General features: G+C 42.8%; 1 protein-coding gene and 4 long non-coding RNA genes across 13 annotated transcripts in view; 2 read left to right on the top strand and 3 right to left on the bottom strand.

The window, feature by feature from the left end:
- Window positions 1-7,986: 7,986 nt before the first annotated feature.
- Window positions 7,987-30,322, bottom strand: LOC115595468 (uncharacterized). The gene is made up of 3 exons (XR_003986706.1): window positions 30,192-30,322; window positions 24,454-24,561; window positions 7,987-8,815 (listed from the first exon to the last, which is right to left on the bottom strand). It is a non-coding gene; the product is annotated as an uncharacterized LOC115595468 (long non-coding RNA).
- Window positions 30,323-30,472: 150 nt separating this feature from the next.
- On the top strand, window positions 30,473-33,296 carry LOC115595465 (uncharacterized). Of its 2 annotated transcripts, none has more exons than XR_003986702.1 (3): window positions 30,473-30,607; window positions 31,675-31,898; window positions 33,146-33,296. It is a non-coding gene; the product is annotated as an uncharacterized LOC115595465 (long non-coding RNA). The 2 variants fall into 2 exon arrangements; XR_003986701.1 differs by having other exon boundaries at window positions 30,589-31,008.
- Window positions 33,297-43,648: 10,352 nt separating this feature from the next.
- LOC115595466 (uncharacterized) lies at window positions 43,649-56,984 on the bottom strand. Of its 2 annotated transcripts, XR_003986703.1 has the most exons (3): window positions 56,723-56,984; window positions 48,721-48,803; window positions 43,649-44,438 (listed from the first exon to the last, which is right to left on the bottom strand). It is a non-coding gene; the product is annotated as an uncharacterized LOC115595466 (long non-coding RNA). The 2 variants fall into 2 exon arrangements; XR_003986704.1 differs by lacking the exons at window positions 48,721-48,803; window positions 56,723-56,984 and adding an exon at window positions 46,479-47,391.
- Window positions 55,400-67,662, top strand: part of LOC115595467 (uncharacterized) — a 23,015-nt gene continuing 10,752 nt past the window's right edge. The window contains exons 1-2 of the long non-coding RNA XR_003986705.1: window positions 55,400-55,434; window positions 57,382-57,573. This is a non-coding gene — a long non-coding RNA (uncharacterized LOC115595467). The remainder of the gene's footprint in view (window positions 55,435-57,381; window positions 57,574-67,662) is intronic.
- Window positions 66,069-67,662, bottom strand: part of rint1 (RAD50 interactor 1) — a 137,798-nt gene continuing 136,204 nt past the window's right edge. For 6 of the 7 annotated variants that reach the window (XM_030440003.1, XM_030440005.1, XM_030440004.1 and 3 more), the window contains one exon: window positions 66,069-66,492. In XM_030440003.1, the coding sequence (XP_030295863.1) occupies window positions 66,279-66,492 (214 nt within the window). In that variant the 3' untranslated portion in view covers window positions 66,069-66,278. The remainder of the gene's footprint in view (window positions 66,493-67,662) is intronic. The other variant, XM_030440006.1, reaches the window with a different exon arrangement.

The following is a 67,662-nucleotide window of genomic DNA, read 5'->3' as shown; positions in this document are numbered from 1 at the left end:
AGCAAAGGCATGTTTCACTCAAGCACCTTTTCAAAGACACATGAAACACATTCCTCAAAAGATTGCCTTTTTTCAACTCCTGAAATGATCAGTGCGTGCTTACAGATTCTAACACACACACACACACTCTCACTCTCTCTCACTCTCTCTCTCTCTCTCTCTCTCACACACACACACACACACACACACACACACATGCACTCACAGACAGACACACAACATGCACTCACACACACACACTGGGTCCTTGAAGTCACCCGGCTCCATAATATAACTGGCAAAAATACAATAATGTCATGCGTCGGCCCACAATGGGAAAATGGTTTAATCTGGTGAAATACAGCAAAAATGTCAAATATCACTACTTTTCTTTAAAATGGCATACTGACATTACAGAGTGCATGGTTTTATACTGTTATGGCAGTGAGATTTAAAAATGTGGTTTTACAGTTTTTCTCGATTGTTTACACAAATTTTCTGAAAGCATGCCTCATACTCTCAGAACTCTACACACAAATCAAAAATCACACACACAATGGGCAAAACCCCTCAATTCTCCTGCAAAATTAAACTTTACATTCAAAACAATGTTATTTCTTCTCAAAATGGTATTTTGTTTTCAAATGACACACACAAACCATCAAATGAATAGACATTTATAAGAACCAGTTGAACACTGATGTGTTCAGTGTAAAACACTATGATGAATGGAAAACACTTCTTCTTCATTCATCATAATGACTTAGGCCTTTTTTGTTCAGTTACACTTACTACAGTCAGTACATACATAAGTGTGATGTAAAATATTTGAGAATATTGTTTTTATACTCAGAACACACAAATACACGGTAACAGATATATTTTTTTTTCCCACAAAAACAATGTACACAGTGTACATATCAACCAACACAAAGTGCATATACAACAATATATGGTCTACCTACAAAACAACAGAAGAATTTACTGTACACAGTTACAGTAAAAAAATAAAATAAAAAAATAAAAAACTGTGCAGCATGATCTCCTCTGTTTCGGTCTGGCCACAGCACTTCATCCACATCACAAGCAATGTTTTCCCGTGCCAAGCAGCAAGAGGAATATCGCTTAGCATGGTGAATCCAGCCATGAAAAGCACAAACTGCTATATATCCACATGCATCTTCCATAGCTTGGAGAAGGGGTATACACATTTGTGGATTTGTGGATTTCGGTCATACACTTTACAAAAAATTCTCAGTGGGATTGAGGAATGGAGAATATGGAGGGAGATACTGCGTGGTTGGCAGTTACGAACCAGAGCAGCCCAGTGGAAACTTACGTTGTCCCAAATGACAACGTACCTGAGCTGCTCTGGTGGAATGAGTGTGTTGTGCAGGGTGTCCAGGTGTTTGCCCATTTGATGAGTCAGTGTGCATAGTAGGGCAATTCACTTTAGAATTTTGAATGACAGAGTGTTCTTTGTGAAAGCAAGAGATTTTCTTCATGAAATGTGTGCCAAATGCAGAGAACTGTGTGTAGTGTTTTGAAAAAAGTGTGTTTTAGAACTGCAATTTGAGTGTAAAGCAGGAATTGTGCTTGTAGTTTACCAGAATTGGTTCAGGGGGTTGGTGCATGAGTTACATGTTGTGGTCATTTTGTCTCAAGTACCAGTTTTTGTGTGTAAACAATTGAGAAAAACTGTAATGGAAGTCAATGGGGCATTTTTGGCCATAAAGGTGGTTAGAGGGAGTATCTGTTACTCTATAAAAAATACTACTGCAATCAAATCAATTTTGTTGCTAATCTTTGATATATCCAAGACTCTAATCACCACTAAAGCCCCATCAGCCTACTACTTATTATTTGGATAATAATACATCTTTTGTGGGGGGTTTTTAATAGATAATTAGTAATTCAAATAATAAAACTGGCATTTAAAGGGTTAGAATCCTGAAAATTAATGAATATTTGATCATTTTGATCAGGGAACAAGTTGATTAAGGGATTCAAGCAAAACAAAACAGAAAAAAATATTGGTGGATGAGAATTTTATGGCAGATTTTGTGTGTGTACATTTTTGGCCGCGAAGGTGGTTAGAGGGTGCAAAATGCATTACAGGAAAATAAAGGACATGTAAGAGTAAAAGACACTGGATTTCAAAATTTTACTAAAAAGAAGAGTTCCTGTAAAAATCCATGCCACAAGCTGTAACACAGCCAAAATTACGGAGCCCCTTAAGGGACATGGGGGGAAAAAAATGATGGGTGAAAAAAATGTCATTTTTCCGCAAAGATTTTTGCGAGATCTCGCAAAGACTTTTGCGAGATCTGGCAAAGACAATTCTCATCTTTAGCCGACAGGAACTCAAAATAATTACTGTATTTCCAGCTAGCAAACGCGCATCTCTCTCCTCCCTCCATTGTTGTTTGTGTTTGTGTCGCTGCGTGGTGTTACACGTGAGTTTTGCTCGTGCTGAAAACGTGACTTGTGGCACACGTGACATCACTCCCCGAGTCAAGAAGAAAGCAGAACTATATATTTTTACTTAGAAAATGACAAAAATAATGATAAGTAACTTTAATCTGATTACTGGTTTGTAAATGTTGGCGCAGATAGTCTTTTTTTAACGGAGTCCGGGGAAATTTCGAAAAATTTGGCTGTTTAAAGATGCATTTTCAACATAGTTTGAGAAGGAAAGGAAGGCCAATCGTTGGGTCCTCATCGTCATATTTTAATCACAAATAAAGCTAATTTTCCCTCACTATAGGCCTACTTAGTATTTTTTATATATTCAACCTATAATAAGACCTGCGCTGTGTGCATAGGCTATAAGAGCAGGTAGAACATTCCTTATTATAATTTCTGGGCTTCATTGACTATCTGCATCAGGCCTGCAGGAGGCTTTGTAGGTATTAAGAGACAAATGTCTTCATTTAACATCGTCAATAAACCCACAAACGTATATAAATCTGCAGCATTTAATGTTATAAACCCACAAATGTAATATATTTTCCACAAACGTAAGAGCCGCCGCCTACTACAAACGTAACAAGCTATTTTCTACACATGTAATAACTATTACGTTTGCAATGATTTATTTGTGGGGACGTGAAAATCTTTATTGTAATAACTTCCCACAAATGTAATAATACAATGAATAATGGTCAGTGTATCTTTTGGTCATTCAAATCAGAAACGGGTATTAAAAAACTAAAAACTAGTGGTTATTTGATTTTCGTTTTAGAATATAAAACTGAAACTTGAAATACAAGTCGTTTTTCCTTTTTCATGGTCAAAAAGGGATGAGTGAAATTATAAAAATGATTCAATTTTCATTTTCTATGTCATATAACAAAAAATAAAATCACTAGAAAACAGAAACGGAAAAAGGCCTGTTTATTCATATTCTGAGACCGGATGTTGTCATTTACAGGACGGTGCTGTGTAGAAGAAACAGTAGGCTTGTAAGCTACGGCGGGGCAATCTACCGTGACACATGGACATGGAACTGCGGTCAAGCCAGCCGTCACCCCGATCTCCGTGGTCAAATCAGCTGCACTAAAATTTCGAGTGTGCAAGTATTCTCAGCATCATGGTAAACGCGGGGAAACAGCGTATTAACTTTAGGTTTTCAAAATAAAGGTATTAAGAACAGTAAGCTATAATTCTAACCTACATTTAAAATAAAATATGTTACATTAAAGTGTTTCATGAGCCCATGATGAAGAAAAAAACACTTAATAACAAGTATCTTTACTGCACAAGTGTAGAGACATGCCAAAATAAAAGTCCCATATTTATGCCTCCAGTTCGCATATTTGGCCATATTTGAGGTGCTGTAAAAACACATTGCTCAATATTTCTGGCTACTGATGGTATATTTGAAATCTACACATCTAAGACTACCACTATACTTGATATCAAGCATTTTTACTGCACGAATGTTGAGATATTCAACAATAAGATTCCCCATTTGTACCTCCAAGTGGCATATTTTCATATATTTGAGCTCCTGTAAAAACTCTTTGCTCAATAATTACATGCTATGGATGGTATACTTAACTTCTACACATATAAGACTACAAGCACACTTAATATCAAATTTACTGGACCAATGTGGATAAATTCATCAAAAAAGTCCCATATTTATACCTGCAGATTCCATATTTTCATATATTTGACTGCTGTAAAAACACTTTGCTCAATAGTTCCTGGCTATGGGTGATATATCTGACTTTTACACAAGTGTTCTTACAGTAGCTCAAATATGGTCAGATATGCAATCTCCAGGCATAAATATGGGACTTTTATTTTTGAATTTCTCCTTGATATCAAGTATAGTTGTAGTCTTATATGTGTAGAAGTCAAATATACCATCCATAGCAAAGAATTACTGAGCAAAGTGTTTTTACTGTAGTTTAAATATATGAAAATATGCCACTTGGAGGTACAAATGGGGAATTTTATTGTTGAATTTCTCCACATTGGTGCAGTAAAAAATGCTTGATATCAAGTATAGTTGTAGTCTTATATGTGTAGATGTCAAATATACCATCCATAGCAAGGAAATATTGAGCAAAGTGTTTTTACAGCACCTCAAATATGGTCAAATATGCAAACTGGAGGCATGAACATGGGACTTTTATTTTGGCATTTTTCACACTGGTGCTGTAAAGATAGCTACCTGATATTAAGTGTTTTTTATTCATCATGGGGTCATGAAACACTTTAATGTAACATATTTTATTGAATGTGGGTTCGAATTATAGCTGTCTTTTCTTAATACCTTTATTTTGAAAACCGAAAGTCCGCATTTACCATAATGCTGAGAATACTTGTACACTCGAAATTTAAGTGTGGCTGATTTGACCAGGGAGATCGGGGTGATGGCTGGCTTGACCGCAGTTCCATGTCCATGTGTCACGGTAGATTGTTCCACCGTAGCCTACTAGCCTACTGTTTCTTCTACACAACACCGTCCAGTAAATGACAACATCCGGTCTCAGAATATGAATAAACAGACCTTTTTTCCGTTTCTGTTTTCTAGTGATTTTACTTTTTGTTATATGAAATAGAAAATGAAAATTTAATCATTTTTTATGATTTCGCTCATCCCTTTTTGACCATAAAAAAGAAAAACGCCCTGTATTTCAAGTTTAATTTTTATATTCTAAAACGAAAATCAAATAGCCACTAGTTTTTAGTTTTTTAATACCCATTTCTGAAAGGAAAATCGAATGACCAAAAGATACACGGACCAATAATGGTCGGGGTCGTTGTTGTTTGTTTGTTTGCCCATACACCTACTAATACTACTGACCGTGGGCGCAAAATCCAGCTGCTGACTCTCCGCTGTCACACAGCGGATCCCCTGTGACCAAAGTGTCAGCTGGACTTCAGAAGGGCAAGAATTCAAAACTACTAGAACGGCCGTAAGCGGTCATTTGGACGGCTTTAAACTCTATAATCTATCATGTAAATACCCAACTGAGTGATGAATGCATTCATTGTGTCATGATTTTTAAAAAAAAAAACAAAAAAACAAAAACGAAATAACCCCAAAATGAACATGTTAACAAGTTTAATTATACATTTATCAATATTCACATCATCGCACATAGTAAACTGTAATCATTGCATATTTACACAACATTGTGATAGAGAAAATTCACAACTAAAATTAACTTACTTGACTATGAAACATTTTATTTTAACACTTAATATAGTCTATAATAAAACAATAATAGTAGCCTAATAATAATCGAAAAAGCTGGAAACGAGCTGATCTAAAACAAACAAAGAGCCGTTGTGATCACTGGTCACATCTCCGCACATTACCTCCGCTCTCGTACAGTTACCACACACGGGCTTGTGGCATTTCAAGTGTCCGGTGTTTGGTTCCGTTTGAAGCGGACCGGCACTGCCTCCGTGTCCGTGTCAGCGAAGATGGCCAGTAGCGGTCTTCTATAACATCCTCGACCTGGCTGGGATCAATGCTCGCATCTTATTCAAGGAGTGCTCAAAGTGATCGAAACGGCTCTTTTTTTGTGTGTTTGTTTTAGATCTGCTCGTTTCCAGCTTTTTCGATTATCATTATTTATTTTATTAGCCTATATATTAAGTGTTAAAATAAAATGCTTCATGATCAAATAAGTTACTTTTAATTGTTTTTTCTTGTTCTGGGTTTTCTCTATTAAAACCTTGTGTACATAGCAATAATTACGGTTTACTATGTCTATGATATCGATAAATTATATATATAATTAAACTTGTTAAAATTTACACTTTGCTGTTATTTCGTTTTTTAAAAAAATATCATGACACAATGAATGCATTCATCACTCAGTTGGGTATTTATATGAGACAGGGTTTAAATCCAGCGGTCCAAATGACCGCTTACGGCCGTTCCCTGCGCACTCGCCCGGCTGCCGGCTGCGCATAGAGATCGATGTTGTCCGTCGAGCTCGGAGGACGGCTAATTTTAGTAAAAAATCGGGGTTTTGGTCCCTGTCGCTCGTAGTCTATGCTATTATGGTGGGACAGAGGCATCATTTGTGTTTGAAAAACGTTTCACTTCAGATTTAGGCTTTGCGAGATCTCGCAAAAATGACATCTTTTTTTTTTTTTTTTCACCCATCATTTTTTTTCCACCCATGTCCCCAAAGGGGCTCCGTACAAAATTGTCACTAAATCAAAAAAAGAAGTTGAGAAAAATGTACAAAAATGCCCAAGGAGGGCATGAGGGTTAAAGGGGAAAACAGGCTCATATCGCCCTGAAAGCCCGAAAATTGAGAGGGAAGGCTTCTGACTGAAACGAATGACGGAACTACTGAAGACATGTTTGCAGCACTATAATTACTCGAAGTCTTCACATCCTGCATGGAAATCCCTTTGAAAAATCACTTTTGAGTGAAAGACCACTTCGTTTGTGGTCAAGGGCAAAAACACACTCCTCTCGCTCTGAAATGCTCAAAAATGAGAGGAAAGACCTCTGACCGAAACGAATGTTGGAACCACTGAAAACATTTGTGCTTTATTGTAATTAAGGTAAAGTTGAGACATTTTGAACAGAATCTCACTTGAAAAAGCATTTCTCAGTGAAATATTAGTTAGTCTATTTTTAAAGCCGTAATGTGGCTTTCTGTCGCGCAAAAAGCTCCAAATGGCAAGAAATCTAGACCTGACTGAAACGAATGATAGACTTGAAAAACATTTACAGCATGAGATACAGCATGACCTATTTCTTACTCTAAAAAGACTCTTCTTTCACTGAGAATTATGGCCCAAAATCTGACAAGACTTTATAGCAAGGGTACATTACCTTTCATGAATAATGACGTATTTATTTTACCTCCCATTCACGAAAAGCCATGAATTCATTATTTCATGTAGTACTTCATGAACTATCAGTAATGCATGACGATATGCATTAACCATCCATTAATTTATGCATCAATTAAGGTATTTCAATCATCATTACTCCTGAGTTATTAATGATGTTGATTTGGTCTTCATAAGTGAGTCCGCAGTTAAAGTAACAGGCCAACAAACTGTGGTCAGTTATCAGAATTGAACAGATTACAAATGCACTAGTAGTGTATTTGTAATCTGTTCAATTATGATAATTATGATTAACTAAGCTGACCAAGTCACAGGGCAAAACAGGCTCATATCGCCCTGAAAGCCTGAAAATTGAGAGGAAAGGCTTCTGACTGAAACGAATGATGGAACAACTGAAAACATGTTTGCGACACTATAATGGCTCAAAGTGTTTACATCCTGCCTGGAAATGTCTTTGAAAAATCACTTTTGAGTGAAATACCGCTTAAAGCGCTCCTGTCGCTCTAACATAAAAGTGACAAAGAAGTAATCTTCTTCATCACTTTATTATGTCTCTGGCCCTTCAAATAAAGTGATCACCTGGTCTTTAGCACTGATAAATAAGATATAAGACCTTTTGTGTATTATACAGTATTATCTTAACGCTCACAAACCATTTAAGACAACTCATTCATTATATCTACAAACTTTAATTCACACAATTCAAAGCCAAAAGATAACATTTTCACATACCATGTCACATATATAACATCTCTCAGCAAAGGACACAATTTAGTTAACCATACCATGTTTATATTGTTAAATCATTTGTTGGTTCAACTTGACCTCAACAGATGCTAAGCACTGACATTACTCAGTGCTGAGTATATCATAGTACATCATGCTTAACAATGACTTCTCCCTTCTGAGGAAAAATGTCCTGTAAAGTGAATATTGCTCCTAAGCTCTGTGACTCATATTTAATGATAATATTTGAGAGGCACGAACAGGGGCTATCTTGAAACGTCCATGTTCATATCTGATGCCAGAGAGCTCTCGGGGGTTTTATCAGGGAAACATGTGCCGAATGTCCTTCATAAATGACCAAGGGGTCCTTTCTTGTGCCTGTTTCCAAGTCAGAAAGTCCATTCTTACAGTTAGATGTTCTTTTACAAGTTTCTAAGTTCGGTCTCCCCTAAGCTGCCAAATTATTAATTTGTATGTTAACCATGCCCTCTCTAGCTGCTGAGTGTGAACTCCGGTAACAGGATCAACAAACCACCTTGAATGATTCACGGTGAATTATGAATTATGAATTAGTGCGAGTGCTCCTTCACTCATCACTAATGATGACTGTCCCAGGGCGCACATGATTCACCACCAGTGGAAGGAGATGGTTGCGGGACCTCCTCTTCACCAGCTTCAGTGTAGGTCTTCGATGTTTTCCTTTCACTCCAAGCATTCCAAAAACTCACTTCTTGCGCCTCCAAGTGTTGGATATTCTCCCAGGACCATACTGTTAATACAAAAAGTCAACTCTTTAACACTTCACCATGCCACAAGCTTACCATTTTTATTTACCACTTTGATCATTGGCCAGGTGCATTACTTAAAGGATGTTCAGTCCAATCAGTCAAAATAAGCAATATTAATGTCTTTGTACTACACTTTATTAGTCTTTACCAGAATGCTGAGCAATTTTTTACATACCTACTACTCCTACACACAAGTATGACAAGTATGACTCTTCAAACGCACTACTACAAAACAAGCTAGTTTGGACCAAAATCTAAAACTATAGGTTAGTTTTTGAGTTTGCGTAAATGCTACTGTTCCAAGAAGACAGCGTTTGGTAATGGCTGGTCTGTGCTGCCAGGTGATGTGACCACAACTGTATTCACTTTGTACTACATGGTTCAAATTTTGTGCAAACTCTTTGTTGAAATTATAATCTCTCACATAAATAGCTCTCATCTTGTTGGTGTTGTGTCATGACATATCAAAATGCATACTAAGAACTCTAGACAAGCTTGCATGTAAGAAGATGGATCTGAGACCGTCACATTAGTCTTAACCTTGAGCCTAAAAAGTGTACCTGTAAAAGTTAATGTGCCTATTTAGCAAATGTTTCCTGAAATCACAACACAGCCATTATACAGTAGTGTTTCCAACACATTAATTAATTAATGGCTTTCTGTCACAATATCAACAGTGGCTGCCACACAGCAGTATTTTAGGAGCTGCGAGTTCCGTTCCCACAAATTGACTTGTTTTACTGTCAGAATTTGGGCAATTTGGTCCAATAAGATTTGGAGAGTCTAGAAGAGCCAGCCGATTACATTTAATCCTCCCTCCACCAGTGAGAAACACTGTACAGACTACCATATAACTCATTAAATGCTACAGAATGCAGTATACACTGATCTGAATGATCTGGAATCACCTGTATAAACATTTCATCCATGAAATTAAACTGATTTGAGTTCTCAAAGATCCAGTTCTGACTGTTTCTTCCCCTGTGTCTCTTATGTTGGCATACTGTGGACAAAAATACAAAAACAGTAAATCATAATGTTTATCCAATAGACCAGGTAGTTCAACTTAATTGCGTCATAGTTTTCCCTTTAAAATTTGTTAAATTTCCTTTTTTGCTTTTTCCACTTTTCCTCAGTTTATTAACAGTATAATATATATAGATATATATAGAGTTATATATCTATATCTATATATATATATCAGTGGCGGCTGGTGACTGAAAAAAAAAAATACCAAAGTGTACCCCTTCCGGGATCGATCCATCACCTGTGTGGCAGGCAACTGCTCTACCCACTGTGCTAACGCAGCAGTCAATGTACATACTTCACGACAGCACAGGACATCACACTCATCACTCATCACAATCGCCCAAAACAACGGTGTTGCTGCTGCTCTGTATTGTGTCCCGGTCGTGCCACTAACGTTATGTCCTCCAGCAGGATGAACGAAACGAAAACTATGAATTATCTTTCTGACTGCTTCTCTCTGATTTCTCCGAACAGTTTTTTTTCTTTCAGAAATGTGCTTATATTTCCTTTGAAACCAATTCAAATATCGCTGAAAACTCCATATTTCTTGTCCAAGCATGGCTGGCAGTGAAAGCTGTAAAATACATAGAAGTATTTTTTTGAATGGAAGGAGATCCCTCCGACGGAGGACAGAAGCCCTCCGTCCTCCTCTAGCCCCCACCTTCCTGCTCCCTGCTCCTCTCACAGACTGCTCTGTCTCCTCCGTCTGCAGCTGTCGCTGTTGAACCATTTTAAGTGGATTTTCTTCCAAAGAAGAAACCTTTTTTATGATATAATATTTTATAAAATGATACTGAGATTTGGTAATGATTTATTTCAACCAGTTACTCTTTCTTAAAAAAACAAATTGATCTTCCTCTTGCCTCTCAAAAATAGAGGAGGACCAACCTCCTCTGCCTCTATGGACGAGCCTCCTCTGATATATATACACTACTCACAATAAGTTAGGGATATTGTGAGAGACTCAGTGGATTTCATACATACGGTGTTTGTTTCACTTCAGAGAGTTTTGGGATAGGAAGGCAATTGTATTGGGGTGATAGACACTCCTCATTTTGTGTTTTCCACGTAATGGTCTCACTGTGTACAGTGTGCCTTACATATTGGGGCCAATACCAAAAAACTAAAAGACAACCCTTTTTAATGTGGCATCAATTTCAACATTCTGTGTGTATAAAAAGCTGGTATTGTCAGTAAGTCATTCCAAGTTCATCATTCAAACAGCCATGAACACACGACATCACTTAACGGACGAGCAGCACCACCTGGCCATAGCGCGCCTTCGGGTCGGTGGCAGGCTGTCAGATGTTGCTCGTGAACTTGATGTGTCTCAAAGTGTCATCAGCAGACTTGCTTCAAGACACAGAACTACTGGCAGAGTTCGTGACAGACCCAGGAGTGGAGCCCCACGAGTGACAGACCGCAACGATGACCAGTACCTAAGGACCTATGCACTCAGACATCGTTATGCAACTGCCACACAGCTGCAGGCCCAGTTACGAGATGTGAGGGGTACTAGGGTTTCCAGACAAACCATTCGAAACTGACTCCACTGCTTTGGCTTGAATGCCAGACGACCGTTGCAGGTGACTCCACTGACACCAAGACACCGCCGTGAAAGTTTGCAGCGGGCACAAGACCATGTGACCTGGACAATGCAGCAGTGGTCTACCGTCCTGTTCACTGATGAGTGTCGGGTCACCTTGCACAGAAAGGATGGCCGTCAGCTGGAGAAGGCGAGGTGAGCGATACGCCGAGGTCAACATGGTCCCCAGGGTTCCCTTTGGTGGAGGAGGTACAACAGTCTGGGCAGGCATCACCAGTCAGCGCAAAACAGATTTGGTTATTGTAGATGGCTCAGTCACTGCACGTTCTTACCTCAGAGACATCATAGAACCCATCATCATCCCCCAATTACACGAGCACACCCCCAACTTTCTGTTCATGGATGATAATGCTCCACCACATCATGCCAGAATTGTCACAGCTCGACTTCAGGAAGTCGGAGTGCCTCATATGGTATGGCCAGCAATGTCCCCTGACCTAAACCCCATAGAGCACGTCTGGGACCAGCTGACGCAGAGACTGGATGATCGTACCCCACCCCCACGTGACCTGGCAGAACTGCGTGTAGCACTTGTGGAGGAGTGGAACGCATTGCCTCAGAACAGCATCATGAGGCTAGTGAGGAGCATGAGACGTCGCTGTCAAGCTGTCATTGCGGCAAATGGTGAAAACACCCGCTACTGACATTGGCTGCGTTTCACCGATTCGATCGTTCTTAAGGACTTAAAGCCCCTGTACAGACTTTTCATTTAGTGTTGATTTTGGCGGCCCCGCTGGACGAAAGCGGTAGTGTTTTGCCGGAATGAAGACTGCATTTCCCATGAGCTCTAGCGCCCACCGTCGTGAAGACGTTTGTCTGGCCGGCGCGTGTAGATTTGTTTTGGAAACGTCGGAAAGAAGACGGGACTTGCTTTGAAAACTTTTTTTGTTTTATTTTAGCAGCTATCTGCAGCGTGCATATGGACGAGGTAAATGTGTCTATTTGTATTTCTACTTAATATAATATGCCGCCGGTGAAACAAAGTAATTGGAAAAAACTGCAGTAGCATTGCCAACATAATATCTTACGTTGTAAGCTAACTGTATTACCGTGATGTCTGTGACATAGGCTAAACATGCAAAGACTGCACTATTGTCACTGTGTGTAATGCTGCTGTTGCACTGCAATTTCCCAGCTATATATATTACCCACGGTGCTACAGAGCTAGCGTTACAGCAAAGTCACACTGATTGTGATGGATGTTTTGTTCTAAGTAAGAAACTGAATCATTTATAATGACAGAGGATATTACCGATGCATCGTTGCAGGTCGGCTGGGCTGATACACACAGCTGAAATGGATGCGTGATCTAAGACGTTTGTTTTCGTTTTTACGAGTGTAGTATCTAGAGCTAGTCTAGTGGTAACGTTAGCCAGCTTTGTTGTAACAACATAAATTCATGTATTGCTGTAAACTATGTCCCGCATTACATTTCATAAATGAAAAAAACTTTACAAACCTGTCTAGGAGGAATCGGGCGAATTCTGCATCCGACCCTCCCTTCAAGCCCCGCAACTCTCTCCATCTCTGGAAGGAATCGCCAATGTTTATCCGTGTTTTAGCCCTAGCTCGATCGGATTCCCTCTTGGCCTTTCGTTGGTCTTCGGTTCGAATTATTTTTCTTTTCTTTGTCTCATTATCAGCCATGACAAAAGTTTTAGCTCGGTTAGCACTGGCTAGCGTAGCAACAAAACAGCTATGCTGTATCCTGAATGTCGTCAGTTCCGGTCTGACTGCCGTAAATCGTTTCGTCAGTGGTCCGACCCGACCAAGGCCTTTCAGAGGTATAGAATTAGACTACTTAGAAAAAGCGTATCTTCACGCTGATGGGCTCATTTGCTGTTGTAGGTAACAGAGACACATAAGCAGAAACCAGAGACTTTTCTATATCCAGTTAAAAACTCCGTACAGGGGCTTTTAGAAGGCTCTTAAGAAGGGTTCGGCTAAGAAGGAGCGCTAAGATACGGGTGTTTCCCAGACGCGTTCTTAACTGCCTTCTTAGGAGAACCTTAAGATTAAGCCAAAGAAGCTTCTTAAGAAGTTCTTAGTGGAAGCTGTCCAGCGCGGTGGTGCTGGAACTGAATCAATCGATGCCAGGCAAATCGATCACCCACCTTTTTATCAGCGCATAAGTCACACACAGCGCCCCGTGGTCCCCCCACACCGGTGCAATTAGGCCACGCATGTATCGTGTGTGTGTGTGTGTGTGTGTGTGTGTGTGTGTGTGTGTGTGTGGGTGCGTGTGCCAACAGGTGTATCCAAGTAGTAATCAAGCCGATTAGCGCATATATACCCCCGTGGAGCACCGGGTGGGACGACCCTCACTCCCGACGAGGAGAAAGTCCTCTCTATCATCGGGAAGACGGCCTCTGAAGGCATTAGTGGGGGGCATCGATGTTCAGGGGGACGAGGGGCTCTCAGAAAGTGAGGATGAAGAGGAGCCATCTGGGAGCGGAGCAGGGACGTGCATGCCCCCAGGAGAGATCGACCCCCACAACCGTGCCCTGTCCCTGTGCGCCAACCAGCAGGGCCCGGTGTCCGCATGCGGGGAGGCTTAACAGGGCGGCCCGCAATAACGACCTGCACCTGCAGCGAGACGCTGGTTCGCTGGAGAGGGAGAAGCTGGTGGTGCTGCGGGGGATAGAGGGCCAACTCGAACGACAAACTGCCCTGCAGGAAGAGATGGTCCGGATAAAGCAGGAGAGGTTGGAGCTGCACCGGAGACAGCTGGCGCTTGCCGAGGCGCAGTTCAACCGTCCCTTCATCTCTGTTCCAATCATCCTTCCCCAGGATTCAGGTACGGGGCATTTCTATTTTTTATCTGCATTACGCAATGTATTGCTCCTACCAAACTCTCCCCTGCCAGCCTTCTGCCCCACAGCTGAGTTGGCCCACATGCAGGGTTCGTACACATTTTTCAAGGTCAAATTCAAGCACTTTTCAAGCACTTTTAAGGGTCATTTTCAAATTTTTCCAGCACCATATCGCTGGGGTAAAATACATGATCTACAGGAATATATACACTCATTTTTTTTTTTTTTTTCACTTTTTATCACAATTATGCTGTAAACTTCTAAAATTATGTTTCATTATAGCAAAAAGTTTAGAAATTAAAGGAGAACATAAATTTTTATCCAAAAAAATGGAAGCCACTTAGCATTCTTCAGACACACTCGCACCGAGACAGAGAGAGAGCACCCTGTAATTTTCTTTTTTGACATAAATTTGTATGTTTCAAAATGCAGTGTTGGGAGTAACGCATTACAAAAGTAATGCAATTACTGTAATGCATTACTTTAGCGCTGTAACGCAGTAATGTCAGGTATTACAAAAAAAATATTTTACTTGGTACAAATCCCAGTAACGCGTGTTACAATGCATTTTAAACCCGAAATTAAGTGGTGTGTTGTTTTTATACAAATTCGCCGACAGCTTCCTGTCAGTGCTGGAGAACTATTGATTGAGGAGAAGACGACTGCAGCAGCAGACAAGTTGGACTCTACACTCGCAAGATGGACATGCGCTCATTATTTTCAGTTCCTCAGAGACAAGGATGTGAAGAACATTATAGCTACGTGCACTTTGTGTGCAAAACCAAAAGATCTCTCTACCTCGTGAAACAACACAAGTAATTTAACGAAACATCTAGAGCGGTGCCACACTAACATTAAGCTAGTAACCAAAAGAAAGCAAACTGAGGATGAGAGCGGAGAAAAAACCAAGCAGCAAAAACATTCTCCCGTTCTGCGATATGGAGGACCAAACCTGACATAAGTATAAATAAATAAATAAATAAATGCATAAATAAATACATAAATAAATGCTGAAATAAATATATAAATAAATAAATGCATAAATAAATGAATAAATAAATAAATGCTGAAATAAATGTATAAATAAATAAATAAAAGTATAAATAAAATAATAAATGCTTTTTATTTATTTATACATTTCTGTTCACCTACATTTATTCATTTCTGTATTTCTGTTCACCTACATTTATTTATTTCTGTATTTCTGTTCACCTACATATATTTATTTCTGTATTTCTGTGTCCATATGTAAATGAGGAGGTAGGAGGTCCTAACCTCAGTCAAGAGCATGATTGGTTACAGGAGTGTGCTCGATGAGGGTCTACTACTTCTGCCTTACTAGCAGCGCTGATTCCTGTACACTGTACAGGAATGTTGCTGGCTACCAGCAAGCCCGCTCAGCTAACTGTTAGCTGCAGTTGTTGACATTTGTTCATGTAGCTCTGGTTTAGTTATGAATTTGACTGGCGTTCATTTTAACTTGCGAGGGTCCCAGGTGTGCTGGTGGTGTGGTTTGAGAATCCCGTCTGGAGAGAGAGGGGTCCTCAGCCATGTTCGCTAACCAGGAAAAACATTCTGCTCATCGCTCCAAGTCATGTATATGTGTATTCTAGACAAGCGCTACAGAGCACAAATCGTCCAAAAGTGCATGTTGTCGGTCTCATATCTTTGTCGTGAATGTCTGTACTCTCAAATAACTCATGGGTGGAACAGGCTGAGGCATTTGTTCACGCCGAGCGGCTCGAGAGCGGAGTGGAGACCCCTTTTAGCTCTTATGTTAGCTGTTAGCTGCTCGCTATAGCGCAGCGTCCAGGTTACCTTGTGACACCGGTTACCATCGGGTATTTTTCATTCCGCACTGTTCAAATGGTTGCTTAAAGCCATCGTTCCGAGCCGCATACATCGTTATTAAGCTGAAGCAGTCACTGTGAAAACTGTACACTGTCATACAGCCTGCTGGTCAAACAGTCTGCAGAGTACGTTGACATCCAGCCCGAGCTCAGCGTGAGGTCAATCAGCTGTGGCAAATCGTGAGACGTCCAGATCAACCTGTGATACAAACACTAGTAGCGACAATGGTTCATAGGAAAGCCCAGACATGTATCTCACTCTCGGTGGTAACATGTGTCAACAGTTAACCTGGACGCTACGCTCTTAGCGCTACAGCGAGTAGCTAAAAGCTAACTAGCAGCTAACTGCTAACAGTGGTGTCCACGCCGCTCTCTAGCCGCTCGGCGTGAACAAATGCTTAATACTGTTCCACACATGAGTTGTTTAAGAGTACAGAGATTCACGACAAAGATATGAGACCGACAACATGCACTTTTTGACGATTTGTGCTCTGTAGCGCTCGTCTAGCAGTGGTTTGCAAGTCGCAGCCCCGGCTTCTCCGTGTGGATAGAAGTGTTCAAGCCACGTCAAAACGAATACACGTATACATGACTTGGAGCGATGAGCAGAATGTTTTTCCTGGTTAGCGGACATGGCTCTCCAGACAGGATTCTCAAACCACACCACCAGCACATCTGGGACCCTCGCAAGTTAAAATGAACGCCAGTTAACCTGTCACACTGGTCGAGGCCATTAAGCTAACTGGAGCTGTTTACAACGTTACAGAGAGGGAGGATTGAGATCAGGAATCGTTTGCTTTTGTCTGGCTCTCCGATTTGACCAATCATGCTCTTGACTGAGGTTAGGACCTCCTACCTCCTCATTTACATATGGACACAGAAATACAGAAATAAATATATGTAGGTGAACAGAAATACAGAAATAAATAAATGTAGGTGAACAGAAATACAGAAATAAACTAGAAAAATTTGCATTTCCTACGAAAATACAGTGTGAATGCTGAAGACTGAAGCAAAATCTGCTGAACGTACTGCAGGAAATGCTAAAACTATAGGCTGAATGGTCGGGATTTTGCAGAAAAAGCTGAATTTTCCAATATCTGGTAAGGCGAAAAGGCCTAAAAGCAATAGGTTTAATGGGCTAACAAAGTTGAACATTTTGATAGCTGAACATTTTCTCTAGCTAAACATGAAGTTGTATATTTGAAGGAGTTGAAAAGGCAGAAACATGAATATCTAAAGAGGCTAAAAAGCTGTAGAGTAAAGGCAGGAACACACCAGCCCAACCGTTGGACGTCTGAAGCGTTTGGAGAGGCTCGGACGAGGTCGGGAACAAATATGTTTGGTGTGTTCAGCTGCGTAGGAAGCTTTCGGAGCCGCGCGGACGTTGTCGGATCCGACTGTGCATGCGAAGTCTGAGGAGGAGGGCCGTCGGACGTCTGAGCCATTGGATCCTCTGATTGGTTGTGTGCCAGCTGCATGGCCGTTCTGATTGGCGGTGTGCTGGCGAATCAGCGCGGTGTGTGGGAGGGACGGAATACTGTGTGCGCTTTGTTTTTCTATGCACTCCATTCCGTCATTCCCCGTTTTCATGTTTTGCAGTAGTGGCACCAGACTAGTTGTTACGTCCGTTCAGGACGAATTAATTTGTGTCAGTTTGGTAATGCCTCGCTGCATGTTTAGTATGCAGCTGTTTTTTTATCGGAAATAGTTAAGTTTTGTTTTGATCGAAAGTAAAGAGAGTTGCGTGCATAAGGTTCTCGTTTACAACTCACAACACAAGCGCCACCCGCTTATTGCATCTCGTGCAAGCGCAGAACGTACACGCTACTGTGGCGTAGGCAGCACGTCGAAGCGGTGTGTTCAATGCAACTTTTCTGCCGAACGGGTCAGACAAGAGGCAACGGACTGGTCGGAGAGTGGTCGGATAAGGCAGTTGGACGTCTGGGCGGTGTGTGGGGGCCTTAAGAGGGCTGAAAGAGCTTAAAAAGGTGAAAGAAGGCAAAAAAGGTGAAAAGTTAAAGGCTGATGAGGACCAAAAAGGTGAAAAAGGATGAAAAGCTGTAGAGTAAAAGGGCTGGAAGAGGTTAACAGGGTTCGTACACATTTTTCAAGGTCAAATTCAAGCAATTTTCAAGCACCTTTAAGGGTCATTTTCAATTTTTTCCAGCACCATATCGCTGGGGTAAAATACATGATCTACAGGAATATATACACTCATTTTAATTTTTTTTTTCACTTTTTATCACAATTATGTACACTGTGTTATGCTGTAAACTTCTAAAATTATGTTTCATAATAGCAAAAAGTTTAGTAATTAAAGGAGAACACAAAGTTTTATCCAAAAAAATGGAAGCCACTTGGCGTTCTTCAAGACACACTCGCACCGAGACAGAGAGACCTGAGAGCACCCTGTAATTTTTTTTTTTGACATAAATGTGTATGTTTCAAAATGCAGTGTTGGGAGTAACGCATTACAAAAGTAATGCAATTACTGTAATGCATTACTTTTTGCTGTAACGCAGTAATGTAAGGCATTACAAAAAAAATATTTTACTTGGTACAAATCCCAGTAACGCGTGTTACAATGCATTTTAAACCCGAAATTAAGTGGTGTGTTGTTTTTATACAAATTCGCCAACAGCTTCCTGTTAGTGCTGGAGAACTATTGATTGAGGAGAAGACTACTGCAGCAGCAGACAAGTTGGACTCTACACTCGCAAGATGGACATACGCTCATTATTTTCAGTTCCTCAGAGACAAGGATGTGAAGAACATTATAGCTACGTGCACTTTGTGTGCAAAACCAAAAGACCTCGCGAAACAACACAAGTAATTTAACAAAACATCTAGAGCGGTGCCACACTAACATTAAGCTATTAACCAAAAGAAAGCAAACTGAGGATGAGAGCGGAGAAAAAACCAAGCAGCAAAAACATTCTCCCGTTCTGCGATGCTTGAACCTCAAGAAGTGAGGAGACTGTGGCAGAGTATGTTGTCGAAGTTATACTGCCACTTTCAACAGTTGATTCTCCGTCTTTTAGAAAAACTGTGAGCAAGATCCCCGTCCAGGCTAGCAATAACAAGGTAAGCTATGATTGCCTCAACAGGTTAGTGCTGCTGGGCTACTGACTATAATATATCAGCCAATAGAACAGCGACATAACGTCAATCTGTTTCACATCAGTCTGTATTCAGATAAAACATACAAAAACTTCATAAACATTAGCTAAAGGGCCTTACAATGTAGGCTAATCTTACTTTATTGGAAGTAAGTCATGAAAATGGGAGAAAAGTGAACATTTCCTTTTCACACTTAAAGCTCTTACGTATGTTAGTGCCTGGTGTGACGTTACAGAGACAAACTGAACAGTCAGTTTCTGACTCTGGCACTTTCAGCTCTGGTGCATCAAATTCGACCTTCTCTTCAGCCATCCTTCTCTATTGCTACCAGTCTGCATGTGTAACGACACACGGACAATCAGGCGCTAACTTAACGAGGTCACTTAACGTGATTAATGGTGTGTTAATTATTATTTAGCGTGTTATGGTTTAGCTAACGTTAGCGTTTAACATAAAGTGTTAACGTGCAGTGTTGGCCTAAGTTACTCAAAAAGTCTTAACTTACATTTCTTGTGACTGGAGAGCGCAGGCTCTCCCATTGCACAAATCTGCCAATCATTTTTGCAGACCTTGCATGACGCCACTCTTTGATTCGGTCCTTATCTTAACCATAGTTTGTAGTTATCATTTTCAAGCCAACGCTTGTTAAAACAACAGCCTCCCGGCATTTTGTCATCTCCTGCTGTCTCTCTTCGAAAGGGGCGGGGTCACACACAGACCGGCAGGTCGCGGAGAGGAGCAGAGAGGCTCAGCGGAGCCCAGGAGGAAACATCTCCACATACGGTTCTCTTACTGATTTTATTTCTAATTGATATCATTCATAATTTCAGAAATATTAGACGTTTTTCGGCCTTTTTTTCCCATTCAAGCAGATGACGGAATCTTCAAAAATCTTCAATTTTCACACTTTTTCATGCATTTTCAAAGCTAATCTAATCATTCATACGTCCACATTAAAACTCCATTCAAACTGTTAAACATTCACAAAGATTAGGACTTTCTCCCCTGAATTCAGCTTTGTCACAGCATTCATACTTTTTGCACAGTCGCACTTCAAACATTGGAAACTTTTCAGCCACTTTGAGATTTTTGCATTGGTGTGTATGGGGTGGAATGTTCACAGCCAGAGTGCAGGGGCCAACTGACAGAGTGAGCAGGAGCTGCGATTTATTCAGAAAATCTTGTCTTCAACTCGCCACCATTTCCACAATGTTCACTCCAGCAGAAAAATAAAAACACCAGATTGTAGGTACACTCGTGCTGGTGCCTACAGTCGATCTCTGGAGGCAATTGGACAAAAACCTTTGGCTCAGTGGGCATTTCACTGACAGGAACACCGACCAACTGCCGCATAGAGTCCCATTAAAATGAGAGGAAAAATTATCTAGATTCAGACAAACACATTCACTTTTCTAAACTGCTCAACAAGACACATTTCTGACCACAGACACACAAAAAATTCACAGAATGCTCAAGAAACTCTCATAGTTTTGACCATATCCTCATTTTAGTGATAGCAGTTACTGTTTTGCAGAGAGAAGTATGATAATGTGAGGTGAGCCTCAGCTGAAATCACTGTTAAATCAGCTCTCACAGTCCGTTACCAGGACCAACCTGGTTACCATCACCGTGGCAACCCAGATCAACTGGGCCAATACAGGGAGACAGATTTATCAATGAGTCAGTTTGATAGACACACACACACACACACACACACACACACACACACACACACAAATGCAGTCAGATATGCATGTTTCAGCATGCACACATGTACACACACACACACACACCTACACACACATATAAAGCCATGCTTTAACACACACTCACATGCACACAAACACACAGGCACACACACACACACACATATAAAGCCATGCTTAAGCACACACACACATATAAAGCTAATCACACACTCACAGGCACACAAACACGCACACACATAGTATATTTCCCAACATTTAAACTATATTTAATGATTATCTTTTTTTTTATTCATTCAAGCCAGGAACTCCATTCAAATAATTAAATGTCTTAATCATCGATATATTGAGATTTATTGAATTTCTCAGTCAGATTCAGAGTATTTGATACATTCTCGACGTAACATCTCTTCATACTCCATCTGCTGCTTTTTAACACAAATTTAAGCTAGCATTGCAGTCTGTCTCAAACCTTATATTCTATTCTTAATGCTTCATTCTCACCAAACTATTAGGAAGCTTCATTGTCTTCAGATGAGACTTTAGATTAATTAAAGCAACCACTTCAGTTTGGCCTTAGTTTTTCAACCAATTCTACATTATTTTCAACCCAGGAACTGTGTTTTAATTTATTTAAATATTCCCAATCATCGACACATCGAGATTTATTGAGTTTCTCAGTCTGATTCAGAGTCTTTGACTCATTCATACTGTAACATCTCTTCAAACTCTACATATTTTAATGCTTCATTCTCACCCAACTATTGCAAAGTTCATTCTCTTCAGACGAGACTTCAGATGAATTAAAGCTACCAATTCAGTTTGGCTTTAGTTTTTTAACAAATTCTACATTCTTTCACAGTTTTCAGATATTGGGGACAATATTCAAAGTTTTCACAGCCAGCAATCCGCATTTGGCTTCAGCTGGTCAACAGGGAGCATTCACAACCGCAAGTTCTTCAGAACTTGCCTTTTCTAGTTTCTCCTTGTTATAAGCAAACTATCCAGTCTGATCCCAATTTTGTGAAAGACATAGAGTATATGACAGTAGCATAGACATAATGTCAAGCCCTTTCAAGCACTTAAACTAAAATCCAAGCACTTTTCAGACCTTGAAAACACAACATTGAAATTCAAGCACTTTCACGGATTTCAAGCACCCGTACGAACCCTGCAGATAGGAGACAAATTATCTGCACGTACTGTCGACTTGAAATGAGTTACCATCTAAGTACGTCGAGTCTCAAATATCACTTGCAAGCCAAACACACGGCAGATGCAGAGAGCCCGCCACCCCCATCGCAAAAGCCACATCCATACCGTATGAGGGGATATTCTCACTGTCTGGGCATATTGTTCAGAAGAAGCGAGCTGCCCAGTCATCAGAGAATGTTAACAGGCTTGTCTGTTTGAGCAGCTGGCTCAGTGCAAAGAAACAGAAGTAATATATAGTAACAGCAGAGACACAGATGTAATGACACAGCTCATTTACTGTGTGTTGTATTGTTTTCAGTTGCCATGTTTGCATTTATGGTGTTTTCATGTTCATTTTTTCAAGAAAATTGTGAGAGAAGGTGTCTGGGTTCCTCACGAGTACATTAGAAAAGCAAAGAGAGATCTGTTCCAAAGAATCTGAATAAAATGCTGCAGATTTTTATTACCTTTGTGGTTTGTTACCTTTGAGGACATTATTACATTGGCGAGTAGTATTACATGCTGCCTACCAGAGACCCAATCCTCAGCAACATCATATACAACCAAGGGTGTAACCATGGTATAGATATTGGTGTGGGCCAAATGGGAATCAAGATAAAGCTTTTAATTAGATACACTGATTTTTCTGCTTGTGTTACTAGTTTATTTGCTTTAGCTATATAGTAAGTGCATAAATAACAGTGCACAATGTACAGCAGTGTAGCCCCTTTCACCCATGCACTTCTATTCTGAACTTATCTGAACATTAGGAGCTGTATGTGTAACCAATGAGAGCAGTAACAGGGAAGAGTTGATGTAGGAGATTTTCTTAATTGAAAAGAAGTTTATAAGCTCCAACAAATAGCTTTAAATTACGTAAATGAACACCTACATGGCATTAATGCAAGAATATGAATGTACTCCTGTCACAAAACTCCACTTACATGACAACTTGACTTGAAAAAGACAATCTTCTGCTGCCTCTCCCTTTTTGGCATTCATAATCATGTTGAATAATATCAAAATCAGTGGATGTTTCTACAAAACTATCTGTCAGTTACCATTAACATACCTGGCTTACCTGGCTTGGCCTAATTGTTTATCACCTGGCTTGCTTAATATTAGCTAACATGCCACAAAGCAAGACAGAGTTATTTATCCCGACTGTAAGGCAAACATCTGGACAGAGGAAAGAGGATCCAGATGAAGCTGACCTTTCCTCATCCACTGATTCATCTGATTCGGAACCTCCGTAGAGAAAAAGTCCAAAAAGAAGTCCAAGTCCAAGCGCAAAACAAAAAAAGCAAATAGGGAAAAACACTGTGAGGTATGTACCGAGTCCTTCAAGAACTTAAGTGATACAGTTGTCAGTCTGTTTATGGACTGCAACTCCAAAATGAGGTTGACTGAGCACTTCCCCAGTGCTTGACATAGAACAGACAGACCCACTCAAGTCAACTCAAAGCATTAACTGCACAGTTAAAAACAAGTTTCCCTGCACAATGAAATTTGTCCTTTGCCTTCCACTCTGAATGCCATATAAAATACGATAGGAAAGTGGAGCTTTCTGTATGGTGGGGTGGGTTAGGGTGGGGGCAGTGGATTATACCTATCCCAAACAATTTCTTGGTCTGAGATCATATTTGCCAGAATATTTATCCAAACTCATACATTCTCAGGTAAGAAATCTACTTGAAAAACCCTTTTCAGTGAAATACAGTTTAATCTTTTTCTCAGTGCAAAAAGACGCTTCTCTCACTGAGAACAGCTTAAAAATTGCCAAGAGTAAATTATTGCCAAAAACGGTTTGACGAACTTTAAACAATCCACTCTTGTAAAATTGATGAAAATACTAATTTTTCATTGAAATACTAATAATAGATAAAGGTTAAGCTTTATTCCGTAAAGATACACACAAAATTGACACAAGTGTGTTTAAACAAAAGTGACAGTGTTAGTGGCAGAATCTAGTTGCTTTTTGAGAGTACATGAAGAACCACCAACATGAGGTGAATGGAGGGAGCGGGGAAGGGTTGAATGAAAGGATTCTCTGCACTGAGTTTCGTAACTTTGTACTTCTTTTGGCAGTGACCTGTTTGGAAAAACTTGAATTACTGCCATGCAGCATTATTTATAATAAGGGGCAAAATGCACTTGTTACAGAGAGAGGGGCCCTTCTGTTGACCTCTGGTCAATTATGAATTGTTTCAAATGTTTTAAGTCAAATCTTTTTGGGAAAAAAATTACATGAATTGTACCATACTAAATTCTTTCCAGCAGATTAACACACATACATACCTTCCCATCATCCACCTTCACAAACACATACATATGGTGAGATTGGTGGACACTCTTAATTGGAGGAATGTTGTTTTCATGTTCAGGAAAGCTGAGACCAGCAGAAACCTGCAAAAGTAGAAGAGCAAATTTTATGTATAGAGGACAACAATACTGAATACATACACGATACAGGTTATGCTTTTACTGATGAGGAGGACGAATCGACTGATGAACAGGTACAACAGGGGCCATTGCCCCCGTAACTCCGAGTCTGGACCCCCCTGTGGCCCCCCCGACAGGGATCAATCATCAATAATGGGAAAGGGAAAGGCAGAAATAAAGTGTCTCAGCAATTTACTCCCAATCAAAATTGCTGAAATTGTAAACACTGTTTTGTCTGAATGAGGGATTTATCTTTTTTTCAGGGTTGTATGTGCCCCCTAACAAAAAAGCCGGCCCCAATCTGGCCCCCCTATTAAAACTAGTCTAGAACCGCCACTGATTGAGACACAAGACTCAGTGCAAGAAAAACTTGCAAACTGCAATTAGAGATGTATGGGACCACTAGGTGTGTTGCCAGGAGCTGATGTACAATCCGGGCGCAGATATGAGTGGATGAGGTCCTGGTCCCATTCAGATGTCGCTGTGCTTTTAAGCAGTTCATGCTGAGCAAGTCAGGCTAATAAAAATCTGGGTAGCATGCCATGCCGAGACCAGCTACGCCTGGGATACGCAGCTATACACAGACAAACCTGCGCACAGAAAGCCTGAAAGAAATCAGGGCAAGCCTCTGGAGCTTGAAATGACAGAGGATCTCAGAGTGCATACTGTCAGCTCTAGTTAAGTCCATGCCCTTGGCCAGGTGCTGCTGAAGAAAATGCCGACCATGGTTGGAACCTGACCGTCCCCCTGCATTGCTGGCGGTAAGAGACAGGGCTTTTGTTGCAGGTGACCAGTGTTAACAAGTTGCCCCCTTGTGGTCATTAACAACATGCTCTATGACCCTGTCTAAAAGTCATTTGTGTTGTGGACTGAGATCGACCCAACCTGAAACCAGGGGGGAGGCTTTTCCTGGATGAGTCTTGGAGAGAAATTGTAACATCTTATATCAGTAGCCTCACTGCCGTTTGTATGCGGGGATCCTGCGCCAATTCTCCGCACCCGCCTCTGTGTGAAAGTTTTAGATGCGGAGAGGGGGGAAATTTCGCTCCGGCGCTGATCCGCCTCTGGAGGTAGTATCAGGGCCGCATTATTGGTGAGCCGTCCCAGTGTGAACAAATAAGCCGGAGGCGCGGATCGAGGGCGTGTCGGTCTGACAGTCTGATAACTGCACAGGTCCTTCACTCAACTAAATACAGAGAAATGTCCCACAAAGCAACGTTACAGGACCGAACAAAAGTAACGCAGTAACTGTAACTGTCTTTAGCAAGTTATATGAGGAAAACAAATACCACAGCTGTATGTGGAGAAGCGTCCGTCCTCCTGTCTGTCCTACCGACTCTTCGTCACATTTCTGCAAGAAAAACAGCGTCTGTCACCGGCAAAAAACTTTAACTCACCGAGTGTTTGTGATGAAAATAAATCACCGCGACCGTCAGCCCTCCGGACCGAGACTTAACCGAACTTTCCCCCAGAAAACAGCCTCCATCCCCGCGAGTGACAGAGTCAGACAGCGTCCTGTTTACTGATGGTGATTATGTAGGCTAATTATGTAATTTAGCGCGAAAAACTTCACTCTGTCACTTTCCAGGTGGGTCAGGATCTCAATCATTACACATTATAACAGCATCTATTTGATTATTAACTGTCCGCGGATTTTGGATTAACGGGGTAACACCTGGGGAAACACCGACCTCATCAACATGACGTGTACCGTCACGTCTCTTTAGGAGCCGCAGCACCGGCTTTCTGTGTGAATTACACACGTGAAGGCGGAGATGCTTCGCTCTGTGTGAATCACCATCGGCGGAGAATTGCCGAACAACCGCTCCGGAGATAATGCGGAGAGGCTGTTTAAAAACGGCTACTTATGCCATGTTCTTCCCCACCCTCCGCCAGAATCTGTGAATGGCTGGGAGGATGTACCATTTATTCTCCCTCAACACACTGGTCCTCCTGACCCATGGCAAGATTGATGTCGAAGCAACCATCAGGTGTACACACACACACAAACACACACACAAGCTGGAGTTTTGAAGATGTATTCTAAATGAATTGAAATTGTTTTGAAAAAGTTAAAGTATTGACAGTTGTGGGTAAAGTCTAAAAAACTGAAAAATGTGGTGTGATTTTATTTAAATGAGGTCTTTTGACCATGAATTCTAGTCACAAGTGTAAATGTTTTGGTACCGATTTGTCTAATACGTTCGTGGCATGTGCTCTAACCACTCGACTACCTGCGTGCCTGAGTAATAGCTTAATTTAGCACAAAAAGATGTTTATTTAGAAGTGAAACGCAAAAAAAATGGGCAAGAATGGCTTTGGACTATAAATGACTTGGGGGGAAAAAAATGACACCCTACTTGCTGTAAAATGTATTCAACTTAACACGTTCCTCAGTAGCAAACTTGTCTGAACAACCTTTTATTTTTTACTGTTTCCCACACAGAACACGAAGTGGAACTCAATTGAAAGCATGTTTGCCATAATAGTTTTCCAAGTTAAAATGGGGTTAGGGTTAGGGTTGCCTTGTAAGGAATATTGCTTGAAAAACTTTTTTTGAAGGGAATTTTGGCCAAAAATGACTTGAAGCACAACCGATTCAGGATTCAAGATGTTTTATTGTCAGATACACAGTGGAAACACAGTTTGCACCAGCCAATGAATTTCTTAATTTTTTAGTTTCCCTTCACACAAAAATATAAAATATACAGAAAATATATAGAAAATAGATAAATGACAAGCATGTTGGCATGTGCAATGTACGCATACAGCAGAAGGCACTGAAAGACATTGTTATACAAGAATATTGTATATATACACAATGGATATTGAAGACATGTACATAGTGCAAATGTAGTTCACAGCTGAATATGGTTCACAGTATTGAATATAGTGCAAATGTAGTTCCAAGTGTTGAATAGTTGTGTATACGGATTTGAAATGAGAGTGTCATTCACCAGCCTGATGGCCTGTGGAAACTGCTACCATGTTTGCCATTATAGCTATCCACCTTTCTAATAATCAACAGTAGGAAACTAACTTGAAAAGCCTTTTTTCAGTGAAATGCGGCTTAATCGATTTCACAGTGCAAAAAGACGTTTCTCTTGCAAAGAAAAACAAAACTTCCCATAAGTGAGTTTTGACACAAAACAAATTAAAGACACACTGAAACCATGTTTGCCATGATAATTATTCAACTTCTAACATTCTAAGGTAGGAAACTTACTTGAAAAATCTTTTTTCAGTGAGATACAGTTGAGTTTATTTCAGAGTGCGAAAAGAGGTTTTCTCACTGAGAACAGCTTGAAAATTGCCATAAGTTAGTTTTGATAAAAAACGAATGAAAACACAACTGAAATCATATTAACCATAATATCTATCCACAACGCCACGCTACGTCACGCCGCCACGCTCCGGCATGTACGTCACGCTCATCACGCCGCCACGCTCCAGCACATCACACACACTGTGGCTGTGTCCAAATTCAGGGGCACCATCCTTCGGAGTGCATATCTGAAGTGCAATTACGTCACTAAGCCGCGCGAAGCCTGTTCAAATTCAAAGTGTGCTCCAAATGCTCCCCACAAATGCCTCCTTCTTTTGCCTGTTCCTGGAGGACACACCGCTACTATCCTTCGCGGCTACAAATTGCCCAAGATTCATTGCGCGCCTAAAGAGAAGAAATAAATAAATAAATAATGGCGACCTCAAGTGGCGCAGATCTCGCATTCAAATGTAAGTATTGGGTCTATACTCCGTTTTTAGTCATTTGAGCTTCAAACGCCAGGTATGTTAAACTCAAAATATCAGTTAAAATACGTTGGTAATGCTCAACTTAATGCCTTTTACTTTCAACAATTAGACGTTCAGAGGTTGACTTATATCGTATATCGTATTGTGACTGCGGAGATGTTATAGACTCGTTTTACTTCATGTACATAAATGGACCAAGATGAACAGATTTAGATCAGGCTGTGATCCGTGTAAAGTCTAGTTAAACGTTGGAATAAAGAGCTATGTTTATGATTATTATCCTTATGATTATATTATTTTGCTGTATTAGAACTCTTTGGTGTGTTTCACATTTCATCGTGTTTTAAGGAGTAAACAGAGAAGCTTCATCACTGTCCGAAGTCAGAACTTGTTCACAGGGCGAAACATTCCGCCGGCTGGACGGGAGTATGGCTATAATATATAATAATAAATAATAAATAGCCGATTTGTCAGTCCTGATGTCACTTTTTGTAAATCTTTGCATCCCTGTGTTAATGTGATCTTGAGTTTACCTATTCTCTTGCTTCGAGGAGGGAGGATGAAGAAGGACACGAGGCTGCAGAGAGGATGGAGAGGCTCTTCTCTGCTCCAGAGGACAATCCTTACATTATTCCTGTTATTTAGTTAAATGTATGAGTTATTTTTAAATTATTTGTTCATAATTGTTCATTTTATATAATTAAAATTAAAAAATTACAGCATAAATAACTATTTACAGATTATTATTAACAAAAAAAAATATTATTAAAAACAATATTAAAACAGTAACAGATGATGGACAGTAACAGGCTGAGCAGGAGTCCCTGCAGTGCTGCTGGGCTGGATGGTGTCAGTGGGACATCATCTGGGTCGGTACTCAGGGTGTTTGGGGGTCCAGTCTCCTCTGTCCACCACATCGTCCATCAACTGGGTCTGCAGTTCTGACTCCATCCACGGCTGCCATGTCACTAAGAATGTTTTAAGAAAGAGGCAAGAATTATAATTTCATACTCTAATTATAATAATAATAATCATAATAAATTACAACAAACAAAACTATCTACCAAACATTTTAAGTACAATGCCTTTAAAATATAAATTAAAACCATATGTGGCGATCAGCAGTTTACATGTCAGCATTAACGTAATGTATCGGTATGTTAATGAGCCCATACTGTTAGCTAGCTAATAATGATTATATTGATAACATTACTGTGGGTTCAATAACAGGTTTACCTCTCCACGGTCCTCTCAGCCGGAGATAAACCAGAGCCGCTTCTACTCTTCCTCCACAAGCACGAAGATTAAAAAGGAAATCAGGAATTCCTGAAGCTCAAACAGATCTCACAGTCAAACTTTTCAAACTACTCTTCTTGTCACTTTCGCGGACCTTACCTCACCAGAAATAGTGAGGTGCGGGTAGGGGTGGGAACATCTGGTGACGCAACCAGGAAATGCTGCGAAGGGTAGACCGTCCAATTTCACAACAGGCTGACGCTGCCTGCAGGTCTCTCTGTAGGACCCTGCCTTTGCTGGCGGCGAAGGACGGGTCCTTGAAGGATGCTGCCCCTGAATTTGGACACAGCCTGTGTCACGCCCCCACACTCCGGCATGTCACATCACGCTACTTCACTCCCCCACGCTCCTATGGCGGTAAATCGATGTCAATACAATTAGAGAGACGCGCAGCAACGCACGCACGCATGATTATTTTGTTATGCGTTCGTGCGTTGTTACGTGTATATTGTATTTCACGCGTAACAAAAAGCTGCGTACGTATGAAGCAGCGTGTGCACGTCTGTCTGTCACTGTTTGACAAATTGTTAGGCGTTCACACTTACGTGCGCTCGCAGACTCTCATGCTTCGCAGCCGGAAGTTGATCTGCAGCGTGCACACCAGTTCGCGTACATGAACGCCTCACGTAGTTGGCCTTTTCATTTTAATCAACCAGGGGGGGCAGCAGTGAGCCATACTTTGCCTGCCGGAAATTCAAAAGAAGAAGAAGAAGAAGATTTTTTTTTTTATTATTATTTATTTAAACAAGAAGAAGAAGACGGAGGATGAGAAAGGTGACTGGGGTAATATTTACGTATAAATACATAGTTCATTTGTGTTGTGTAAGTTTAAAAGTAGAGTCTGGAGTATTGCTTGTTACAGTTTGTAAGCAAAACATTGAAACTGGGCCCCTCCTCTCAGGCTCAACTGTGTAATGTTAGCCTCCTGCCCCTGACAGCAGCAGTTACCAGGACCACAAAGGTAAGGAAATACAGTCCGAGAGAAGCGCTGGTGCCTCCGTCACCAACACCGGGAGCCTCCGGTGTTATGTTGCCGTTGTGGTCAGCTGGGAAGACTGTATTAGCGGCGGATGCTAACCGCTAGCCAAAGTTAGCATCGAGTTAGCTCACCACCACAACAGTCTACAGTCTAGGCTTTAGTTGTCAGTGACGGGAATCGACCCGCGGCTCGAGCGCTTCGCTCAGGCTATATTTCTTTTTCTTTGCCGTCCTGAGTGCTGCTGCTGAGAGAGAGAGACGTGCTAGCACCATGGATGTATTGATATAATAGATTCACACCTAGCACTCAGCAGCATTAGGGACAGCTAGTGGGGCTAACGGGAGCGCTACACACAGCCACCACCACACAGGACTAGAAGCCAGGTGATGATTAAGACGGGTTTCATTTTTTATAAGTCTAGCGTTTATTTTGGGAAAAAAACTCAAGACTCAACCTTTTAACAGGGTTCATAAAACTCATTCTGTGCCTCTGACAAGATAATAAGGTATTAAGCACCAGAACTGCGCCCCCTGCTGTCCTCCGCAGAGTGGATTGATGCAGCAGGTGGAAAATGTATATTGTTAGTGCTGCTAATCAGTTAGCTCGTTAATGCTTATTAGTTGCTAATAGTAAGAACTCTCCTACATGTGCTTGTATTATTGGTGTATATTGGCTGTTGTTAATTAAGCTGAATGATTCATTCTTATTTCTATTGATTGTTTACCATTCCTGGTACTGTATAGTTAACCATGTACCTGCTGTTCTGATAACTGCTTTTTATTCTCTGTTACAGAACCACACAACTTTCATATACCTTCCACACACACATACTCACACCATCACTCTCACACCATCAACCATTCCTAATCAGCAATTGAGAAACTAAAAGGATAGTTTAACAACAGATCCACTTAGACACATGTCACACTGGTGAAAAGCACCTGTAGAACTGAGTTTTGAGAGCTTAAAAAAATAGTGTTGCCTGTAACGTTGTGTCTGGTTTTCACCATTGTATAGACCTACACTAAGCTTGTCCTTTTTCATGTTAGGTGTATTGTTGATACAGGGCTAAACCAGGGTTTGACAAGAGTTGCCAGTGTCTGATTCTACACCGTAACACAGCAGAGTGGGCGGGGCCTGCAGACCGACCCAGTTACACCTGCAGCGAGCAGACAGAGGAAGAGGAGTGTGAGATCCACGGGGAAAGGAGCAGGAGAAAGAGAACGACAGCTGTCGCCAGCAGACGGGCATTGACTGTCGGACTAATTGAAATGTGAGTTTATACTCTGCCCTAGGGATGTATAATGAGATCAAAATCTACAGTATTTGCCGTCATTTCATACCCTACATGTTCACAATAATATTGAGACACTTTTGTTATCACGATATCGTGGTATTACCAATACGTTACATCCCTACTCTGCCTCCATTGTGCGAGTAGTGATCCCTGTTCGTGGAAAGTTATTGCGAATGTGTGTAAAAGTACAGTGACTGAAGTCCTCCCCCCCCTCCCCACATGACAGCGTAAAGGGGCGTTCAGACCGAACGCGATAGACGCGAATGGAGCGGCTACTCTACATTGAAAATCAATGTAAATGGCGCGATTACACGCGATTCAGGCGACGGCGGCGCGAATGGAGCGTCTGGCGCGGCGCGAATGAAGCGTCTGGAGCGTCTGGCGGGGCGCGAATGAAGCGTCTAGCGCGGCGCGAATAAAGTTGAAAATATCCAACTTTTCGAGCGGCATCGCGCCGCGACATCCAATCAGCGACGAGTTCAAGCCGACGACGTCACTTCCATCACGTACGGTTGTTTACGGTTGCTCAGGGCAACGGTGGAGGAGAAGCTAGTTGTAGCTCACCTCAGACAGATGGACAGGCGCTCCACAGCTGAGATGCAGCGCCTGTAGTTGGTGTCCAGGCGGGAGATCCTGGCACCAACCCGAGCTAACAGGTCCTCGAACTGGGCTCCAGTCAGCCTGAGCTACCGCTGGAACCGGTCGTCATCCAGACGGAGCTCCTGGAGGAGACAGTGAAATTCCCCCAGCTCTGTGTGTCTTCGGAGGACTTCATGAACCCAGACACGACGGCGGGTGGTTTTCCGGCGTTTCTGGGACTTGTACAGCAGGTACAGTACAGCAACGGTGGTGATATCAGCCATGATAGACGTGGAAAGACAGCGGGTTGAGAAATACCGGTTCAAAAATGAGCGGGCAAGCGGGCAAGCGCGAATGACGCGAATGACGCGAATAGTCCAAAATGATCACGCGGCGCGAATGGAGCGTCTGAAGCGATTGTATTCGCGTCTATCGCGTTTGGTCTGAACGCCCCTTAAGAGGCCGGCGCCCAAGGACGGTGTGACAGCAGTGGTGCCAATGACGAGAGTGATGTTGGCCCGAGGTGACGGTGAACCGCTGATACTCTGACCAATCGTGTGAGCAACGATCTTAGGACGTAAATGAAGTGGTGTGCATGTATTGGGTTTAAAAATGTAGTGACTGCCATCTCGTTTCCCCCACAGCTCCCGAGTCTGCGCCCGGCAGAGGACAGTGTGCAATTGGAAGACAGCGGTGGTCGTGGATAATTGGTGTTACCAAGTCACCACAATAACGGACCCCTTTCCCCCAGACCCCATTCTATAATTTCTGTGAATAAATATTGTTTCAAATGCCCTTTACGGTCTCCAAGCACTTTCTTGGTTATCGAAACACACGTCATATACTTCAGCGTAGATGAGAGCCAAGTCAGAGACGAGAGAGACAATGAATGAAATCCCGCCAAATGATGTGCGGTCAATATGACCGCTTATGGCCGAAATAGGTAAAACAAATCATATTTTCTTTTCCTTTTCTGTAATTTATATAAAAAATATTCTCAATTAAAATACAGACACTTTTAGCAAAATGGTTAGTCTGTAATGTTTGCATTTTGTTATTAACATCACAGATTGATAACTGATAATGTTCAAAGTTATTATTTCACATAAACACACAGTAAGTATAACGGTACTGTGCTAGGTATTCTTTTCGTTAGTTCTTTATTGCTTTAGCAATATTGTTGTGGCATTCATGGCAATAAAGCGAATTTGAAATTTATTGAATTAATAAACCTTAGGATTCTTGATTCTTGCCTGTAGACTGATAAGTGTTGTGTGTACAAATGAGCAATACATCCAGATTTACTGAGATTTGTATTGTCAATGGGAATTTAAATTTAAATATCAGGCGATGTTTTCTTCATGGAAATTATTTTTCGGGCAAACAATTACAATAGAGAGGGATCCGTTGTGTGACAGTGGAGCGGAGGGTCAGCAGCTGGATTTTGCTCGCACGGTCAGTATTAGTAGGTGTTTGAGGTTTATTACGTTTGCAGACATTATTATATTCAATGTAATCATGTAACAGCCTTTGCGTGCGCACAGTTTGCGTGTGTAAGCAGGGGCCCGTGGTCATGATAATCCCCTCTATGGCTATAAGAGATGGATCAATTTCATAAAGGCCCAGTTTCAATGTTTTATAAAATAGTCCCACTGTTAAAAAAAAATAACCAAAAAGGCTGCAGGGCGACTGGGTTGTGGGTCAGCATGTCGTCTTCTCCTCTGCTTTAAAAAACAAACAAACAAAAACAAAACTGAGCAGCAGTGCTCAATCCACTCATACATTGTTAAGCTTTTTATCCCTTTTTCCTTTGTGGGTTAAAACGGATCATGTGGCGGATTACCCGCAAAACAAGCCTACTTAATATTAATAATGACATAACGCTCATTATGCTTCAGCTGGACAAATGGCTATGTTGAATTGAAATTACTTTATCATGCTACATATCCGAAATTGTATGACAATTGCTCCAATGCGTTACACCGATCTTCGTGTATATTCAGACACAGCCTGATATGTGTTCTGAGCAAAGGAATGTCTGTTTTCTGTTGTCAGCAGGAGCGGGGGCTGCAGGCTCGCGCCTGGGTGAAGTGGGCTCAAGCCAGAGTTCAGCCGGGCTCGAGTCGAGCGGGGAGTGAAAAAATGTGTATTACTTTTGCTCTGTGGGAGATCTCCCACAACAGAGTGGATGAGAAACCAAGGGGGACAGATCTGCCCAGCAAACATCAGAACGCAGAGTGCAGCCTTTGTCTGTCACCTGGTTCAGCACCCTGGACAGCTGCCTGCGTAACTGGATGTGGGAATTTGATGCATTTGAAGCCGCGACATTTGGTCAGAAACGTCATATAAAATAACATTGTTTCGAGTCGTAAACAGTTCTGTAAGTGGAAGAAATAACAATCAATTAGGCTAGTAGTGTTAGTCCTTCTTCATATAATGTTGTGTTACAGTCGCACAGCTGGAGACCGCTAACAAAGTTAGACACAAGAGAGACAATGTATGAAATCCCGCGAAATGATGTGCGGTCAATATGACTGCTTATGGCTGAAATAGGTAAAACAAATCACATTTTCTTTTCTTTTTGTGTAATTTATATAAAAACTATTCTCAATTAAAATACACTTTTGTTTTGTTTTTACACAAAGACACTTTTAGAAAAATGGTTATAAGTCTGTAATGTTTGCATTTTGTTTACATCGCAGATTGAGAACTTAATTGTGATAATGTTCAAAGTTATTATCATCATTATTATTATTATTATTATTTACTGTGCTAGATATTCTTTTCGTGGTTCTTGGTGCTTGGAGCAATATTGTTGTTGTGGCATTCATGCCAATAAAGCGAATTTGAAATAATTTGAATTAATAACCCTTTAGATTCTTGCCTATAGACTGTGTGCTAATAGTGTTGTGTTTACAAATGAGCATACATCCAGATTTCTTGAGATTTGTACTGTCAATGGGAACTTAAATTTAAATATCAGGCGATGTTTTCTTCATGGAAATTATTTTTCGGTCAAGAGAGAGGGAGTGTGGACGGGGGATCCGTTGTGTGACAGTGGAGCGGAGGGTCAGCAGTTGGATTTTGCACGCACGGTCAGTATTATTAGTAGGTGTTTGAGGTTTATTACGTTTGCGGACATTATTACATTCAATGTAATTATGTATCAGGCTTTGCGCCCTCGCTTACAGCACCTTTGCGTGTGCACAGTTTGCGTGTGTAGGCCTGTGGTCATGATAATCCGTCTATGGCTATAAGAGATGGATACACAATCAATTTCATGTTTATTGAATCAAAAATACATAGGTAGCCTATTGTCTTCTCCTCTGCTTTTTTTTTCAAAGACAAACTGAGCAGCAGTGCTCAATCCACTCATACCTTGTTAACCTTCCACAAACACAAGTTATGTTAAAACGAACGAGAAGAGGGGTCATTCCCCGGCAGATCACACCCATGGGCCACAGTTTATTTCAGAGTTGTGAGAGTGCGGCTGGAAGTGGGGATTCCAGCACCTCGGATAGTGCGTGTAAAAAGATTAGACAAACGTTTAAATGTGTTTGCTGCAAGCGAAAAAATATACTACATAATAAATGAAGAAAGTGACATAGGCCTATTAGCAATAAAAAAAAAAAAAAGTTGTGTGGGTGCAGATGGTGAGCGGAAGGCAGTGTTTGATGTAGGAAGTAATGCAAACTTGAAAATCAATTTAGGAACAGCAGTGTTTCGGAGTGGGGCTGTTTAGCAATAGAAGGCTGTGTCGGAATGGAAGGCTGTCCCCTCACTCTGGAGTTAAAATGAATCATGTCATGAAAAAGCCTATATGTCTGTATCTCGCATTGGATCGATTGCACCATCTACTGGATGAAAATAGAACACAGAACAACTACGCAAGGCGTTCATGTACGCAGACTGGTGCGCACGGTGCAGATCAACTTCCGGCTGCGAAGCATCACAGTCTGCGACATAACAACATTTGTCAAACAGTGACAGACAGACGTGCACACGCTGCTTCATACGTACACAGCTTCTTGTTAGGTGTGACAGAGTTTGCGCACGTCATTTCCGCGTAAGCGTGTGAAAAAAATGTTCAATCATCTTCATGCGAGCGTTAACACGTGCGTTTGCATAAAGACCCGTAGTCACTACGCGTCGTGTGATTACCGGCGCAGTCATCATGCGTGAACGTGCGCGTGAACGGGGGCCCATTATAAGTCAATGAGGAAACTACATTACATGTCAGGCGCGGCTTGCTGCACAGGCGTCAAAGCAGGCGCGAGTGACACGATCAGTTGATAAGTGCGCACGCTTTTTGAAACGATTCTAGCGCCATACGCTCCAGCACGTCACGCCCCCACACTCCGGCATGTCACGTCACGCTGCATTGCTACGTCATGCCGCCACACTCCGGCATGTCACGTCACGCTGCATTGCTACGTCACGCTGCATTGCTACGTCATGCCGCCACACTCCGGCATGTCACGCCCCCACACTCTGGCATGTCACGTCACGCAGCAACGCTACGTCGCCACGCTACGTCACGCCGCCACGCTACGTCGCGCCGCAACGCTACGTCGCCACGCTACGTCACGCCGCAACGCTACGTCGCCACGCTACGTCACGCCGCAACGCTCGCATGTCACACCGCGTCACACTGCCACGCTCCAGCACGTCGCGTCACGCCACCACGCAACGTCACACCGCCACGTCACGCTGCCACGCAACATCACACCGCCACGCTCCAGCACATCACATCACGCTATGTCACACCCCCACACTCCGGCATGTCACGTCACGTTGCCACGCTACTTCACGCCTCCACGCTCCGGCATGTGCGTCACGCTCATCACACATCACATCACACTGTGTCACGCCACCACACTCTGGCACGTCACGTCACGCCGCCACACTCTGGCACGTCACGTCACGCCGCCACACTCTGGCACGTCACGTCACGCCGCCACACTCTGGCACGTCACGTCACGCCGCCACACTCTGGCACGTCACGTCACGCCCCCACACTCTGGCACGTCACGTCACGCCCCCACACTCTGGCACGTCACGTCACGCCCCCACACTCTGGCACGTCACGTCACGCCCCCACACTCTGGCACGTCACGTCACGCCCCCACACTCCGGCACGTCACGTCACGCCCCCACACTCCGGCACGTCACGTCACGCCCCCACACTCCGGCACGTCACGTCACGTCACGCCCCCACACTCTGGCACGTCACGTCACGCCCCCACACTCCGACACGTCACGTCACGCCCCCACACTCCGGCACGTCACGTCACGCCCCCACACTCCGGCACGTCACGTCACGTCGCGCCCCCACACTCCGGCACGTCACGTCACGCCCCCACACTCCGGCACGTCACGTCACGCCCCCACACTCCGGCACGTCACGTCACGTCACGCCCCCATACTCTGGCACGTCACGTCACGCCCCCACACTCCGGCACGTCACGTCACGCCCCCACACTCCGGCACGTCACGTCACGCCCCCACACTCCTGCACGTCACGTCACGCCCCCACACTCCGGCACGTCACGTCACGTCACGCCCCCATACTCTGGCACGTCACGTCACGCCCCCACACTCCGGCACGTCACGTCACGCCCCCACACTCCGGCACGTCACGTCACGCCCCCACACTCCGGCACGTCACGTCACGTCGCGCCCCCACACTCCGACACGTCACGTCACGTCACGTCACGCCCCCACACTCCGACACGTCACGTCACGCCCCCACACTCCGACACGTCACGTCACGCCCCAACACTCCGACACGTCACGTCACGCCCCCACACTCCGACACGTCACGTCACGTCACGCCCCCACACTCCGACACGTCACGCCCCCACACTCCGACACGTCACGTCACGCCCCCACACTCTGACGTGTCGGAGTGTGGGGGCGTGACGTGACGTGTTGGAGTGTGGGGGCGTGACGTGACGTGTCGGAGTGTGGGGGCGTGACGTGACGTGACGTGACGTGTCGGAGTGTGGGGGCGTGACGTGACGTGACGTGTCGGAGTGTGGGGGCGTGACGTGACGTGACGCCCCCACACTCTGGCACGTCACGTCACGCCCCCACACTCTGGCCCGTCACGTCACGCCCCCCACACTCTGGCACGTCACGTCACGCCCCCACACTCTGGCACGTCACGTCACGCCCCCACACTCTGGCACGTCACGTCACGCCCCCACACTCCGACACGTCACGTCACGTCACGCCCCCACACTCCGACACGTCACGTCACGCGTCATGTCACGTGACGTCACGCCCCCACACTCCGACACGTCACGTCACTTCACGCCCCCACACTCCGACACGTCACGTCACGTCACGCCCCCCACACTCCGACACGTCACGTCACGCCCCCCACACTCCGACACGTCACGTCACGCCCCCACACTCCGACACGTCACGTCACGCCCCCACACTCCGACACGTCACGTCACGTCACGCCCCCACACTCCGACACGTCACGTCACGCCCCCACACTCCGACACGTCACGTCACGCCCCAACACTCCGACACGTCACGTCACGCCCCCACACTCCGACACGTCACGTCACGTCACGCCCCCACACTCCGACACGTCACGCCCCCACACTCCGACACGTCACGTCACGCCCCCACACTCCGACACGTCACGTCACGCCCCCACACTCTGACGTGTCGGAGTGTGGGGGCGTGACGTGACGTGTTGGAGTGTGGGGGCGTGACGTGACGTGTCGGAGTGTGGGGGCGTGACGTGACGTGACGTGTCGGAGTGTGGGGGCGTGACGTGACGTGACGTGTCGGAGTGTGGGGGCGTGACGTGACGTGACGCCCCCACACTCTGGCACGTCACGTCACGCCCCCACACTCTGGCCCGTCACGTCACGCCCCCACACTCTGGCACGTCACGTCACGCCCCCACACTCTGGCACATCACGTCACGCCCCCACACTCTGGCACGTCACGTCACGCCCCCACACTCTGGCACGTCACGTCACGCCCCCACACTCTGGCACGTCACGTCACGCCCCCACACTCCGACATGTCACTTCACGCTACTTCACTCCCCCAGGCTCCAGCAAGTCACACCGCCACGCTCCAGCACGTCACGTCACGTCACGCTACTTCACTCCCCCACGCTCCAGGACGTCACGCCCCCACACTCCGGCATGTCATGTCACGCTGCATTGCTAAGTCACGCTGCATCGCTACGTCACGCCGCCACACTCTGGCATGTCACGTCACGCTACGTTGCCACGCTACGTCACGCCGCAACGCTCGCATGTCACACAGCGTCACACTGCCATGCTCCAGCACGTCGCGTCACGCCACCACGCAACGTCACAACGCCACGTCACGCCGCCACGCAACGTCACACCGCCACGCTCCAGCACGTCACATCACGCTATGTCACGCCCCCACGCTCCGGCACGTCACGTCACGTTGCCACGCTACTTCACGCCCCCACGCTCCGGCACGTCGCGTCACGTCACGCCCCCACACTCCGACACGTCACGTCACGTCACGCCCCCACACTCCGACACGTCACGTCACGCCCCCACACTCCGACACGTCACGTCACGTCGCGCCCCCACACTCCGGCACGTCACGTCACGCCCCCACACTCCGGCACGTCACGTCACGTCACGCCCCCATACTCTGGCACGTCACGTCACGCCCCCCCCACTCCGGCACGTCACGTCACGCCCCCACACTCCGGCACGTCACGTCACGCCCCCACACTCCTGCACGTCACGTCACGCCCCCACACTCCGGCACGTCACGTCACGTCACGCCCCCATACTCTGGCACGTCACGTCACGCCCCCACACTCCGGCACGTCACGTCACGCCCCCACACTCCGGCACGTCACGTCACGCCCCCACACTCCGGCACGTCACGTCACGCCCCCACACTCCGGCACGTCACGTCACGTCACGCCCCCACACTCCGACACGTCACGTCACGTCACGTCACGCCCCCACACTCCGGCACGTCACGTCACGCCACGCCCCCACACTCCGGCACGTCACCTCACGTCACGCCGCCACACTCCGACACGTCACGTCACGTCACGCCCCCACACTCCGACACGTCACGTCACGTCACGCCCCCACACTCCGACACGTCACGTCACGTCACGCGTCACGTCACGTGACGTCACGCCCCCACACTCCGACACGTCACGTCACTTCACGCCCCCACACTCCGACACGTCACGTCACGTCACGCCCCCACACTCCGACACGTCACGTCACGCCCCCACACTCCGACACGTCACGTCACGTCACGCCCCCCACACTCCGACACGTCACGTCACGCCCCCACACTCCGACACGTCACGTCACGTCACGCCCCCACACTCCGACACGTCACGTCACGCCCCCACACTCCGACACGTCACGTCACGCCCCAACACTCCGACACGTCACGTCACGCCCCCACACTCCGACACGTCACGTCACGTCACGCCCCCACACTCCGACACGTCACGCCCCCACACTCCGACACGTCACGTCACGCCCCCACACTCCGACACGTCACGTCACGTCACGCCCCACACTCCGACACGTCACGTCACGCCCCCACACTCCGACACGTCACGTCACGCCCCAACACTCCGACACGTCACGTCACGCCCCCACACTCCGACACGTCACGTCACGTCACGCCCCCACACTCCGACAAGTCACGCCCCCCACACTCCGACACGTCACGTCACGCCCCCACACTCCGACACGTCACGTCACGCCCCCACACTCTGACGTGTCGGAGTGTGGGGGCGTGACGTGACGTGGGGGAGTGAAGTAGCGTGACGTGACGTGACGTGCTGGAGCGTGGCGGTGTGACTTGCTGGAGCCTGGGGGAGTGAAGTAGCGTGAAGTGACATGTCGGAGTGTGGGGGCGTGACGTGACGTGACGCCCCCACACTCTGGCACGTCACGTCACGCCCCCACACTCTGGCCCGTCACGTCACGCCCCCACACTCTGGCACGTCACGTCACGCCCCCACACTCTGGCACGTCACGTCACGCCCCCACACTCTGGCACGTCACGTCACGCCCCCACACTCTGGCACGTCACGTCACGCCCCCACACTCTGGCACGTCACGTCACGCCCCCACACTCTGGCACGTCACGTCACGCCCCCACACTCTGGCACGTCACGTCACGCCCCCACACTCCGACATGTCACTTCACGCTACTTCACTCCCCCAGGCTCCAGCAAGTCACACCGCCACGCTCCAGCACGTCACGTCACGTCACGCTACTTCACTCCCCCACGCTCCAGGACGTCACGCCCCCACACTCCGGCATGTCATGTCACGCTGCATTGCTAAGTCACGCTGCATCGCTACGTCACGCCGCCACACTCTGGCATGTCACGTCACGCTACGTTGCCACGCTACGTCACGCCGCAACGCTCGCATGTCACACAGCGTCACACTGCCATGCTCCAGCACGTCGCGTCACGCCACCACGCAACGTCACACCGCCACGTCACGCCGCCACGCAACGTCACACCGCCACGCTCCAGCACGTCACATCACGCTATGTCACGCCCCCACGCTCCGGCACGTCACGTCACGTTGCCACGCTACTTCACGCCCCCACGCTCCGGCACGTCACGTCACGCCCCCACACTCCGACACGTCACGTCACGTCACGCCCCCACACTCCGACACGTCACGTCACGTCACGCCCCCACACTCCGACACGTCACGTCACGCCCCCACACTCCGACACGTCACGTCACGTCACGCCCCCACACTCCGACACGTCACGTCACGTCACGCCCCCACACTCCGACACGTCACGTCACGCCCCCACACTCCGACACGTCACGCCCCCACACTCCGACACGTCACGTCACGCCCCCACACTCCGACACGTCACGCCCCCACACTCCGACACGTCACGTCACGCCCCCACACTCCGACACGTCACGTCACGCCCCCACACTCCGACACGTCACGTCACGCCCCCACACTCCGACACGTCACGTCACGCCCCCACACTCCGACACGTCACGTCACGCCCCCACACTCCGACACGTCACGTCACGCCCCCCACACTCCGACACGTCACGTCACGTCACGCCCCCACACTCCGACACGTCACGTCACGTCACGCCCCCACACTCCGACACGTCACGTCACGCTACTTCACGCCCCCACACTCCGACACGTCACGTCACGTCACGCTACTTCACTCCCCCACGCTCCAGGACGTCACGCCCCCACACTCCGGCATGTCATGTCACGCTGCATTGCTACGTCACGCCGCCACACTCTGGCACGTCACGTCACGCTACTTCACTCCCCCACGCTCCAGCACGTCACGCCCCCACACTCTGGCATGTACGTCACGCTACGTTGCCACGCTACGTCACGCCGCAACGCTCGCATGTCACACCGCGTCACGTCACGCCACCACGCTCCAGCACGTCACGTCACGCTGCACCGCAACGTCGCGTCACCATGCTACGTCACACCGCCATGCTCCGGCATGTACGTCATGCTCATCACACTGCCACGCTCCAGCACATCACGTCCCCACACTCTGGCACGTCACGCTACTTCACTCCCCCGCACTCCAGCACGTCGCGTTACGCCGCACCGCTACGCCACATCGCGTTACGCCGCACCGCTACGGCGCACCACTACGTCGCAACTCTATGTCACACAGCGTCACACAACCACGCTCCAGCACGTCTCGTCACACCGCCACACTCCAGCATGTCACGTCACGTCACGGCCCCACGCTCCAGCGTGTCACGCCGCCACGCTCTGGCATGTCATGACGCGTCACACCGCCATGCTCAAGCACGTCACGCCGCGTCACAACGCCACACTACCTCACGCCACCACGCTCCGGCATGTCACGTCACGCACATCACGCTCCAGCACATCACGTCACGCTATGTCACGCCCCCACACTACAGCACGTCGCGTCATGCTGCCACACTCCGGCATGTCACGTCACGCTACTTCACGCCACCACACTCTGGCATGTCATGACGCGTCACACCGCCACGCTCCAGCACGTCACGCTGCGTCACAACGCCACGCTATGTCACGCCACCATGCTTCGGCAAGTCACGTCACACTGCACCGCTACATCAAGTCGCAAGTCACAAGTCCATCTTTTTCACAATATATTTTGACATTTCACAAAACACAATAACTTTTCACAGAAGAAAACAAGGTATTATAAAACACAACATTTCATACAACACAATAACATTTCACAAAACAATAACATTTCTCAGAACGTAGTAACAAATACAACTTTTCACAGAAGACAAGTTATCACTCACGACAATGACACTTCACAGAAGACAAGATCACAAAAAACAATACAATTTCCGAAACAATAACATTTTACAGAACACAGTAACCAAAAACATCATTTCACAAAGCACAACAACATTTTACAAAAAACAATAAGAGTTTTAAAATGACTTTAACATGATAACATTTTACAAATAATCAAAACATTTCCCAGAACAAAATAGTGACGTTTTTCTAAAGTTTTGCCTAGCTGGAACCAGGGTTGGAAGGCCTGAAAAAGGGAATGAGATAGGGTTAGAATTAAGATATTCATGAATAATAGAAACCCAACCAAAATCCAATAAAAACTGTTGTGTCTCATCCAACTAGTATCAGAAAACATTGTGGCATTGATTTTGAATTACTGGGTCAAATGACCTGGATGCTATTGAAAGGACATTTCCCTACACAAAGTGAATGGGATGGATCACAGGTGAAATTTGACTGTCAAATTTTCAAATGCCAAAAATGTTCCTCCAGGAGGTGTTTAGGAGCATGTTTCGGGTCATTTGGAGTCCACTGGTATCCATTTCTAGTGACACTTTTCAAAACGTTTCACATAGCTGGACCCAGGGTTAGGGTTGGGTCAGAGGCAGGCCTGAAAAGTAAATGACTGGGGGTTAGACTGAAGATATTCTTGAAAAATAAATATTCCACCAAAATCCCATAAAATGTTGTAAGATGTTGGTCCTTAGACTAGTATCAGAAGACATGGTGGCATTGATTTTGAGACAATGGGTCAAATGACCCAGGTGCTATTGAAATGACATATCCCTATGCAAAGTGAATGGGATGGATTACAGGTGAAATGTGAAAAAAAAAAAACTGGCACCTCAGGGGCACAAAGCCTAATCAATTTCCAGGGGCCTTAAATCCACACACACACACACACACACACACACTAACATTTCACAAAACACAACATTTAAGAAACACAATGACAGAACGCAACATTACACAAAGCACAAAACCTTTTCACAAGTACAGTAACATTTTAAAGGACAACATTTCACAAAACAGTAATATTTTACAACACACAATAACTTTTCACATCAAAATAACTTCTCACATCATAACATTTCCCAAAACACAGTAACAGTTCATCAGGGTTCATACACATTTTTCAAGGTCAAATTCAAGCACTTTTCAAGCACTTTTAAGGGTCATTTTCAAATTTTTCCAGCACCATATCGCTGGGGTAAAATACATGATCTACAGGAATATATACACTCATTTTTATTTTTTTTCACTTTTTATCACAATTATGTACACTGTGTTATGCTGTAAACTTCTAAAATTATTTTTCATAATAGCAAAAAGTTTAGAAATTAAAGGAGAACACAAAGTTTTATCCAAAAAAATGGAAGCCACTTGGCGTTCTTCAGACACACTCGCACCGAGACAGAGAGACCTGAGAGCACCCTGTAATTTTCTTTTTTGACATAAATTTGTATGTTTCAAAATGCAGTGTTGGGAGAACCGCATTACAAAAGTAATGCAATTACTGTAATGCATTACTTTTTGCTGTAACGCAGTAATGTAAGGCATTACAAAAAAAAATATTTTACTTGGTACAAATCCCAGTAACGCTTGTTACAATGCATTTTAAACCCGAAATTAAGTGGTGTGTTGTTTTTATACAAATTCGCCAACAGCTTCCTGTAAGTGCTGGAGAACTATTGATTGAGGAGAAGACGACTGCAGCAGCAGACAAGTTGGACTCTACACTCGCAAGATGGACATACGCTCATTATTTTCAGTTCCTCAGAGACAAGGATGTGAAGAACATTATAGCTACGTGCACTTTGTGTGCAAAACCAAAAGACCTCGCGAAACAACACAAGTAATTTAACGAAACATCTAGAGCAGTGCCACACTAACATTAAGCTAGTAACCAAAAGAAAGCAAACTGAGGATGAGAGCGGAGACAAAACCAAGCAGCAAAAACATTCTCCCGTTCTGCGATGCTTGAACCTCAAGAAGTGAGGAGACTGTGGCAGAGTACGTTGTCGAAGATATGCTGCCACTTTCAACAGTGGATTCTCCGTCTTTTGAAAAATTGTGAGCAAGATCCCCGTCCAGGCTAGCAATAACAAGGTAAGCTATCATTGCCTCAACAGGTTAGTGCTGCTGGGCTACTGACTATAATATATCAGCCAATAGAACAGCGACATAACGTCAATCTGTTTCACACCAGTCTGTATCCAGATAAAACATACAAAAACTTCATAAATATTAGCTAAAGGGCCTTACAATGTAGGCTAATCTTACTTTATTAGAAGTAAGTCATGAAAATGGGAGAAAAGTGAACATTTCCTTTTCACACTTAAAGCTCTTACGTATGTTAGTGCCTGGTGTGACGTTACAGAGACAAACTGAACAGTCAGTTTCTGACTCTGGCACTTTCAGCTCTGGTGCATCAAATTCGACCTTCTCTTCAGCCATCTTTCTCTATAGCTACCAGTCTGCATGTGTAACGACCCACGGACAATCAGGCGCTAACTTAACGAGGTCACTTAACGTTATTAATGGTGTGTTAATTATTATTTAGCGTGTTATGGTTTAGCTAACGTTAGCGGTTAACATAAAGTGTTAACGTGCAGTGTTGGCCTAAGTTACTCAAAAAGTCTTAACTTACATTTCTTGTGACTGGAGAGCGCAGGCCCTCCCATTGCACACATCTGCAAATCTTTTTTGCAGACCTTGCATGACGCCACTCTTTGATTCGGTCCTTAACTTAACCATAGTTTGTAATTATCGTTTTCAAGCCAACGCTTTGTTAAAACAACAGCCTCCCGGCATTTTGTCATCTCCTGCTGTCTCTCTTCGAAAGGGGCGTGGTCACACACAGCCCGGCAGGTCGCGGAGAGGAGCAGAGAGGCTCAGCGGAGCCCAGGAGGAAACATCTCCACATACGGTTCTCTTACTGATTTTATTTCTCCTTGTTATAAGCAAACTATCCAGTCTGATCCCAATTTTGTGAAAGACATAGAGTATATGACAGTAGCATAGACATAATGTCAAGCCCTTTCAAGCACTTAAACTAAAATCTAAGCACTTTTCAGACCTTGAAAACACAACATTGAAATTCAAGCACTTTCACGGATTTCAAGCACCCGTATGAACCCTGTTTCATAGAAAACAACAAGATATCACAAAACACAACATTTTAGAAACACAATGACTTATCTCAGAACAATACACAACAAGATTTTACAAAAGACAACAAGTTATTACAAAATAGGGCTGGGCGATTAATGAATTTAAATTTTGGATTCCCTCGATCATGAAAACAAGATAATCGTAATAAAACGATCATTCTGCCGCACGCCGTGTCTAGTGTTGTAAATGCAGAGAACTCTTCCATCTCCACCTGTGCACTCCACTCCGCCCCTGCCTGAAAATGTTCAGCCACGCCGGTGCGTATTGCCAGTGCGAGTTTTGAAAAAATGTGTAGAAGACGACGGTAGAAGATGGCAGAAATGCAGCCTTTGGTCGGGAAGAAAGGTAAAGCGAATTCTGTGGTGTTGAAACACTTTGGTTTCAAGGAGTCTGACTCGGAACAAACGAAGATATTGTGCAAGATATGTCACGTGACCGTGTCTGCACCTCAAGGGAACACAATCAATTTATTTAATCATTTAAAGTCCACACACAGAGTAATACATGACCAAGTAGTGAAGAACAAAAACAACTCAAAAATGAAAAGCTCCTCGACTCCTGCCACCGCCACACAGTCCTCAATTAAGGACACACGTTACAATCCCACCGCATATCCACCCAGCTCCCACAGGCATAAAGACATAATGGATGCAATCACATACATGATTGCCAAAGACATTTGCTTTGTCAACACCGTTAGCGACCCGGGGTTCAATAAACTGATTAACATATTGGACAAGCGGTATGTGTTACCATCATGTCACCATATCAGCAGAATTGCGCTGCCTGCCCTTTATGACGAATGTCACGAAAAAGTGGCAAGAGAAGTGTCAACAGCATTATATTTTGCCACCACAACAAACCTATGGTCGAGCCTCACCGGGTTAGTGTTTATTTTTTATTTTACATATCATTTCATTCATTTTATTGATGTATTTTTCTCTTATTTATTTGCATTTTTCTTGTTTTTCAAGTCAAACTTATCATGTTAAAAGAAATACCAGAGTTCAAAGTTCAATAAGTGCTTGTTCTCAAATCAATAAATAATCGTCTTTAATAATTGTGATTACAATATCAATCAACATAATTGTGATTATGATTTTTGCCATAATTGAGCAGCCCTATCACAAAACACAGTAACATTTCACAAAACGTTTTACAGAAGAACTTAATCTCTCACAAAACAATAACATTTCACGGAAGACAACAAGATATCAAAAAACAAAGTAACATTTCACAAAACAAAAACATTTTACAGAACACAGTAAGAAAACAAAATAACATTTCACGAAAATAATAACAAAACACAATATAATCTTACAGAAAACAGTAATAACACAATAATACTTCACAAAACAGTAACTTTTCAGAAAACACAATAACAAAAACACAATATCATTTCAGGGGGGCTTAAAATCCACAGTTTCACAGCCACGGACAGGGGACCAGCATGGATGACAGGAGAGGTTATGAAACAAAATATTGAGGACCAAGGTGCCTTTAGGCCTCAGCAGAGCCTGACTTAAGAGAGATTGTTTTGTTTGATCACGCTGCCTAAACAGAGCTGCAATAAAGTCTTCATTTGACATATGCGTATGCTTGTGTGATTGCCTATGACTTTGTGCATTGTTTCACCACACAAAAAAACAAAACAAAAAACAAACTGGTTAAATACTCACCTGTCCTGAAAACCAGGGCTGGAGTCTGGAGGTACTTACCAGCTTCATCCAGCAGGGGTCCTCCTTTTACCATGATTGGGTTCTTTCACCTCCCATCCTGCTCTCCATCTGTTTGATTTACCCTGATGGTTCGAAAATGTAATCAAATCAATCATATGTTTTTAGGCCTGCAGACCGGCCTGTGAGGCCTAAAAACATATGATTGATTTGATTACATTTTCGAACCATCAGGGTAAATCAAACAGATTAGGAAATAACTTTTTTTTATAGCTCATCATCAACTCTGTCTATGTTCTCCTCCCAGTTGTCATTCTAGACACATTTTACTAGGGGGTAGGGGCCAAGGTGGGGCCAGTGTTTAATAAGTGGGGAACATTAACAACTGGAAACAAATTATATTTAAACATTAAATACTTTAATTTTGCTGTACATTAAAATCGTACAAAAGTTTATTTTGTACTTAAAGAGTGCATCGATTGAAACAATGAGGTAGGGCCATCAAAAACTAGAAATTAAATACAGTAGGACAATGCTGCAAAAGATGGGCATAGACGCCTGAAAAAATGTCACCACAGATAATATTTAATTGATGATGAGCCACTGAAATCTCATCAAAAACAATGCAATTTCCCCACACCATATAACCTTCTGACATGGAACTATGGAGGCCTTAAGCATGAAATGTGAGCATTTAACATAAGTGCCAAAAATAACATTAATTTATTTTGACGAACAAAACTCCACATCAGCCATTGGTCCTATCAGAGCCAATGCTGAAATGTGTAACATAACATTTAAATGTAACCAATCACATACAGTACATTTACATGCACAGCTTAGTCAGATTACAGCCATAGTTCAACTATGCAACTCAATCAGACAACAGCAATTGTCCGAGTATACATGCTGTATAGTATCCACCCATTTCCTCGGGAGCCTATAGGGGCTGCCATGACAGATAACTACTTCCGCCGACGGTTGTCTGTTTCCGGTTGCCTGTTTCCGGTTGCCTTGCAACTGCATGACTGACCGCTGCCGCTAAGCTAGCCCTAAACAACTAGCGTTAGGTCATAAGTGCTAAATTGTTTTTAAAATGAGCTCAGGTACAACATGTGCCGTTGTTGGTTGCCACAACAATTCATGAAAATTGAAGTTTTTTCAGAAATGTCTCCTGTAGTACATCAACAACTTAGACAAACTTGTCCGAGCCCTGCGCCCTACACGCCTACATGCTGAGGAAGGAGAAACTGAGACTAGCGCGGCTTGCGGCTTTGACACTAGAATAAATATATGGGTTTATGAATATCTTCCGCTGCTGCATGACTGCATGTCTTCCCTAACCCGGCAATGTCCGAGCAGCCGCCTGTCTCCACGACTTCACTTTCCTTCAGCATTATCCAGCTGTATGTTTAGCTTGATTTACACTCTGGCTGGGCGCTACTGCTGCCTTCAGATATATAAACTCGCTGTGTTTCTTCAACAGTACTTTCCCTATTTTGTTACTGTGCAGGTAGTTGTATGCTTCTGTGTTTTTGTAACTGCGTAATTCTCCGCCGTCAACACCTTCAGAAAATATAAGATATAATATACAAGATAAGTTAAGTTATAAGACGTTAGCTACATGTCGATGTAGCTAACGTCGGGCTAATGCTTCACGTCATCTGCCCACTCCGTGAGAACTGATGGGTGAGGCACTGTGAGAACTGTCCTCACGACTTATCAAAACATCTGTACTGTGTATCCACCTCCGATTTTTATCCATTCTGTCGCCTTCTTTGTGTTAAAAGCAGGTTTTTAGAGCGAGCATGACGGCTTCATTAGCGTAAACACCGAGGTCAGGCAGTTCAACCGGAAGAGCATAGCCGAATACCGCTATGAACCATGGGTAAACTCACGAAGTCAGGAATAAGGTGGATACTGTGAGAAAATCAAATTATTGTGTCTTTGGCACCAATATTGTCATCAGCCAACTTGCGGATGACACAACACTATTTGTACAAGACAGACACCAAATCCCAATAACAATCGAAAAAATCGAAAAATTCTCCAAAGCTTCAGGGTTAACTTTGAGCTTAAACAAATGTGAATTATTTGCAATTCATGATACAACTCTAAAAGACATCTGTAACATCCCTATCAAGTCAGAAATTAAATACCTCGGAATACTCCTTACAAAAGACCAAAAACAAAGTCAATACTTGAATGTAGAAAAAAAAAATAAAAGAGTAAAGCCAAATTAAACTGGTGGCTCCTAAGAGACCTCTCAATACTCGGCCGAATTTACCTAACCAAGATGGAATGTTTATCAAGGTGCATTTACCCAGCCTACTCTAATGCCATTTCAAATAAACTAATCAAATCTATTAACCAAATTAATCTGAATTTTATTTGGAGAAACAAGCCACACTATATAAAAAAAAGCAATATGGTTAAAGAAATTAAAGATGGTGGTTTTAAGGTTATTGATTTTGATTGCCTCAATGGAACTTTAAAAATTAATTGGCTGAAAGCTTGGATCAAACATAGCAACTCATTTTGGTACTCTGTTCCAAATTCCCTATTCAATAAGATTGGATGTTTAAAATGTCTTCTTATGGCAGACTTCAACATCGATAAATTACCTATATCACTGTCAGAGTTTCATAAACAAATTCTATTATATTGGAAAATGCTATATGTGCATAACTTCTCTCCCCACACTACTATGCTTTGGAATAATAGATACGTATTATAGCGAAATAAATCATTATATTATCGGGATTGGTATGAGAGGAATATATGGTCTGTGATTGACTTAATGGATGCCAATGGTAATCTCTTAGATTATCAACAGTTTTGCACTAAACATAAATTCAACCCTCCCAAATCAGACTTTTTTAAATTACAAAAAGCACTTCCTCATGGATTTATTTTTCTCACCAAAAATATATTGGCCCACCAACCTATAATACCACAACTGGGCCCATTATCAATACAGGGGATTTTAATCCTGGACAAAAAATGTAACAATCATTTTATAAGAAACTGCCTCACTGAAACATTGTTTCCCGGCAGACAAAATAAAAATAATATCCTACATAAATTTGACAATAAATCAATTGATAAACTAAGAACAATGTACCTAACATTTCCCATACCCCCCAAAGTGAAAGAAACACACTTATGAACAACATTTATCTTTCTAAAGAATTACTTAGACTACGCTTTAATATCGATGACAATTTATGCACATCCTGTGAAAATGACACTGAAACCACGGACCACATCTTCTTCTCATGTGATATAATACAAACATTCTGGTTTAACATTCACAATTGGATCAAACTAAAAATTGTATTGTTTCCAGCTATCTCTAGAGATGATGTTACTTTTGGGTTGATCTTACAAAACAAAAATGATGAACTCTGTTGCATTGTAATACTTTGTCTAGCCAAATTTTTCATCCACAAGAATAGAGTTATGAAGTCATCGCCCGAATTTATTGTCTTCATGAATGAATTGTACATGAAATCTCTAAAACTTCTAACAGAAATTAAGGCACAAAAATTATATGATAACTTAAAGAATTTTCCCACTGAAATAGATAGTTAAAACTCATTTGAATCCCCCTTGAAAAAAAAGAAATTTAACAAAATAAATGTTTATTCTATTTTATATATTTATTTTTCATTAATTATTTGAGATGTTTGTTTTAATTTTATTTCAATTGCTCTGAATGTATTATATTGAAACACTAATGTGTATGTTCTTATTGTGAGTTGACTTGCACTAATGTTGGATGATGTTCACCTGGCATTTTCTATATACTTGCGCAATGTATGTACTATGAAAAACGCGCCAGATTTGTTTATTTTGTACGGTTTCAATAAAGGAGAAAAAAAAACCAAAAACGAATTATTGGCCAGAGCATGTCATACCCCGGTACGATAGGTGGCGCTGTACCCATTTCAACTAGTGATAATGGAGCCACCTCTGGCTGACCCATTTACGTCACCAACAACAACAAACACTGCCTCGTCAATCGAGAAAGATGGCGTACGAAGAGCGAGACGAAGCCACATGATAATTACACAAACTAGATGCACATTGGCGCTCTTGCCTGCAGTTATTTCGGAGGAAAGACCCCGCCGTCATTCTACTTCCGGTCAGGCCCCGCGAAAAAAAAATCTCAAGCCTGCACAGAACGTAAAATCCGATCCAATCTGATGGAACGTATACATGTACAAATAATCTAGGTGTTTTAACCCTCTGGCCTTGTTCGTTTTTACTACCCTCTCAGCTTGTTAGTGGCCAAAAATGGCCACCAACAGATTGAGTCTGTAATTTTTGGGATTTTGTATGTTTTTTTATGCTTTTACTGCATAAAATGTTTAATTAATATCAGTTCTTGTCATAAGTACAAAAAATTAATTCATTTTTATTTTTTTAACCCCTCAAATGCCAATTTGTTTGCACAATGCGCTTGTTGAAAAACTACCACAAAAATGATCACTGCCTATCTTCTCAGTGCTACCAGTTTATCTTGTATTATCAATAACACAGTCTGAGATATGTAACTGATTAACACCAACATTGATTATTATGCATTGTTATTTTTGTGCAGGGAAGGCAAAGTAGAAAAAACTCCCTCTCAGCTTGTTCGTGGCCAAAAGTGTCCACCTCCTGTTTACATTTTCAAAATGCTATAAAACTAATATATATATAGAAAAAATTTAATTTTTTTTACCAGTTTTTTAAATTTGCATCAGTCCTTGTCATGAAAACTAAAATTTCATTCAAATTCTGAATTTTAACCCTTTAAATGCCTATTAGATAACATAATGCTGATGATTTATAAGGGAGAATAGCATTAAATCACCATGTTTTTACAAAATAATACATGCTACCTGAATTATTCTTCAACCATCATTGCAGCTAAATGGTTGTCAATAATAAGCAGTATCAATGATTTTTATGCTTCATTAGTTGTTTGTGCAGTGGCAGAAAAAACATAAAAACTCCCTCTTAGCTTATGCATGGCCAAAAGTGTCCACCTCCTGTTTGCTTACAAAATGCTATATACAAACACTATATACTGAAAATATTTGCTCCTTTTTTCAAATTTGACATCAGTCCTTATCATGAAATTCAAAATTTTAATCTATTCCAGAATTAACTGGGTCGTTTTCCCATGTAAATCTCCATGCTCCAGGCATAGGAGGTTGCCACATCACAGGTGAACCAGATTTTAATGCCATACTGTGCAGGCTTGTTGGGAATATATTGTAGATGTCAGTGGTGTGCATGGGGGGGGGGTGGGCAGTGGCCTAATTGTTGGAAAATGCACACTAAAGTTAAATAAGAGGGGGAGGCAAGCAACCCACTTTTCCCACAGGATGCGAAATGCAGCGAGTTTATCATTCCTGAAGCGTCCTAGGTGGGAGAGCCTGTCATCAAAGCAGATGTTAGCGCTGATCTGAGTGAAGCTGTAGAGGGGCATCGTGGCACAAAACGTGGCCCGTCCTGTCTTGGCATCCCACATGCCATGTGTTGCTTCATGTCTTGAGCGGTAGACGCCAGCCAGAATCAGAATCCCAATGTAGACTCTCATCTCCACTTCATCCACATTCTTCCAATCCTCACACCTTCGCCTCCCATGCAGGTTTGTGTTGGTGCAGAGCAGCTGAATGATCTCCTCTGTAATAAAATGGTCAAAGGCAGACCTCAGGTTGCTGATAAGGGCAACTGCATACAGGGTGGGCCCTGGGGTGAAACCAGTGGATACTGGATTGTGGTGCAGGGTCTCTTCAGCAGTGGGAAACCACATTATTTTCCCATGACGAGACATCCACTCACCCACCAGCCCCTCTGTCTCTGCCATCAGCTGATCGGCCTCCATCGCTGTGTCTGTACCGTCCTCTTCCCCTGAGGAAGAGGAATCAGGCACTGGCTGGAGGTCGTCATCAGTGGTGTTGCTGTCATCCACTGAGGAAGGTGTCCCATCATCTTCAGGAGAGGACGTGTCCTCATCTTGGGTAGAAGATTTCTCCTCCTCAACCGCAGAGGATTTCTCTCCATCTTTACTCTCTGAGCCAATCACATACTCAAGTGCTTCAGTCAGGGCATATAACCTTCTCGCCATCCTACAGATAAAGAAGGATCTGGGAGCTGATAGGCTCACTTATAGCATTAGTACTGACTGCACCTGCAAAAACTCCAGGACAGATTTATAAACAGTGTCAGACTTTGTTTTTGTTTCCCCAGAAGCCAGAGGTCAAGATGACCTGTGATCCTTTTTTTGGAGAGCAGCTATTTGAGAATGTAAAGGCTATTGTGTAGTTGTGTGTGGCATTTTTTTAATGAAAAGATCAAAGTTACAGGTGTTTTCAACCTGTGCATCACAGCCAGGTTTACCTTGGAAACTCAAAGCTCAATAACCTGTACCAAGAGTAATTCACCAAAACTTGTATGGTATGATACACTGTAATTTATGTCACTTTATCTTGCTAATACTAAATTTTTTTTTTTTCATGCACAAACACACATCATTACCTGACATCCTTAGGATCACACCTATGTCAAAATTGTGTCATTCATTTGCTCCATTGGAGTGCAGGAAGCCATCATACGCCCCTAGTGGAAACTAAGAATATTAACTGAAATTTCTCCCCTGCCCAAAAATGGACAAATGACACAATCTGGTAAACCCTATACACGCTCGACGGATTGACTAGTTTGGTCTAGCTACCGGAACACACGGATGTCAACAAACAGGTAAGTAGCTGCTTGCACAAACACACTATTTTAACTACTTTTTTATTCAGTTTGAGTCATACACGCTACAGTGCTGTGTGCTAAGGTGTCTGCTGATGTTGCATAACTTCTGGTGTGAGATGTGGAGCATGTTAAGATGCTTAAAACACAGCGTGAAGTTCTGACCCCATGCGTTAGCGTTCAATGCTACATCTCCGTTCACGGAGCTCTGTAATGGCTGGACCGAATTTGTTTGCGTCTTCGGTACTCGCAAGTCAAGGGTAGCTTGAGCAATGAAGCTGCATGTTTAAATCGACCGAAGTTCTCCTTTAATAAATTGTTTCATTTTTTCAGTTTACATCTTGTGTCTCTCTTGTTTTGTTTATGGCTCAAGAGCTGGGCCAACACAGTCCTTCCAGAAAAATGATTCGGGGCATCTCTCTCTGTCCTGATATGAATTATATTGGTACTCTGATTTATACATTTTTTCATTTTCTCTGATTTTATAGATAGATAGATAGATAGATAAATAGATGGATAGATAGAAATAAAATCAAATCAGAGAAAATGAAAAAATATATAAATCAGAGTACCAATATAATTCATATCAGGACAGAGAGAGAGATAGATAGATACCTATCTAGATAGATAGATATAGATTACTCTACGATTTCTATTGTGTTTATATTTATAGTGTTTGCAAAATACCTATCATACATCAAATATATCATATATCTGGATATTCTATTAGTTAATTCCACTATGAATATTAAAATTCGCCGAACCGTGTTATCTGTATCATAGCTACATGTATGACGTTTGCAGCAAAGAAAACCCCGCGTGAAAATCAGTTTAGAATACAGAGTTACGATTGATTAAGTGCGCATTGAACTGCCAAACAGATACGCGGAGTGGAGCGGGTGACCGGTCCAAGATGGCGGCCCCACGGCTCGTCAGCGCCAATAGGCAGTAGCGGTCGATGCGGCGTCTACTCTTTATATGTCTATGGTTGTCTCCACCGCTCAAACGCGCATGTTGACTCGGTCCGACTTCTTTCTTTATCCAGAGCCTTTTTCGTGGCAGCCTTTTCTGCCCTAGGCTTTCTTTTCCTTGCCTTTTTAGCGAGGTGAGCTGTTACAAGTAACGCTGGCTGCATTTTCTCTGCCATTGTGACCAAATGAACGTCTTCTCCTGCAACTCCGTATGTCAGAGGAGTGTGCTGAATATTTCCGGCATCCAGTATAACACAATGTGTTTCTGAACAACATTAAATACCCTAGCTTTAACCAGATGAAATCGTTTTGCTTACCTTTGGCTCTTGCACCAAGACTTTAATAGCTCTCCTCTTTAATTCGTGTTGGTGCCGTTCGCATTCTCATCTCGCATCCGGCATGGCAGTGTTTGGATGCGTCGCTCTAAATAATCCGTGTAGAACGCTGAGTCACATTAGTTCCGCTTTGGCGCTGGCTCATTAAATCGTAACAACTTCATCAGTTTATTTCATTTACATATTATTCCGTTTCTTCTCTCCTGGAAGTTACAGTGACAGGTGACCCAATGAAACACACCGTTACCTTGACTTAACTGGTGGATTACTCTGGTTTGAACATTGTTGGAAACATTTAAGATCATTTACGTAGATAACCCATAAAAATGTATGACAAAGGTCTAGTCATTTTCAGAAATGTTTATGTAGAATTATTACATATTAACTCGTTTGACAAAAAGATGGAAATCAAGTTAAAGAAAGGTAGTATGTCTCAAAGTGTTTTTCTTTGAAAGGAAATTAAAGAGAGGAGCATAACTGGCCTACAACATTCTTACTCAACTTGGCTCAAGTCAGCCAGAATTTAAAAAAATTCCTTTGAGCAGCATACTGCAGGTAAACACTAGAGGCTAGAGGGTTTACCGCAGGAATGTGGAGATAGGCCTGAGAGTTTTCATTCTTCTCCTGTATTTAATTTGCAGTCCAACACCTGTGACATCAGCTCCTTGAGTATATAAATGAATGGAGGTAGGTCACTTTAATAAATACATCAGAGGAGGGGAAGAAGGGAGAGAGCCTGGACAAAGGAAAGCGCACAGATGACAGAGATGATGAAGATGGACACAGTGGACACCCAGCTGGATTACGTTTTGCTGTTGTGTATCATCACTCAGGTGAGACCTTCCAAAATGATAGATATTGATGTCCTCTTTGTAAAACGACAGGTCATATAATTAGCCTCAAAAGTAGTCCCTTTCCTCATATCAGTTCTCTGTAATGGTGTGTGTGAACACACGTTTTTATCTACTGATGATCATCATGATGGTTGTGTTAGGGATATCCCCGTTGTTTTTCATATCAAAAGCGATTATGATTGTTGTAAACAGCATACCAAGGAAAAGGACTCTTCATACCATAGGGAGGAATCACAGGGGTAACACTTTAAGAGTCACAACAGATTTCCTTTAAATGGCTCTGCTAAAAACCATGCAGATTCATACAAACATGTAGGGCCATAGCCCACTGCCCACTATACTATACTATACTATACTATACTATACTATACTATACTATACAGATATGGTAGGTTTCAGTCTACTGATAAACATTCTAATGATGTATAGGTTTTTTTGTTTACCTTTATTTGTAAACCTTTGTGTGCTTAAGTATGCATTCACAACAGAGATGGTTGAAGAAGAAAAAGAAAGACCTCAAGAAGGTGGCTAAAAGAAATGCATCATTGCAGAGCTGGGTTAGGGTTAGTCTGGGATTCCTACCGATGCCACATCAGCCAGGCCACTAAAGAAGATAACTACGGCTGTGATATCGGGAGGGTGTCCAAAATACATCAAGGCATCTGACGTTGTTTGGAATCAGCCGTTCAAAGCCAGTCTGCACGAGTCATATGACAGCTGGATGGCTGGTAACGTGGACAAAACCTAAACCACTGGAGCAAACACGAGAGCCCCAGCTCGTCGCCCGGGTGCTTAAAGCTTGGGAGGAGTTGGATACGGAGCTGGTGAAAAAATCCTTACGGTGAAACTCTTGCCAAAAAGCAACCAAGGCTTTATTTGTGATTGAATGAGTCAAACCTTTGTGTAAAGGCATAATTACGACGAAAGAGGCACTTTTAAGATTTACCGTAGTTTCATTTTCGGGCAAGCTCATTTGAAATGGAGTGCATGGAGCACTGGCACGCTAGCATCAAAATCGCCAAAAAGGCTCGACACAACATGAAACTTTGCTCGTAGTATCACCAGGGTCTCTACACATGAACATAAGCATTGAGAACATTGTTTGTGTATGCAGAGTATACTAAGAAGAATGTTTTTTAACTACTCACTATTCGAGCTGGATCACCGGTGCGTCGCCGTCATGGCAGACAAAAAGTGTCGATGTCAGGATTGGGGGGGAAACGGTCCGTGTATCTTTTGGTCATTCGATTTTCCTTTCAGAAATGGGTATTAAAAAACTAAAAACTAGTGGCTATTTGATTTTCGTTTTAGAATATAAAAATTAAACTTGAAATACAGGGCGTTTTTCTTTTTTATGGTCAAAAAGGGATGAGCGAAATCATAAAAAATGATTAAATTTTCATTTTCTATTTCATATAACAAAAAGTAAAATCACTAGAAAAACAGAAACGGAAAAAAGGTCTGTTTATTCATATTCTGAGACCGGATGTTGTCATTAACTGGACGGTGTTGTGTAGAAGAAACAGTAGGCTAGTAGGCTACGGTGGAGCAATCTACCGTGACACATGGACATGGAACTGCGGTCAAGCCAGCCCTCACCCCGATCTCCGTGGTCAAATCAGCCACACTTAAATTTCGAGTGTACAAGTATTCTCAGCATTATGGTAAATGCGGACTTTCGGTTTTCAAAATAAAGGTATTAAGAAAAGACAGCTATAATTCGAACCCACATTCAATAAAATATGTTACATTAAAGTGTTTCATGACCCCATGATGAATAAAAAACACTTAATATCAGGTAGCTATCTTTACAGCACCAGTGTGAAAAATGCCAAAATAAAAGTCCCATGTTCATGCCTCCAGTTTGCATATTTGACCATATTTGAGGTGCTGTAAAAACACTTCGCTCAATATTTCCTTGCTATGGATGGTATATTTGACATCTACACATATAAGACTACAACTATACTTGATATCAAGGATTTTTTACTGCACCAACGTGGAGAAATTCAACAATAAAATTCCCCATTTGTACCTCCAAGTGGCATATTTTCATATATTTAAACTACTGTAAAAACACTTTGCTCAGTAATTCTTTGCTATGGATGGTATATTTGACTTCTACACATATAAGACTACAACTATACTTGATATCAAGGAGAAAAATTCAAAAATAAAAGTCCCATATTTATGCCTGGAGATTGCATATTTGACCATATTTGAGCTACTGTAAGAACACTTGTGTAAAAGTCCGATATATCACCCATAGCCAGGAACTATTGAGCAAAGTGTTTTTACAGCAGTCAAATATATGAAAATATGGAATCTGCAGGTATAAATATGGGACTTTTTTGATGAATTTATCCACATTGGTCCAGTAAATTTGATATTAAGTGTGCTTGTAGTCTTATATGTGTAGAAGTTAAGTATACCATCCATAGCATGTAATTATTGAGCAAAGTGTTTTTACAGGAGCTCAAATATATGAAAATATGCCACTTGGAGGTACAAATGGGGAATCTTATTGTTGAATATCTCAACATTCGTGCAGTAAAAATGCTTGATATCAAGTATAGTGGTAGTCTTAGATGTGTAGATTTCAAATATACCATCAGTAGCCAGAAATATTGAGCAATGTGTTTTTACAGCACCTCAAATATGGCCAAATATGCGAACTGGAGGCATAAATATGGGACTTTTATTTTGGCATGTCTCTACACTTGTGCAGTAAAGATACTTGATATTAAGTGTTTTTTTCTTCATCATGGGCTCATGAAACACTTTAATGTAACATATTTTATTTTAAATGTAGGTTAGAATTATAGCTTACTGTTCTTAATACCTTTATTTTGAAAACCTAAAGTTAATACGCTATTTCTCCGCGTTTACCATGATGCTGAGAATACTTGCACACTCGAAATTTTAGTGCAGCTGATTTGACCACGGAGATCGGGGTGACGGCTGGCTTGACCGCAGTTCCATGTCCATGTGTCACGGTAGATTGCCCCGCCGTAGCTTACAAGCCTACTGTTTCTTCTACACAGCACCGTCCTGTAAATGACAACATACGGACTCAGAATATGAATAAACAGGCCTTTTTCCGTTTCTGTTTTCTAGTGATTTTATTTTTTGTTATATGACATAGAAAATGAAAATTGAATCATTTTTATAATTTCACTCATCCCTTTTTGACCATGAAAAAGGAAAAACGACTTGTATTTCAAGTTTTAGTTTTATATTCTAAAACGAAAATCAAATAACCACTAGTTTTTAGTTTTTTAATACCCGTTTCTGATAGGAAAATTGAATGACCAAAAGATACACTGACCGGAAACAAAAGTGATTTTTATTTTTTATTTTTTTTTGCCCATATGCAACTCATGAATCACAACTTCGTAGAGCTCGCCATATCATTCAAAAATTACTGCATAGGGAATCTTTTATTGTGCTTACCTTTCTTGTTTATTTGTCCTAAACAGCCAACAGCACATATAACTGCTTCACTGTTATATTAGTGAATCATAATTTTAAGTGTCTTGGGCATGTAATGTCTACTCATGTTCTTATCTTTTGCCTCCCTCCAACCCTCCCAGATCCCCAATTCTTCTCACCATTTTCCTTTTCTCCCACTTTTTGCATGATGACAGTTTTTTTCAATTGCTAAAACACAATTTCTGAAACCTTGCCCCATTTTCTGTACATTAAACACAAAACCTCAGCTTCAAGCACTATTTACAAATCCTCTGACTCCTCGTGCAAAAAGAAACTTTCGCCTCAAAACAGATTTACCAGTGCTCAAAACCAAACACTGCTCTCAAATCATAAACAAAGAGTTAGAATGATATAAACTATCAAGCAGTCAGTAAACAATACAGCAAAATATAGAAAAAATGTTGTTCAAAACATATAGTTATCAGGGAAAAGTACATTTTTTATCTCAAAACAAATTTAATATTTTTCAGTTTGTCTTTTGATGAATGAAAACATGTTCTATCATAGTAGCTCAAAATTAATCAGAAATTATACTCTGCTTTGCTCTTTGCAACTTTTTTTGTTCCTCCTCCTCCTTGTACCCCTATTTTTACAGCAATTTATCCTGCATCTCACAAACTTGTCCTTTGTTTATGTGATACTGTAATTCTTGTTCTTTGTTGATATGAACCTGCAACCAGTCAAAATCTGTTGAACAGTCAGAACTGTAAACAAATAGAAAGCACAATGTTCAGGGCCAGACAATTTGTTTGTTGTAAAGTATACAGCCTACAATGCACTGTACTACAGTATACAATACTTTGGGCTGGATCAGGCCAGAGCACTTTGTCGACATCACAAGCAATATTTTCCCTCCTGAGGCAACGGGGGAAGAAGCCTCTTGTGTGCCGTATCCAGCCCTGACATGGTTCCTCACCTATATTACCATAGGCTAAATCCATAGCTTGCAGGAGATTTACCTGTTTGCTCTATGAACTGGCTTATATTGGTTGTGTCACATGATTTGAAACAAGTGAAATCAGTTTTGAGTGGTTGCGTTTAATCAATGACATGTGTTCTCTTTTTGTATTTGATTTGTAACCTTTTTTACATAACACTGGCCATTGCTAATGACATACACAGTAATTAATCTAGCATACTTTCATTAAATAAATCAATTCAAGCTAAAATGTAAGGGTCTATAATTAGGCTATACTGAGCCTCATCTATTTATACCAGAGATTTTCTTAAAATGAAGTGAACACCTTTTAGAAAAAGGTCACCTGGGGTAAAACTCCCCCTGCTACCCTAATTTGCATTTGTATAGCTCACAGCATTTTCATTTACGTGTTAAAGCCTCCCCTAGAATCAGGGGGAGGGGGGACAACTGCCAAGCAAGGCCCACATCAATTTCTGACAATTCACGGCAGTTTTCGGTGTTGCCTGCAAATGGCCACGTGCAGTCGCAAACCTGAAATTCCACGTGATAACAATCTCAAGCGGCACATACCGTCATGTGTCGGTGGAATAATAGCGGCATAATAGCAGCATACCACTGTATGCCAGTCTGGGGATCGGTATATACCACTCCGAGAATCTGTATGTCAGTCTGGGGATAGGTATATGCCACTGAGCAGCAATCGACATACCTTCAGCCACTTTTGGATCTAGGCGCAACTGGACTTGAAAGGTGGAAGCTCTCTTCCTGACCCTTTCTGATGACCAAAAAACCCCTCTCTGTGTCGGTCACCTTGTACTTTATGTGTCAATGCATACTCATCTGCAGTGGCTGCTGCTTCAGTCAAAGTTTTAACATTTCTTTCACTCAGATAAGTAGCTGTTCGCTCATGAAGAGTGTCGTGGAACTGTTCGAACAACAATAGCTCAGACAACTGTTCAAATGTGTGCACCTCAGATGCCAACCTCCATTTACCAAAAAGAGTGGACAGCTCACATGCAAACTCTACATAGGTCTGTTTGTCATGTCTTAACTTCTGTCGATAAGCCTCAGGTACAAGTTCATATGCTTTAGCACGGCAGTTTTTACTTTTTTGAAGTTTTCACTATCCGGTGTATACAAAGCAGAATAAGCTTCTTGGGCCTTCTCAGTTAGCACACGTTGCAGCAGCAAAGTCTGCTCAGAATCACTCCACTTCCTGTTTTTAGCCAACCTTTCAAAAAAGAAAAATTTATCTAGATCCTTCTCTGAAAACTTTGGAACCAACCTTAAGCGACTAGAGATATCAAAACAGGAGGAACTGCTCCCACCAGTGTACCCTTTTGTAACTGCTGATGGATCAAGGATCCACCTTACCCTCCTTGATCAACTCCAGCTTGTAGTGCTCCAATGTCAGCTTCTCAATTTCCACAGCTTGTTCCTGTGCCCGAACTGCGCGTTCTCGTTCCAGAGCCCGTTCCTCACGCTCCAACTCGTGTTTATGTTGCAAAATTAACAACTCTTTTTGCTGTTCAAAGGTCAAACCTACTCCAGCTACAGGCTGCATATTTTTTACAGGTTGGTCAGGAAACCTAATCTGGGGAGAAACTACATCCTTTTTGTCCATTTCGGTTACCCCAACAACCAAAACCCCCAACTGAACCAACCCTTCCTTGATTAACCTGAAAATGTGGTCCTTACGCACTAGACTCGGGATTTCAATGCCATAATGCTCTGCCATTTTTATCAAATGATCCTTATATTATATCATATGATCCTTATTATTAGTGAAGGCCTCAAGTCGAGCTACACTGGGACTCTTCACAAAGTCCTCCACAGCAGACATTTCAAAGCAAACAACTATACCACACTGACCAGTGACCCAACATTCAAAAATCACAATAGCTCCCCTGTCACTTAGAGAAACTGCCACATTTTTTTTTTTTTTACTTCAGCCCTGCACAACAGCCACCATGTGGAACATCCCTTCCCCTGGCTGTCTACCTAACCCACAACTGGCTAGCTGACTCAACCCTAGTCTTCATGCAATATTGGTGGTGGGAGATTTAAAACACAAAAGCCCAATGACTCGGCCAGGCAACCAGCAAGCTGATGACCTACCTCAACAGCCATGGATGTATACCCTCAGCAAGATGCTCTGGCGACACTGCTGCACAAAAAAATAACCTAAAACAACAAACAATGAATCCAGGAATGGATATTGTTCTGATACCTAATGGGAAAGTAGTTCAACAAAGGTGGTTGCACCAGACCAGGGGCAAAACAAAATGAAAAAAAACATTTCTCAGTGCAGGTAGCTACCACCTTACTGGTACAATCAACTGAGAGCCCTAAACCTCAATCCACACTAATCTGAACCACTTACACTATCGTCCATGTGTGTTGGACTCTCTCCAATACTACTGCCTAATTCAGGCTACAGCTACAAAAATTGCACAGAACCCCAATACCAATCACTAGATTCTGTATTCACCATAGTAGAAGGCTTTCCATACCCTCTAGCTGTATAGCCCTACCAAACACTAGCAAATATTAAATACAAAACCAAGAATCCAAGATCCCGGACGAGCCCCCATTTGCTACGAACCTGGCTCAAAGGCTTGCAACAAAAGAAGGAAGAGTCCACACGCAGGGTGTAATGCAGCAAAACATTTGTTCAACTAAACATAACACAACCTAAACTATGTGAATGTAAGTATCAGTGGTGTAGAAAAAATGTGTGCGAGTGTTAAATTAAAGGAACAAAGTCAAAACAAACTGAAATGACCATGGCTGCCAGAACAAAGAGAGAGAGCCTTTAAGATGGCCGCCCTATTTTTCTATCCTCTTGGCTCCACCCTCTCAAGGTGCAGCCAACCAGCTCACAGCCTGGAAGATGCTTGAAGGCTACAGAAATGTAAAAACATAAGAGGGTTAGAGCAAGGCCATCACATTTGCCTCTGTATTCATTAATATTCTAAGTGTAATTTTTAGGCTAAATGTTTCAGGGAAAACTGTAATGATGTAACATGAAACCCGACACACACAAATGATCAGCCTCGTGTTTTAAAAGACTATGAAAACAAAGATGTTTCCACAAATTAAGAAAGTTGTGTGTGGAACTTTTGTCAGGCTGACAGCTTAACTCAGTGGTTAAAGCGAAGACAAACAAAACAAAAATTTGATGGTGATACACTTCAGTTTAATCTGTTATCTGTCTTCACTCCTGTATGAAAAAACAGTGATGTTTTGTTGTATCAGATCAATCTGATCCGATGAAGCAATCACTGACTATGTTGTCCAGTTGAAATACTTCTGTGAAGTCTGCTCTCGTGTGTCCTTGATCATCGCTCCTTAAAGACCACAAATAAGAACATTATGAAGGCCTGCAAGATGGTGGACAGGAAAAAGTTCCAGTTCAAGAGAGGAACGAGGAAACGACAAGTAAGAAAAATGAGAAGTATCCCTGGTTCAAGCTGGGTAGTCTTGTTATACTGAGGTTCATTTGTGATTGCTTTTCAGCTTTCGAGCCATTACATGCTGGATTTTTGGGGCTGGTGCTGATATAAGTATTATGAAATACATATATACTCTTTTATAAATAACATTTTTATTTTATTTTACATTACAAAATTATACATTTTCTTTTTTTGTGTTGATCCCTCAATTGTGTTTTTCAAAGACTTTTTGATCTAGTATGTTCATAATAGAGGCAGGATATTTCACATTATTTACTGAGCGGCATCATCCAAAATGACAGGTCACTGGGTCACTGAAACAATAAATGTTGCTGGGAATTAATATATATAATAATAATATAAAATCTTTTCTGCATTATCTTCTGTAAAAAAAAGTTTAATGTTGACAAGTTGTAGGTTAAGTGTACACTGGTCATTGTGTTTCACACATGTTGCACACTAAAATTAAACAAGAAAAATAGTGTGACACACCAAAAATGTACCAAAACCATGAAAATAACATTAACCATTATTCATGAGACAAGTGAAGGCTTGCAGACTTGAGCAACACAGATCAGCGGGGTGAATACATAATCTTCCAGACCAAGGACAATTGTTATTCATACTTTATTGTGGTATACTTGTGGTAGGTCAACAAAAAATAGTTCACTCAATGACAAGAAAAATATCATCAATTCACTTAACACTATTACAGATGGTCTTGTTAACAAAGAAGACTTTGACAAAAATGTATTTAGAGAAAACTGCCAAGCAAGTGATGCAAAAGGCACACCTTCATATATTGCCAAGGATATTTGTTACTGTCCAGTCCTGCAGGCTCTGAGGTTGAGGAGAATCAACACATCACAGGATGCCAAGCAGTAAACCCCTAACTCATGCAATGCAGACTGTGGTGAAAGATCTCCAGCACCTGCCCAATCTCTCATCTCCTCCTCGGACTCTTTAAGGAGATTCCTGAGCAGAATTGCTGAGCCCAAATTAAGGGACAAGATGATACACGCCTCCTTAACACTATAAAGAGACAGACAAGAGCAGATAAAAACAAAACTATTATTAGTATTGCTGATAGAATCAAAGTTACATCTCAGAGGATCTGTTCTAAATTAGTGAATTAGTTCATTTGGTTTTGGTCTCCAAACAGTATCTAAACATTATAGGCACTATTTTGCAACTTTATACTTTGAGAACTTCAATAGAACAATAAAAAAAAACTTCTGATAAATTTACATTAAGCGACAAAGAAAAACACAAAGTTATACATTTGGTGTATGTGTAAATGGTTGGTGTGGTTTTCTCACAGTTTTCATGTTTTCATGTTACAGTAAAACTCCCGCCAATAAGCAGAGTGAGTAGTTCATAAACCTTCTTTATCAAAAACTCTTTGTACACAAACAATGTTCTCAATGCTCGTGTTCATGAGCAGAGACCCAGGTGATGCTACGACCAAAGTTTTATGTTGTGTCGAGCCTTCTTAGTGTTCTAAAAATAGCGATTTTGATGCCATCTTATCTCTGCCCCTAGCACTCCCGTTCAAAATTAACGTGCCCAAAAACGCAAATACGTTATTTCTTAAAAAGGCCTCTTTCGTCGTTATTATGCTTTTACGCAAACATCTGACTCATATTCAATTCCAAAAAAAGCCTAAGTTGGTATTTGGCGAGAGTTTCACTTTAACTTGACTGCAATGGTCATTTGTCTGTTTGTTGGTTGTTACTCAGGGTTTAGGTGAGGTACAACCTGATGAAATGGTAAAAACCAACCAGGACCAACAGGAAAGTCAGGGGCCAGAAACTAACAATGTCCATCCATTATCTGCACTGCTCGTCTTTTTTTCTTGGCAAATAATGTTATTTCAATCAATTCACGACTAGTAATTGCAGCTCTAATGAGAGTACAGTTGTTGTTTTTTTTAAGGTAAGAGATTTAACTGGATGTAAGGTAGACTGAGCGACGATGTTTAAAAATGAGGGAACAAATTAAAACTAGAACTGCAAGCAGTTATGAACGGGGGCCAAGCCCCCCCGCGCAACTTGGACCCCACACACCGCAGAGCCCATGGAAGTTGGCCCCAAAGGATGACGGGCTCGGGGCAAAAGTGAGGACACAGGCCAACGTCTGAGCCGTGGTATTCGCAGTAATGGGAAGTGCACTGGAAGTGCAAAAGGCTGAATGTGTGCCGTG

The sequence above is a fragment of the Sparus aurata genome, chromosome 14, assembly GCF_900880675.1.
Source record: "Sparus aurata chromosome 14, fSpaAur1.1, whole genome shotgun sequence".
In the NCBI taxonomy this organism is placed as follows: Eukaryota; Metazoa; Chordata; class Actinopteri; order Spariformes; family Sparidae; genus Sparus; species Sparus aurata.
This window is presented reverse-complemented; position numbering and strand designations above follow the sequence as displayed.